We start from the raw sequence: 72,089 nt of genomic DNA on the forward strand, positions 1-72,089 counted from the left end.
CTCCAAATATAATCGATGGAATTTTTCCAATAGAGTTGATACTATGAACTTGAGGTTGTTTCCTCAGAAAGTGTACCGTGTGCTCATTACCATTAACATGAAAAGTGACATTGCCTTTAGTGCAATCAATAACAGCCCCTGCAGTATTCAAAAAGGGTCTTCCAGGAATAATAGACATACTATCGTCCTCGGGAATATCAAGAATAACAAAGTCCGTTAAAATAGTAACGTTTCCAACTACAACATGCACATCCTCACAAATACCGACAGGTATAGCAGTTAATTTATCAGCCATTTGCAAAGATATTTCAGTAGGTGTCAACTTATTCAAATCAAGTCCATGATATAAAGAGAGAGGCATAACACTAAAACCGGCTCCAAGATCACATAAAGTAGTTTTAACATAGTTTCTTTTAATGGAGCATGGTATAGTGGGTACTCCTGGATCTCCAAGTTTCTTTGGTATTCCACCTTTAAAAGTATAATTAGCAAGCATGGTGGAAATTTTAGCTTCTGGTATCTTTCTTTTATTTGTAATTATATCTTTCATGTACTTAGCATAAGGATTCGTTTTGAGCATATCAGTTAATCGCATACGCAAAAAGATAGGTCTAATCATTTCAGCAAAGCGCTCAAAATCCTCATCATCCTTTTTCTTGGATGGTTTGGGAGGAAAAGGCATAGGTTTCTGAACCCAAGGCTCTCTTTCCTTTCTGTGTTTCCTAGCAATAAAGTCGTTCTTATCATAACGTTGGTTCTTTGATTGTGGGTTATCAAGATCAACAACAGGTTCAATTTCTATATCATTATCATTACTAGGTTGAGCATCATCATGAACATTATCATTAACATTATCACTAGTTTCAGGTTCATTACCAGATTGAGTTTCAGCATCAGAAATAGAAATATCATTTGGATTCTCAGGTGTTTCAACAATAGGATCACTAGAAGCATCCAAAGTCCTATCATTTTTCTTTTCCTTCTTTTTAGAAGAACTAGGTACATCTATATTATTTCTTGAGAATCTTGCTCAATTCTATTAGGGTGGCCTTCAGGATACAAAGGTTCCTGAGTTATTCTACCAGTTCTAGTAGCCACTCTAACAGCATTATCATTATCTTTACTATTCAATTCATTTAGCAAATTATTTTGAGCTTTAAGTACTTGTTCTACTTGAGTGGTAACCATAGAAGCATGTTTACTAATAAGTTTAAGTTCACCTTTAACATTAGCCATATAATCACCCAAGTGTTCAAGCATATTTTAATTGTATTTCAATTGTCTACCAAAATAAGCATTAAAGTCTTCTTGCTTAGCCATGAATTTATCAAACTCATATAAGCATGGTCTAGCAAATTTAGTAAATGGGATTTCAGCTTTATCATATCTGTAGAGAGAATTTACCTTTACTACCTATGTCGGGTTATCAAGACCATGAGTTTCTTCAATAGGTAATGGATTAAGATTATATGTTTCTTCAACAAGCGGTAAATTAAGACCATGTATTTCTTCAATAGGAGGTAAATTCTTAACATCTTCAGCTTTAATACCCTTTTCTTTCATAGATTTCTTTGCCTCTTGCATATCTTCAGGACTGAGAAATAGAATACCCCTCTTCTTCGGAGTTGGTTTAGGAATAGGCTCAGGAATTGGCTCCGGAGGTGTCCAATTATTTTCATTTGTCAACATATTGTTCAATAGAATTTTAGCTTCATCCGGTGTTCTTTCCCTGAAAACAGAACCAGCACAACTATCCAGGTAATCTTTGGAGGCATCGGTTAGTCCATTATAGAAGATATCAAGTATTTCATTTTTCTTAAGAGGATGATCAGGCAAAGCATTAAGTAATTGGAGAAGCCTCCCCCAAGCTTGTGGGAGACTCTCTTCTTCAATTTGCACAAAATTATATATATCCCTTAAAGCAGCTTGTTTCTTATGAGCAGGGACATATTTAGCAGAGAAGTAATAAATCATATCCTGGGGACTACGCACACAACCAGGGTCAAGAGAATTAAACCATATCTTTGCACCACCCTTTAATGAGAATGGAAATATTTTAAGGATGTAAAAGTAACGAGTTCTCTCATCTTTAGTGAACAGGGTGGCTATATCATTCAACTTAGTAAGATGTGCCACAACAGTTTCAGATTCATAACCATGAAAAGGATCAGATTCAACCAAAGTAATTATATCAGGATCAACAGAGAATTCATAATCCTTATCAGTAACAAAGATAGGTGAAGTAGCAAAAGCAGGGTCAGGTTTCATTCTAGCATTTAGAGATTGCTTACTCCATTTAGATAATAACCTTTTGAGTTCATTTCTATTTTTGCAAGCTAAAATAGCTAAAGAAGCTTCTTGATCAAAAACATAACCCTTAGGAATAACAAGTGATTCTTCATCATCACTTTCATCAGTATCATCAGATTCAATATTTTCAATCTCTCTAGCCCTAGCAAGTTGTTCATCAAGAAAATCACTAAGTGGCACAGTAGTATCAGGCATAGAGGTAGTTTCATCATAAGTATCATGCATAGAAGAAGTGGCATCATCAATAACATGCGACATATCAGAACGAATAGCAGAAGCAGGTGTAGGTGTCGCAAGCTTACTCAAAACAGAAGGTGAATCAAGTGCAGAGCTAGATGACAGTTCCTTACCTCCCCTCGTAGTTGAGGGATAGATCTTGTTTTTTGGATCTCTCAAGTTCTTCATAATGATAAGCAGATATATATCCCAAGTGACTCAAAGAATAGAGCTATGCTCCCCGGCAACAGCGCAAGAAAATAGTCTTCATAACCCACAAGTATAGGGGATCGCAATAGTTTTCGAGGGTAGAGTATTCAACCCAAATTTATTGATTCGACACAAGGGGAGCCAAAGAATATTCTCAAGTATTAGCAGTTGAGTTGTCAATTCAACCACACCTGGAAACTTAGTATCGGCAGCAAAGTATTTAGTAGCAAAGTAATATGATAGTAGTGATAATGGTAGCAAAAGGTAACAGTAGTAAAAGTAGTGTTTTTGGTATTCTGTAGTGATGATAGAAATAGCAACGGAAAAGTAAATAAGTGGAGAACAATATATGGAAAGCTCGTAGGAAATGGATCGGTGATGGAGAATTATGCCGGATGCGGTTCATCATGTAACAGCCATAACCTAGGGTGACACAGAACTAGCTCCAGTTCATTGATATAATGTAGGCATGTATTCCGAACATAGTCATACGTGCTTATGGAAAAGAACTTGCATGACATCTTTTGTCCTACCCTCCCGTGGCAGCGGGGTCCTTACGAAAACTAAGGGATATTAAGGCCTCCTTTTAATAGAGAACCGGAACAAAGCATTAACACATAGTGAATACATGAACTCCTCAAACTACGGTCATCACCGGTAAGTATCCCGATTATTGTCACTTCGGGGTTAACGGGTCATAACACATAATAGGTGACTATAGACTTGCAAGATAGGATCAAGAACACTCATATATTGATGAAAACATAATAGGTTCAGATCTGAAATCATGGCACTCGGGCCCTAGTGACAAGCATTAAGCATAGCGAAGTCATAGCAACATCAATCTCAGAACATAGTGGATGCTAGGGATCAAACCCTAACAAAACTAACTCGATTACATGATAGATCCCATCCAACCCATCACCGTCGAGCAAGCCTACAATGGAATTACTCATGCACGGCGGTGAGCATCATGAAATTGGTGATGGAGGATGGTTGATGATGACGATGGTGATGGATCCCCCTCTCCGGAGCCCCGAACGGATTCCAGATCAGCCCTCCCGAGAGGTTTTAGGGCTTGGCGGCGGCTCCGTATCGTAAAACGCGATGATTTCTTCTCTCTGATTTTTTTCTCCCCGAAACACAATATATGGAGTTGGAGTTGGAGTCGGAGAGGCAACAGGGGGCCCACGAGGTAGGGGGGCGCGCCCCCCACCCTCGTGCAAAGGTGGCGGGGCCCCTGGCCTTCATCTTTTGCAGGTATTTTTCATATTTCCTGAAAAGTTGCTCTGTGAAGTTTGAGGTCATTCCGAGAATGTTTGTTTCTGCACATAAATAACACCATGGTAATTCTGCTGAAAACAGCATCAGTCCGGGTTAGTTTCATTCAAATCATGCAAGTTAGAGTCCAAAACAAGGGCAAAAGTGTTTGGAAAAGTAGATACGACGGAGACGTATCAACCAAATATATCATGCTCCATTAAAAGAAACTATGTTGAAACTGTTTTATGTGATCTTGGAGCCGGTGTTAGTGTTATGCCTCTCTGTTTATATCGTTGACTTGATTTGAATAAGTTGACACCTACTGAAATATCTTTGCAAATGGCTGATAAATCAACTGCTATACCTATCGGTATTTATGAGGATGTGCCTGTTGTGGTTGCAAATGTTACTATTTTAACGGACTTTGTTATTCTTGATATTTCCGAGGACAATAGTATGTCTATTATTCTTGGTAGACCCTTTCTGAATACTGCAGGGGCTGTTATTGATTGCAACAAAGCTAATGTCACTTTTCATGTTAATTGTAATGAGCATACGGTACACTTCCCGAGGAAACAACCTCAAGTCCACAGTATCAATTCCATTGGAAAATTTTCAATGATCACTATTGGAGGTTTTTAATTTCCTCTTCATATTGTTAAGAAGAAATATCATATTCTTATTGTTGGGGATGTGCATATCCCCGTTGAGGTAACCTAGTGTTATTCGAAATGTCTCCGGTTTCACGTTATTCGAAATGAGTTTGTTAACAAGACTTGATCAACCTTGTTAGTGGATTCCTTTTGATGAGCATAAGATGGATGAAGTTATAAAGCACAACTCTCTGTACCCTCTTTTTACTTTCTACTATTTAGTTTAAATAAAGCAAAGATAGCATTTTATGTCTATTTTCTGAATTATCCTTGCAATAAAAAAATACCCCAAAAATAGAAGTTCTCCAAATGTCTTGAAAAATTAATATGATTTTTTCTGAAATATTTAAGAATTATTGGCACTGAGAACACGCTAGGGGCCTCACCAGGTGCCCACGAGGCTGGAGGGCGCGCCCCTGCCTCGTGGACCCCACGTGGGCCCCCTCCACTTATTCTTGCACCCACACACTTCGTATTCCTCCAGAAAAAATCATTCACCAACTCAAACATGTCTCCTTGCTCAAAGCTCCATTCACAAAACTGCTTTGGGGGATTGTTCTTCGGTGTGTGACTCCTCCAATGGTCCAATTAGTTTTTGTTCTAGTGATTTATTTATTGCAAAATTTTGCTGCTTAGGTGACACTGTTCTTGAGCTTGCATGTCAAATTTATGTGGTCAAAAGTAGTTCTAGTGCATGATATAGCCTCTAGGCACTTGTAGGAGTAGTTGCTATCAATTTAGTTGAGGTTGGTTCACTTTTATTTTTGAGTCACTAAAATTTTAGAATTTTTTTTCAGAGGAAGAAATATGTTTAGGAAAATGTACCAAGGTGGTTCTTTAAAGAAGCAAGGACCCAGGCCCGCAATACGTGAGCCGGACTATGAACTACCAAGAGAAGCTCAAGTGCGGCCTTGTGAATGGCCGTCAGAATATTTCATGGTCCAAGCAGGAATTAAGGAGGAATTTGAAGCATATGTGTGTAACACTGAACTTGAGGGCTTCGTGTCAGATAAGTGCCCCCAGTACCACTACCTATCTGATTCCTTTGTGAGAAGGCTTAAATTTACATCATCACGCAATTCTCACACTGTCCTATTTGATCTTTATGACAAATCTTATACCATGGACTTAGAAGATTTTAATACTGCTTGTAAACTCCCGCAGTGGGGTAGTGTTAGTGAACCTCGCAAATCTGAATTTAAATAATTTCTTGCTAGTATCACTGTGGGGAAATCTAGAGAAATAACAGAAGCTACCATAGGGAGCATTCATTTTCCTGCCATACATTATTTTGCTCTCTTTATAGGTAGATGCATAAACGGTAAGGATGAGGCATGTCATATGTGTGTTCTGGATCTTAGTGTTCTCAAGAGTGTTGTATTAGGAGATAGACAATATAACTTGGGGGGCATTGTTGCACATTGGTTGCATAATAACATTATTAATGGAGATTTGTTCGGTGGAATTTACGCAACCCGTTTTGCTAATTTTCTTGAGGTACCCATACATGGATATGATATGGAGTTGCCCCTACTTATCTAGATTATAATGCTATGGTTCGTCATCAGTTTATTGAGAGGAACGAACAGTTCCTACCGACTAATCTTTGACAGGCGTCGCATTGTCCATGTTGCTCTCCCTGCTCCTGGCTTCTTTGACTTTCAGGCAAAAAGGAGATATATTATAACCAGGGAGGAGGCGAACGAGTATGAGAGGAGGACGGAGTCAGCTAGCCTCCAAGCTGCAGCTCATGAGGCAATTGCCGCTGCATCTCAGTACGACCCCAGCTACAACTTTGATCCATGGGCATAGACCAACTTAGGCCAAAAGCCTAAGCTTCGGGGGTATGTATTTCTCACAAGCATTACATTCTTGTTCACACACTCATTCTAGTTGTCGGTGCTCATACTTTTTAATTGTAATATCCATGCTAGTTTATTTTCTTTTTATGCTTTCTTCTTGTGTGTTTGAAAAACCTTAAGAAAAGCAAAAAAAATAGTTGTAGCTTTTAGCTAGTTTACTTTTCATGCATGTAGTAGTAGTAATTAAAAAGAAAACCCAAAAAGGTTTCTCGTTCTTCTTTTGCTTGTTGGGAGCTTTCCCGTGTAAATAGTTTTGTTTCTTTTCTTTTTCTTTAGGGGATCGAGAGGAGAAGACCATGATGAAAATGTTGAGTGGCTCTCATATGCATTATTGTTGATCTAACAGAGAGCCCATATTACCTTGTCTTCTCCCTTGTATTGAATGCTTGCAGATTCTAGCTTAGTCCAATGCACGTGCACTATTATTATTATCCACACCGTTCGGTCGTGCAAGTGAAAGGCAATAATGACGATATATGATGGGCTGATTGAGATGAGAGAAGCTGGTATGAACTCGACCTCTCTTGTTTTTGTAAATATGATTAGTTCATCATTCCTGATTCAGCCTATTATGAATGAAACATGTTTTCAATGACAATTAGAGATTATAGTTGCTCATGCCATGCTTAATTTGCTAGGAGTTTATAATGGTTTACCTTGCGTGCCAACATGCTATTAAAATGGTTGTGATGTGGTATGATAGGTGGTATCCTCCTTTGAACGATTCGAGTGGCTTGACTTGTACTCCAAGTCTCCTGGGTTGTGCGCCCCCTGCCTCGTGGAAGCTTCGCGGACTTCCAAACTTGTACTCCAATTCTCCTGGGTTGCGTTTGTTCCAAGAAAGATCCCCGTGAAGGTTTTGTTTCTTTTGGATTCCGTTTGATATCCCTTTTCTGTGAAACACTGAAATAGGCAAAAACAACAATTTACGATGGGCCTTCGTGTTAAGGCATAACTCTCTCGATGTAGTTTTGGTGATTGATGACAACATGTTTGCGGACTAACCGTGCGCTTTGAGCCTTTTAGAGATTCATCCTTTGGCACGAGATGATTTCTTTCCCCTCAGAGTGTTTTTCAAGACGGTGTAGCTCTTTCGTTTCTTGTTTGCTGGACTAGTTTCATAGGAGTCACCATTCTACCAAGAGGGGGTCCACTTTGGTAAGGCTTGGGTGGAATCAACACGTACACATCCTTCTCTCACCCTCTGAGCCTTTCCGCTTCAATGGAGAGCTCGTTCCCCTTGCTGTTGTGCTGTTTTGTGTCCGAGCGGTAGTACTGCGGTACCCGGTGGTAGTACCGCTTGTGGTTCTCAGCCGCAGTACCGCTGCGGTACCGGGATAGTACCGCGTCGACTCGAGGGGGGTCGCATCTCGTGTCGGGTTGAGCGGCACTTTGCAGCGGTAGTAGAAGCGGCAGTACAGCTCGAGGGCGGTAGTACCGCCCTACCACCACGGCAGTACCGCGCTGGGCATGATTCCTGCTCTCTCTTCAAGCCCTCCCAGGCTGGGCGGTAGTACCGCAAGGGGGAGCGGTAGTATCGCCCTCTGCGGGGTTGTTTTGGGAGTAACGGTTGGATGGGATCCCCTTCTATAAAAGGGGGTCCTCTTCTTCTTCGTTGACTTACCTCTTCCCTGATACGACTGTGTGTATCCTAACTATGGCGGTTGCTTCTGTTTCATCTATCGCAGATGATGTGTCAGTATATTCACCGTATTTTCCAAAGTACTTGCCGATCACTCCCAAATATGTAGCAGACGCGGATGGGATTGCTACAACCCATGCGGCTGCTTTGAAGTGTTTAGGCATCAGAGAAAATATGAAAAAGGAACTGAACATGCATGTGTTAGCTAGCTATACATACATACGTATTGAAGCTTGGTACAAGGATAAACTAGTAGTAGCTTCTTCACGAGCGGATCAGGAGGGAGGACAGCTGCAAGGAAATATGGTTAGAGATAGAAATTATTTGGAAGATTTGTCTGGTTATTATTTTGAGAAGGGACGTCCAGCAGAGGCATTGAAAAGAGAGACCATGTGGCATACGGGCAAGGCAGATTTTGTGCACGTAAAGGATTAATTCCTAATGCTACTGACCCATGGGTTCCACCGTGAAGACGTGCAGCAACAAACATGTTTTCCAGTCGGTTTAGATATGCTATTTTTAAGTCGGTTTTAGATACTTATTTTTTGTACGCATGAGTCGAAGATCTTTAGGATTTGGTGGATTTGGTGGTTGTAAGCCTATATATAAAGGCAACAATAGTCTTTGGAAGGTTTAGGTTATTTTGTTATGAATTAGACACCACGTGTCTTTCGGCCATCGGCCATTATCGAGTTTAGAGAATTCTTGTCAAAATCTCTACTGGCGTGTGAGTTCCTACGACGCGACGCATAGGGGATTACAAGCTGAGCCTATACGGTTTGTCCACGTTATTCCTTCGGATTGAGGGGTTGACGTGTTGTTTCCATGGGATTTGCGAGCATCTTCGTAAACCCGCGACTTGTTCTTGCTGCGATGGAGGTTTGTGCCGTGAAAGATCGGGCCAACAACGGATCGACCCTCGTCTCGAGGTTCGCTCCTCATCAAGTGGTATCAGAGACCGGCGTTTCTCACGGCACTTCGGAGGAGACGGCCGGCGCGCCGTCACCAAGGAGCTACTGGAGGCTCTCCGGCGATTTTTTGCTGGAGGAGAAAGGTTATGGTGCTGAACTTTTTCACAGCTACTGTAAAGTGGGAGAGAAAATTTGCGCCATGACGATTGACCATGATAGCTCGGTCAACGCGGCCGGCATCGACATGGTAGAGAAGTTGGAGCTATCAACGACACCACATCCACGACCATACATGCTGAAGTGGTGCAACGACAAGCTCTACATCACCCACCAGACTATGGTATTTTTTTCAATTGGCAGATTTTCTTGTGAGGTTTTGTGTGACGTAATTCCGGTACCAATGTTGTCGTGTCATATGTTGTTGGGAGAGCCCTGGTACAAGAAAAACAATGCTACACATGACTATCTTGCAAATACGTACACCGTCGAATGGGGTATAAAATATGTTCTCATGACCATGGAGAAGAAGAAGTTCAAGACTCAGAGGAGAGAACGGCTACAAAAGGAGCGGGAAAAAGCAAAGATGGAAGCCAAAGTTGTAGTTTTTTCGATGCATGTTCAATCTGCGGATGAAAATATTACTGAGGAGACCGACTTGAAACCGAGGACGGTTTCGATTCAAGGGGGAGAGGATGATACGACTGTGTGTATCCTAACTATGGTGGTTGCTTCTGTTTCATCTATCGCAGATGATGTGTCAGTATATTCACCGTATTTTCCGAAGTACTTGCCGATCACTCCCAAATATGTAGCAGACGCGGATGGGATTGCTACAACCCATGCGGCTTCTTTGAAGTGTTTAGGCGTCAGAGAAAATATGAAAAGGAACTGAACATGCATGTGTTAGCTAGCTATACATACATACGTATTGAAGCTTGGTACAAGGATAAACTAGTAGTAGCTTCTTCACGAGCGGATCAGGAGGGAGGACAGCTGCAAGGAAATATGGTTAGAGATAGAAAATATTTGGAAGATTTGTCTGGTTATTATTTTGAGAAGGGACGTCCACCATATGGCATTGAAAAGAGAGACCATGTGGCATACGGGCAAGGCAGATTTTGTGCACGTAAAGGATTAATTCCTAATGCTACTGACCCATGGGTTCCACCGTGAAGACGTGCAGCAACAAACATGTTTTCCAGTCGGTTTAGATATGCTATTTTTAAGTCGGTTTTAGATACTTATTTTTTGTACGCATGAGTCGAAGATCTTTAGGGTTTGGTGGATTTGGTGGTTGTAAGCCTATATATAAAGGCAACAATAGTCTTTGGAAGGTTTAGGTTATTTTGTTATGAATTAGACACCACGTGTCTTTCGGCCATCGGCCATTATCGAGTTTAGAGAATTCTTGTCAAAATCTCTACTGGCGTGTGAGTTCCTGCGACGCGACGCATAGGGGATTACAAGCTGAGCCTATACGGTTTGTCCACGTTATTCCTTCGGATTGAGGGGTTGACGTGTTGTTTCCATGGGATTTGCGAGCATCTTCGTAAACCCACGACTTGTTCTTGCTGCGATGGAGGTTTGTGCCGTGAAAGATCGGGCCAACAACGGATCGACCCTCGTCTCGAGGTTCGCTCCTCATCATTCCCCCAAAGCTCCATTAATGCTCCAAGCTCCATTTTCGCCCGATCTCTCTCCCTAGCCAATCAAACTTGTTGTTTTGCTCGGGATTGGTTGAGAAGGCCCCGATCTACACTTCCACCAAGATAAATTTGATTCCCCCACTAATCCCTAGCGGATCTTGTTACTCTTGGGTGTTTGAGCACCCTAGACAGTTGAGGTCACCACAGAGCCATAGTCCATTGTGGTGAAGCTTCGTGGTGTTGTTGGGAGCCTCCGATTAAGTTGTGGAGATTGCCCCAACCTTGTTTGTAAAGGTCCGGTCGTTGCCTCCAAGGGCACCAATAGTGGAATCACGGCATCTCGCATTGTGTGAGGGCGTGAGGAGAATATGGTGGCCCTAGTGGCTTCTTGGGGAGCATTATGCCTCCACACCGCTCCAACGGAGACGTACTTCCCCTCAAAAGGAAGGAACTTCGGTAACATATCCTCGTCTTCACCGTTCCACTCTTAGTTATCTCATACCTTTACTTGTGCAAGCTTATTAGTGTTACTTCTCTTGCTTGCTTGTGTGCTTGTTGTTGTTGCATCATATAGGTTGCTCACCTAGTTGCACATCTAGACAACCTACTTTGATGCAAAGTTTAATTTGGTAAAGAAAAGTTAAAAATTGTTAGTTGCCTATTCACCCCCACCCCCTCTAGTCAACCATATTGATCCTTTAAATTGGTGTCAGAGCCTCGTCTCTTTACTAAGGACTTTGCCGTCCGAAGAGTATGGTTGACACTGTAGACGGTGTGGAGGAGCACTCCGGTGTGAATCTGATCTCGTCTACGGGTGATGGGGGAACCTCGGTCTCTCGTGAGGAATTCAATGTAGCCTTGGAGACATTGAAAGCCTCAATGACGACCGAGGTTGAAAGCATGTTTACTAAATTCATTGAAGGGCTTAAACTATCCACCGCACCATTGAAAGTGGGTGATCCCACTGACAAGGTGACGGATGCTAACTCCGACAAGGGGGAAGCTAGTAGTGAAAAGGCTCCTTCTTCTAGTGGTAAAATGGCATCGGCATCTTTGCCCATGTGGAACCACCACTTGTTTATGGTGGACCGATTCCTTCCACTCATTTGAATCACGCCGGTCCCCCCCCCCCTAAGATTGTCAAAAATGAGGACGTTGATTCTTGGGTTTATCGCTTTAAGCACCATTTAAATCATGTGAATACTAATCTTTGGAGAATCACTGAAGAAGGTTTCTATCCGCATGACCCAAGCAACTTCACCCCTCGAGAAGCCGCGGATAATCAATTCAATGAGAATGCTCTCTTCATCATCCAAGATGCAATTCCACCCAAAGATCTACCTCATCTTCGACTCTTCGCCTTAGCCAAAGATGCATGGCTTTGTGTTTTCTCTCTCTACCGGGGAAGCGCAAGCATTCAACCCTCCAACTATGAAGTAGTGCAAGATGAAGTCGATGAGTTTGCAATGAAAGAAGATAAGTGTTGGATGAGTTTGTGGCTATGAGCATCTTGGACAAGACCGCCGACAATGTGGTGCTTCGCTCTCAAAGGGCAAAGAAGCCCAACCTTGCATTGAAGACCAAGATTTGTGTTGAAGAAGAAGAAGAGGAAGAAGAGGAAAGCAACCCCGAAGATACAAAGTATGCCTATCATGAACACATGGCACTTGCTTCAAGGCAATTTTGGAGCAAGAAAAACTCAAGGCCAAATTTCAGCAAGAACAACTCAAGTGGCACGAAGAGCAAGCAACGTGTGAGGACTTGCTACAATTGTTGCAATGTGAGCCATTTTTTTGCGGAGTGCTTGTATGAGAAGAGGGAAGATAATGGTGGCAAGCTCATCCGAAAGGACAAAGCCAAGTCTTTCCCCAACAAGAGCAACTTCACCAAGAAGACCCCTCACAAGGCATTGGTGGTTCAAGAAGAGTATCATGAGGATGATGATGATGATGATGATGATGATGAAGATGGTGAGTCGGTTGCCATTGCCTGCGTTGCCATTGCAAAAACTCCATGAGTGTCTCTCTTCGACTCACCCAATGAGAACATCACCGCCAGGTGCCTCATGGCTAAAGCCACCAACAAGGTAACCCCCAACATCAAAACTGCCATCATTAATAATCCTTCCTTGACGGATTGCATTGATGAATATGATGGATCTAATGTGGAGGAAAATGAGTTTGAGTCCTTCATGGGTAAACTCAAGGGTAAATCCAAGAAGCATTTTGTTGCTCTCTTGGAACAACTTGGTGAAGCCAATGACATGATCAAGGCTCACGACGATACTATCTCCAAGATGGAGGGGCATAGTCGTTGTTGGGGAACGTAGTAATTTCAAAAATTTCCTACGCACATGCAAGATCATGGTGATGCATAGCAACGAGAGGGGAGAGTGTTGTCCATGTACCCTCGTAGACCGAAAGCGGAAGCGTTAGCACAACGCGGTTGATGTAGTCATATATCTTCACGATCCGACCGATCCAAGTACCGAACGCACGACACCTCCGAGTTCAGCACACGTTCAGCTCGATGACGTCTCGCGAACTCCGATCCAGCAGAGCTTCACGGGAGAGTTCCGTCAGGACGACGGCGTGGTGACGGTGATGATGTTGCTACCGACGTAGGGCTTCGCCTAAGCACCACTACGATATGACCGAGGTGGAATATGGTGGAGGGGGGCACCGCACACGGCTGGGAGAGATCAACTGATCAACTTGTGTGTCTAGAGGTGCCCCCCTGCCCCTGTATATAAAGGAGCAAGGGGGGAGGCCAGCCGGCCCTCTATGGGCGCGCCAGGAGGAGGAGTCCTCCTCCTAGTAGGAGTAGGACTCCCCTTTCCTTACTCCTACTAGGAGGAGGAAAGGAAGGAGGAGAAGGAGAAGGAAGGAGAAGGAGGAAAAGGAGGAAAGGGGGGCCGGCCCCCTAGTCCAATTCGGTTTGGGCTAGGGGGGGCGCGCGCCCTGCCTCCTCTCTTCCACCACTTGGCCCATGAGGCCCATTACTTCTTCCTCGTATTCCCGTAACTCCCCGGTACCCCCGAAAATACCCGAATCACTCGAAACCTTTCCGATGTCCGAATATAGTCGTCCAATGTATCGATCTTTACGTCTCGACCATTTCGAGACTCCTCGTCATGTCCCCGATCTCATCTGGGACTCCGAACTACCTTCGGTACATCAAATCACATAAACTCATAATACAATCATCACCGAAACTTTAAGCGTGCGGACCCTACAGGTTCAAAAACTATGTAGACATGACCGATACATGTCTTCGGTCAATAACCAATAGCGGAACCTGGATGCTCATATTGGATCCCACATATTCTACGAAGATCTTTATCGGTCAGACCGCATAACAACATATGTTGTTCCCTTTGTCATCGGTATGTTACTTGCCCGAGATTCGATCGTCGGTATCTCAATACCTAGTTCAATCTCGTTACCGACAAGTCTCTTTACTCGTTCTGTAATACATCATCTCGCAACTAACTCATTAGTTGCAATGCTTGCAAGGATTAAGTGATGTGCATTACCGAGTGGGCCCAGAGATACCTCTCCGACAATCGGAGTGACAAATCCTAATCTCGAAATACGCCAACCCAACAAGTACCTACGGAGACACCTGTAGAGCACCTTTATAATCACCCAGTTACGTTGTGACGTTTGGTAGCACACAAAGTGTTCCTCCGGTAAACGGGAGTTGCATAATCTCATAGTCATAGGAACATGTATAAGTCGTGAAGAAAGCAATAGCAACAAAACTAAACGATCAAGTGCTATGCTAACGGAATGGGTCAAGTCAATCACATCATTCTCCTAATGATGTGATCCCGTTAATCAAATGACAACTCATGTCTATGGTTAGGAAACATAACCATCTTTGATCAACGAGCTAGTCAAGTAGAGGCATACTAGTGACACTCTATTTGTCTATGTATTCACACATGTATTATGTTTCCGGTTAATACAATTCTAGCATGAATAATAAACATTTATCATGATATAAGGAAATAAATAATAACTTTATTACTGCCTCTAGGGCATATTTCCTTCAGTCGTGACTATGCCGATGAGATCTCAGATCTTTCCAATGCTCTTGAGGAAGAGCGTGGTCTTCGTTTGGCTCTTGAGCAGTCACACAACGTTGATCATGCTAAGTTAAAGAAATATTCTGATCATGCTCTCGTTGTTTCTCGTGTGCTAAACTCCGATAAGGCCAAGCTTGGGGTTGATCTTGCTAGACTCAAAGAGGAGTTTGATCTACTTGACAAGGCTCACAAGGTCTTGAAGGGTGCTCATGCTAGCCTCAAAGAGTCTCATGATCAACTTCAAGTAAAGCTAACCAAGGAGAAAGCCACTTTTCCTCGTATGATCTTAATTGATAATGCAAATGCTACTAACCCATGTTGTGAGCATGTGCATCTTGTTGAGGAGAACGCTAAGCTAAAGGTGCAACTTGAGAAAGGTCTTGTGTCGTGCATACAAGGCGAGAAGAACCTCAATGACCTTTTGACCAATCAAAAGGGAGTTGTGGCCAAGGAAGGGATTGGGTGCGTGCCCAAGTCCAAAAACAAGAAGAAGAATGACAAGGCCAAACGACCTCCTCCTCTCAAGCAAACCTTTGTGAAGGAGGGAGAGGGTGCTACTAAGGAGAAGGAGAAGAACTCCGTGAGGGGTAGTGATGCCAAGAAGGGCAACGCTTCCCTTCCCAACAAAGCCGGTGACTTTAACCCTTCTTATGTGTTGTGTCGTGCTAGAGGTGGGCATGTTTATGCCAAATTTTTTGGTTCTCCTTATGAGTACATTGAATGGTCTATTTGGGTTCCTAAGACCCTTGTTACTAACATCAAAGGACCCATTACAAAATGGGTACCTAAAGCCAAGAATTGATCTCTTGTAGGTGTTTGGTTCCGGTGGGGGATCATGGTTGCTCGATAGTGGAGCTACTAATCATATGACCGGAAGCAAGGACTTGGTGGTGGACGTGCAAAAGATTCCATCCATGCCCACCAACATCGAGTGGGGTGACGCCTCGTCCTCTAAGGTACTGGGACTCGACAAAGTTGTCATTTCTCATGATCTTACGATCGAGAAGGTCATGCTTGTTGAGTCCCTTGCATACAATTTACTTTCCGTTCGTCAACTAGCACTCATGGGCTTTGCCACTTTCTTTGATATTGATATCGTGGCCCTCTTGTGGAGCAAGACTCTTAAAGTAGCCTTTGTTGGGCATGTCGAGAGCGGTCTCTATGTGATTAACTTTTTGGAGTGACCCACTAAGACCGCGACATGCCTAATGGCTAAAGTTGACGTGGGATGGCTTTGGCATCGCCGTTTAGCCCACGTCAATATGAGACTTTTGCAAAGTTTTCTCAAGGGGGACCATGTCCGTGGACTAACAAATGTTAGTTTTGCCAAAGATCGTGCTTGCAGTGCTTGCATCGAAGGAAAGCTACATGAGAAGGCTCACCCTCCCACGACTATCATCTACTCGAAGAGTCCTTTGGAGCTCCTTCATTTGGATCTCTTCGGGCCTCCATCCTTTGATAGTCTTGGTGGTAGAAAGTATTGCTTGGTGATTGTGGATGACTATTCAAGATACACTTGGGTATATTTCTTTAAGAGGAAGAGCGAGACCCAACAAACCGTCATCGACTTTGCAAATGAAGCGCAACGACAACACAATACAAAGATCTTGACTATAAGAAGTGACAACGGCTCCGAGTTAAAGAACTACACCTTGGATGAGTTTTTGAGTGATGAGGGAATCAAGCATCAATATTCCGCACCTTATACCCCTCAACAAAATGGTGTAGCGGAGAGGAAGAACCGGACGTTGATGGATGCGACAAGGACCATGATGGCGGAGTTCAAGTCTCCCTACAACTTTTGGGCCGAAGCCATCAACACCGCGTGTCATGCATCTAATCGGCTCTACCTCCGCAAAGGCTTGAACAAGACTCCATATGAGATACTCACCGGTAACAAGCCCAACCTCAAGTACTTCCGGGTGTTCGGGTGTAAGTGTTTCATTCTCAAGAAAGGTGTCCGTTTGTCTAAATTTGAGGCTAGAGCTTATGAGGCATATTTGTTGGTTATGCTACAAACTCTCATGCTTACTGTGTTCTCAATAAGTCCACGGGACTTATTGAGGAAACATGTAACGTGGAGTTGATGAGAATAACGGATCCCAAGTGGAGCAAAGTGGTACTTGTGATGTAGGTGATGAAATTCCTCCCCAAGCCATAAGAAGAATGGGTGTTGGTCATATCCTACCCATTGAGGAAACCCTTGTGTCCGAAGGAGAAGGACAATGTTCCACTCAAGTGGAACCTTCACCAACCCAAGACCCACATGCTTCCGAAGAACAAAGTGAAGGCCCTCAACCTCAAGAACAAGACCAAGGGCAAGGTCAATCTCAAGATGGTGTTGTAACATCAAGTGATGCCCAAGGTCAAGTTCTCTCCTCCGAGCAAGTTCAAGATCAAGAGCTTCCTCGAGATCAAGAACAAGCTCAAGACGACGCTCAAGATGATCAAGTGACCACTCCTCGTCTCATCCCCGAGGAGGAATTGGAGCGTCGTGCCACCAAGATTGCTTCCAAGCTCTCCACCAAGGATCATCTCATGACAAATGTGCTTGGAAGCTTAAGAAAGGGGGTAAGCACTCGTAGACAATTAGCAAACTATTGTGAACATCACACGTTTCTCTCGTGTGTTGAACCCCAAAACGTCTATGAGGCGCTCGAAGATCTGGATTGGCTCATTGCCATGCATGAATAACTCAACAACTTCGAGCGCAACAAAGTGTGGAGATTGGTGCCAAGGCCAACGGGGAACCACAATGTCATTGGAACCAAGTGGATATTCAAGAACAAGCAAGATGCTCATGGGATTGTCATTCGCAACAAGGCTCGTTTGGTAGCACAAGGCTACTCCCAAGTCAAGGGTATCGACTACGGTGAAACCTTTGCTCCCGTTGCTCGTCTTGAATCCATTCGCATGTTGATTGCATATGCTTCTCATCATAACTTTAAATTACAACAAATGGATGTGAAGAGTGCTTTTCTTAATGGTCCTATTAATGAATTGGTATATGTCAAGCAACCCCTCGGGTTCGAGGATCCCTACTTTCCCGATCATGTGTATTAACTCGATAAGGCACTCTATGGCCTCAAACAAGCCCCACGTGTGTGGTATGACCACCTTACCGAGTTGTTACAAGACCGTGGTTTTTAAGTTGGGCTAATCGACCCCACTCTTTTTACTAAGAAGGTCAAAGGGGATTTGTTTGTGTGCCAATTATATGTTGATGATATTATCTTTGGTTCCCCTAACAAAGCTTTCAATGAGGAATTTGCCGCTCTCATGACCTCAAAGTTCGAGATGTCTTCCATGGGAGAGTTGAAGTTCTTTCTCGGGTTTGAAGTGAAGCAAAGGAGAGAAGGAACCTTCATCAACCAAGCCAAATACACTCAACACATGCTCAAGAGATTCAAACTAAGTGATGTCAAGTCGGCTTCCACTCCCATGCCCACCAAGTGCCAACTTGACATTGATCCCAATGGTAAAGCGGTGGATCAAAAGGTATATCGCTCCATGATTGGCTCCTTGCTTTACCTTTGTGCATCTAGACCGAATATCATGTTGAGTGTGGGTATTTGTGCACGGTTTCAAGCCGCACCTAAGGAAAGTCACTTTGTGGCGGTCAAGTGAATCTTTCGATATTTGGCTCATACCCCAAACTTTGGCTTATGGTACCCAAGAGGAGCAAACTTCAAGCTTGTAGGTTATTCGGACTCGGATTGGGTAGGAGACAAAGTGGTTAGGAAGTCCACTTCCGGAGGGTGCCAATTTCTTGGTTGCTCTTTGGTGAGTTGGTCTTCCAAGAAGCAAAGTTGCGTGTCTCTCTCGTCCATGGAAGCGGAGTATGTGGCTGCCGGTAGTTGTTGTGCACAACTCTTATGGATGAGGCAAACTCTAAAGGATTACAATGTCACTTGTGACAAAGTGCCTCTTTGGTGTGACAATGAAAGTGCAATCAAGATTTCTCTCAACCCGGTGCAACACTTCAAGCGAAGCATATTGAGATCTGGTATCACTTCATCCGGTATCATATTAGGCGAGGGGAGATTGAGCTCAACTATGTCAACACTCATGACAACCTTGGAGATATTTTCACGAAGCCTTTGGATGAAGCAAGATTTCACGAGTTAAGGCATGAGCTAAATATCATTGATTCGAGCAATGTGACTTGAACCCTTGCACACCCCACCACACTCAACTTGTTGTCTAGTTTAGGTGTAGGCATGGACATAGCGGGAGTGTTGTTCTCTCAATGAACTCCCCCCCATAATGCATAAACTAATCAAACTCTTTCACATTAGCCATTTTTTATGGTACTTGTGCTTCAAAGATGAGTGTGGGTCATGGGCCCAAGGTTAAAATCTTCGCGACGCCATACCTCTGAACTCAAACATAGGTGGCCTTGGCCACCGCCCTCTCTTGGAGAGGTGTGTGTTTTTCGTTCTTTTTGTCGGTTTTGGGTGTGTGTTTGTTCTCGCCTTTGTCTCGGTTTCTTTCTCTTGAGCTAAGCCTTTTGGCCAGTCCTTTTTGCGGCAGAGCGGTACTACCGTGGCGTGCACGGTACTACCGCTGACAAGCGTCAAGAGGTACTACCGCTGCAGGGCGGGCAGTGGGGGTTATGTCGGGGCTGGGGGAGTTGTTTTCTCCCCCATACCCATTCGCCCCCACTCGCTCGTCTTCTTCGTCGGTCCAGCAATGCCTCGCCGTAGGAGGGCCTAGGCCGGCCGCCGTTTTCGTGCCGTCCCTCTCCATTTGCTCTGGTGGAGTCGATCCCCACCATGTCCTCTAGCCATGGATGTCGGTATTGCCCCCGATCCGTTCTCTCTTTGGCTAGATCTTGCATCTAGTGTTTAGGGGCAATAGGCATCGTTTTACTCGTCTTTTGGCTAAGTCGAGGCTTGAGTAGGATGGAGATGGCTTCTAGGCCCTTTGGATTGAAGTTTGGTGGGTTTTTTTTTTGAATTTGGCATCTCCGGTAGTGCCGGATCTATCCACGGCAGTAGGGAACCGCCGTTCCCCGTCTTGAGCGGTACTACCGCGCAAGCGGTACTGCCGCGGTTGGGTCGCGGTACTACCGCTGGATGCCCAGTTCCATTATTTCCTGCCACATTTTGATCCATGTTGCTTTTTTGGTGCTTTATGCTCTTTCTTTCGTGTTGTTTCTTCTGCTCGTGTGTTTGGTTCCAGGTGATGATCATCCTAAGCAGCAGATCCGCCGTGTCAACCCCGGTCGTGCAACGTTAAAGCGCTACCGCACATCTGAGTCAGCAGGTGGTTCCTCTAGTGCTCCACCACCGCCAGCGGGTGCTACCTCAAGTGCTCCACCGCCACCTCAGCTCACGAAGCGATTGGCAAGCAAGCCAAAGGGAAAGATTGTGTCTGAGATGACTGCCAAGGAATTTTGGGCAAAGCGTCGCCGCAACCCCTATGAGGAAGACCAAGATCCCACTTTGGTCAACCGCCCGTTCTGGAATCGCTTTTAGTTCGCCATCTTCTTCGATGTGATCAAGGATAAGAAGAATCACTATGTTGATGTTCGTTCCATCGACACCGATCCTATGAAAAAGGACCCTAAGTACTTTGGCGGAGCCCTTCAGATGTGCACTCAGTTGAACATTCTCAGAATCATGCAGTTCAACAAGGATTTTGATGCCGATTTGATATGTCAATTCTATGCCATTGTCCATCTTGGAACTGATGCAAAAAGGACTCTGACTTGGATGGCGAATGGCAAGTTGCTCACTATCAAGTGGAAGGCCTTCATGGAGTTACTTGGGATGGAAGATCACAGGCTTGAGAATCCAGTCGGCTTCCATCCTCACCGCAATGTCACCTCCACTCACAAGCAAGCCCTCTGGCCCTACTGTTCTAAGAAGGTTAACCCCAAGACAAAGAAGGTAACCTATGAGGTGTCTACCTATCTGGACATCCTTCACCGTGTCTTCCGAGAGACTCTTTTCCCTCGCATTGGGAATCTGGATATGGTCCACTCCTATCTCGTGGACATGCTTCTCTTCTGCCAGCATGAGAAGGAAGCAAACATTGGAGAGTCCCTGGACATTTCTCATGTTATGTGGTCTAAACTTTTTTCTGCCATTTCTAAGCGCAAGTGCCCGATCTATGGTCCTTTCATCATGCTGCTCATTGAGAAGGCCTGGGCACATCTCTATCCCAGGACTGCGCTGGAAACTGGAGAGTTGATTTCTCATGATATCAAGCGTCTGAGGAAGAAGGGCAACTGGGGCACCCAGGCCCCTCGATCTGGTGATCCACCTTCTGAGGCTGACATGGAGACCGAGGACGAGGCTGAGGCCGACAAGGATGAGGACTATGAGCCCTCCGGTGTGGAGCCCTCATGGGCTAAGAGGATTAAGCGCAAGATGAAGAAACTTTTCTGCATGGAGTCTCATGGCCAGTACATGTCTCATGTCTCTGAGAAGAAGGCCCGCAGATGTCACAAGGAGCTCATGCACCAGTTGGGTGCCACTGTTAACAACGGATCTGAGGAGAGGATCACTGATGAGGAGGAGTGGGTTCACCAGCATTGCCAGTGGACTGATTCAGACACAGAGTAGTTTCCGACCAATGACGGCGGTGCAGACGATCCCGCTGGGATGTGATGTTCGAGATCCTCAGCTTGCTATCACCTGGAGCCGTAGCAACGCTCTTTGCCCTTTTGGTGTCTCGATGCCAAAGGGGGGAGAGTTTAGGGATTTGTGTTGTTGTTGTTGCCGTGTTGCGAGTGTGTCTTTGTGGTTTGTGGTGTCGTTGTGTTTTCTCGTTGTTTGCTTTGTTTGGTTTTGTGCCAGTGAGACCTAAGTTCCAGACATATGGTGTGAGACATATGCTACCTTATCTTTATCTTCATTATCTATGTCTATCTAGTATTTTGGTATCTTATGAGTTGCATGCTTATCCTGTTATATACCCTGCTCTCATGTATCCTATGCTTAGATTGTTGGACTATAAAATATAGGGGGAGTGTTGATCCTAATGTGCGTGTCTTGCATTCCAAAGGCACTACTAACTAGGTACACACATTCAGGGGGAGCCCGTCTATATTTTTTAGTTCTCAGTATCTTTACTTTCATGCCTTATCCCTGTGCAAATCCCTGGTTGTCATCAATCCACCAAAAAGGGGGAGATTGTTAAGGCATAGCTCTCTCGATGTATTTGGTGATTGATGACAACATGTTTGCGGACTAACTGTGCGCTTTGAGCCTTTCAAAGATTCATCCTTTGGCACAAGACGATTTCTTTCCCCTCGAAGTGTTTTTCAAGACGGTGTAGCTCTTTCGTTTCTTGTTTGCTGGACTAGTTTCGTAGGAGTCACCATTCTATCAAGAGGGGGTCCGCTTTGGTAAGGCTTGGGTGGAATCAACACGTACACATCCTTCTCTCACCCTCCGAGCCTTTCCGCTTCACTGAAGAGCTCGTTCCCCTTGCTATTGTGATGTTTTGTGTCCAAGCGGTAGTACCACGGTACCCAGCGGTAGTACCGCTTGTGGTTCTCAGCCGCAGTGCCGCTGCGGTATCGGGCTACTACCGCGTCGACTCGAGGGGGTTGCATCTCGTGTCGGGTTGAGCGGCACTTTGCAGCGGTAGTAGAAGTGGCAGTACCGCTCGAGGGCGGTAGTACCGCCCTACCACCGCGGCAGTACCACGCTGGGCACGATTCCTGCTCTCTCTTCAAGCCCTCCCAGGCTGGGTGATAGTACCGCAAGGGGGAGCGGTAGTACCGCTGGGTCCAGTGGTAGTACCGCTGCCCCCTGCGGTAGTACCGCCCTCTGCGGGGCTGTCTTGGGGTAACGGTTGGATGGTATCCCATTCTATAAAAGGGGGTCCTCTTCTTCTTCGTTGACTTACCTCTTCCCCCAAAGCTCCATTAATGCTCCAAGCTCCATTTTCACCCGATCTCTCTCCCTAGCCAATCAAACTTGTTGCTTTGCTCGGGATTGGTTGAGAAGGCCCCGATCTACACTTCCACCAAGAGAAATTTGATTCCCCCACTAATCCCTAGCGGATCTAGTTACTCCTGGGTGTTTGAGCACCCTAGACGGTTGAGGTCACCATGGAGCCATAGTCCGTTGTGGTGAAGCTTCGTGGTGTTGTTGGGAGCCTCCGATTAAGTTGTGGAGATTGCTCGAACCTTGTTTGTAAAGGTCCGGTCGCCGCCTCCAAGGGCACCAATAGTGGAATCACGGCATCTCGCATTGTGTGAGGGCATGAGGAGAATACGGTGGCCTAGTGGCTTCTTGAGGAGCATTGTGCCTCCACACCGCTCCAACGGAGACGTACTTCCCCTCAAAAGGAAGGAACTTCAGTAACACATCCTCGTCTTCACCGGCTCCACTCTAGGTTATCTCGTACCTTTACTTGTGCAAGCTTATTAGTGTTACTTCTCTTGCTTGCTTGTGTGCTTGTTGTTGTTGCATCATATAGTTTGCTCACCTAGTTGCACATCTAGACAACCTACTTTGATGCAAAGTTTAATTTGGTAAAGAAAAGCTAAAAATTGTTAGTTGCCTATTCACCCCCTCTCTAGTCAACCATATCGATCCTTTCACTTTGGTTAATAGGTTAGTCCCAAAATAATATAAAATGCATATTAAAGCCCATTAAACATTCAAAATAGATAATATAATAGCATGGAACAATAAAAAATTATAGATACGTTGGAGACGTATCATCTATGGCTAGGAAACATAACCATCTTTGATAAACAAGCTAGTTAAGTAGAGGCATACTAGGGGCACTCTGTTTTGTCTATGTATTCACACATGTACCAAGTTTCCGATTAATAGAATTCTATCATGAATGATAAACATTTATCATGATATAAGTAAATATAAATAATAACTTTATTATTGCCTCTAGGGCATATTTCCTTCATGGTATGCATCTCATACTGATACCTAAGCATGTGAGCACGTATAGTACATAGAAACGAAACATCGATGAACAACACATATACGGCCAGCACATGGACGAGCAAATAGGGGTGAACGAGTCATACCCTCCGGTTGGCTAGGCCAACACGGCGGCGGTAGCGGCAGCCTCGGCACCGACCTTCTTCTTGGAGGCTTAGGTGGCGGCCATGGAGTCGATGTAGGGTAAGCAGTGGAAGCAGAGGCGAGGCAAGGACGGATCGGGAGAAGTCGCATCGAGACGTTCCACAAAAACCTTATTGCCGTTCTCCCGGGCAGGATCTCAAACGATAGGGTTCCGGAGGCACCTGCTCCCCGACCAACCGTGCACGCGGTCGTCGGGAAGGGATCGCCTGAAGGAGCACAGAGAGAGGAACAATAGATAACGGCTAGGGTTGTGCGAGAGGGAGGGAGTGAACTGATTAGAGTTCACTCCACTGATATAGGCAATCCAAGATTAATTAACCATTCCTGACCGGCAAAAATAAGATTCGGCTCAGCTCATTCCCGCAACCCATGGGGTGTGCACGTCGTGACGAGGCGTGGCATGGTGAGGCGGGCGGCGGAGGAGGAGCGCACGTGTACAACTCCTATTCCCAAGCTCCCAATAGCAAGTGGTAGAGCATCCCTTATAAATAGGTCTCACTCTTTCTTATTGTAGCGGTATGGTACTAAACTTTCCACCACTTGCCGTGCACATTCATGGGACTTAGAGATTAACTAGGGATTATTGTCTTATATGGGCCTAAGCCCATCCATAATCCATCACCGCCAATGTAGAGGATGCAGAAGAGTCGCTGATGGAGATGAGGAGTTGTTGATGTTGCTGATTCAGAGGATCTATTGCTGGAAGAGGAGAAGCAGAGAAAGGGAGGAGGTGTTGCTGCTTGCAGTGAGGTGCGCCAGCTGATCGGGCGAGTAGCGTTTGGTTCTCGGTGAAGTGCCTAGCGCGTGTTAAGGAGCGCCAGGTACTTGACTACGTGCTAGCCGATGAACACCTTGGAACGACGACGTGATGGGCGAGGAGTGTTGTCTCCTAGGCATTGTCTTCTTGGCGTGGCGACGTCCTGGAATCAAAGATGCTTGGTACGGCCACGCGGGCGTGCAGGGCGTGACAAGGAAGACGCTAGGCTGGGCGATTCAAAATTCAAAATTGAGGACATAAATGTGTCTTTACAATGATTTGGGCGCTTCTCGAATTCTCTAAAAACGTGTTACATTTGTGAACATAGGGATTACATGATAATACGATGTCATCATGCTATTATTTATACTCTTTTTTTTCATTTGTTGGGTTTTGCCTTTTGCAATTAGTATTTGAGGTTTTAGATATTTTTGTTGGAAAAAGTATATAACAGACTAAAATTGTCTCATAAAGTTTATACACAAAAGTTTAAGGAGAATCACAATAATAGAAAATGTAATAGTTGCCAAATGAACTAGCAACATGTCCGATACTGCGAATGCTTGCTTATATGGAAACACCAAGTCTAACTTGTAGACATGCACCACATAAATGTGCTTGCAGCGGACACATCATCGTGGAATTTAAAAGGCCGACAGGTCATTATATAGCTTTATCGTCGATAGACAGATGATTTACGATATAAAATAATATTCAAATCGGGGAAGACAAATGCATGGCTAAAATTGAACTTTGATCTCTATTTTTTCCGGGTAAACTTTAATCTCTATCGCAAAATGGTAGAAGCTATGCCACTCATCCAATAAACAACATAATTCTTGGTTGCCTTGACAGGTGGACACCGTATGTTACATAGACCTGAGAAAGAATGATTGGCCGGTCGAAAACCACGTGCAATATTTCAGATGCACATGGCATATATTTATCTTCATGAACATGCCATTTCTAATCCTTGAATCATACTATGATATTGTAACTTGAGTGAAAATTCATTTCAACAAGTTTTAAAAAAATGTGAATAGATAATGTATATATATGTGTACTAATGTAAGTGTTTAACTCATCAAGAAAAATGGTAATTGTCAAGTTGCGTATAAGTATAATAAGTTAAGACACCCTACTATACTACTCCCTCTGATTCGAATTAATTGATGGCAACATCTATACAATGCCTAGGATCAGAGGGAGTACTAGATTAAGATTACAACACGATAAACATCCCCACAGAAAAAACATGATATAAGCATACTTTTTTTGCAACTAATATAAACATACACATGTACCATAATTTTTGTCTGGAGATGTTTGCACCGTGAATTAATAAAAAAATCACCAAAATTTACATGTGGGCATTCCTTTTTATCTGCTATTTTGTTTCACAATTTTTTTCTGTAATCTTCAAAATATGTTTTTTCGAAGTTACAAAAGGAGTAGTATCTATCATCCAGGATCTGTTTGCTGTACTTCTATGCAGGGGAAAGGCCTCAGCAGACTGACAAAATTGCCGCTATATCTAGTGGTCAATCCCACGCCATTCTGGTGGCAGGCTCCCCGCCGTCGGATGGCCCGAACGGACGGCCGGCGGCCCGCCATGCGAGACCCGGGCCACAGCCCCCTCAGACGAGCGATACAAATCGCGACACGTGTACGGGGCCAGATTTCTTGGGTCAGTGCGCCCCATCTGGCTCTCGGGGCCCACGCGCCAGCGGGCGCGCGTGAGGGGACGGGGCGCTTTTAAATAGCATCCCCCACCGGTGGACTCGGAGGCGGCCTGCTCCTCCCCCCCGCACAAACCACTCGTTCGTCCCGTCAACAAGAGGAGCAGAGGCGCCGGAGAGGGAAGAGGGTGCGCGCGCTCGCGTGTGTGGTGTCCGCCGGCCCGATCTGCTCCGCTCCCGCCGCCTCGACCACCACCCCTATCAGGTATCGCCATTCGTCGCCCCCGCGAATCCGTCGCTCGTATGGTTAATTCCTAGATTCATTTTCTTCGGCGCGGATTCGCGCGGAATCTGCTCTGCTCCGGCCGTTTTGGCCGTGGGGAATGGCGAGTAGGCAGGGTGCCTTGCCGCGTCCATCCCGTTTCCCGGCCTATCCCTCGTGGAGCCACCGGCGGCGCCGCCACGAGAGGAGCTCGAGGGGCTGCTGTTTTTCTCCCCTCTTTGCTGCCGCTCCTGATTCCTGCCACCGGTCCGTCAATTCGCTGCCCCGCTGGCCCCTGCACCTACCTCCGACCGAATTCCCAGCGAAATGCGCGTGTCCCATGCACTGTTTCGCCCGAGGCAGCAACGGGCAGGATTAGAGCGAATCGCCCCTGATTAGCGCTGATGCGCGTATATAGACATTTAAACGCGGATTCTGCTGCATCTTGCTACCAGATCTGCAGAATATTGGTGCGGATGGCATCCAGATATTTCGGTATGCCTTTTGGGCCCTGATCTCTGCACCTCGGCCGTTACCACTCATTTTAGATTCGTAGAATCCGCCATCTTTTCTGGCGCAGCTGCCTTTGTCAGCTACCCGTTAGTACTAGTTTTGTTTGAAAAGCTGCACCAAAATTGTAGTCCCCGATTTTCATTGAGAAACACAAACAGAATTACTCCAGGTCGTGATTAGGCCTAGCAACACCAATTGCATATCTTTTTCCCGGGTAACACTAATTGGCCTTTGATGACAGGCAATCTTTCAGTTTAGAGGCAGGCCGATGCCGTGGCCGTTATGACTAGCACAGAAAATCTCTTTTTCCAACGAAGCACGGCAGGCGGAGCCATATGCTTCTCGTGCTCAAGTCGTTGGGATACTATCATATCATCATAAGAAAGAAAAAAAAGTTAGGCCGTTCCTTTCAGCACGTCGCGTCGCACGCGCTGGTCGGCGGCGGCGGCGGCTGGCGGGCTCGTGCGCGCTGCTCCTGACCTAGAAAAAGTCACCGTGATTCACGACCCCGTCAGATATCCTGTCGCCGGCGCCTGGACGGTGGCGATTGTCCCCTTCCGTTTCGTCACCCCACGACCGCGTGCCTGCGCTAAGGTACAGAAAAGCCTGCGTGGGCCAGAAAGAGCCTGCGCAATATTTGGCGGATCCAGGCCCACAGCCACAGGGCGGGCCTGCACCGCCTCTTTTTTTTCTCATTTCCGGCCGCAGACAGCTTAGCTGGACGCGCACAAGCGACCAAAGGCGCAGATCTGGGTGCCCATGGGCCCTCGTCCACCTTGGATGGCACCGCGCTCTGTACTTGCCCTGTAGGCAGCCGTGGTAGGTAGTAGCCCGTATGCGCGCCCTGTTGCCGCGCTATGGTCCTCCTAATCACGCGGAGCCAGCAGTCCTAATCGGTCGCCTACAGCCGTGTAATCCAGGGTTAATGCCTGCCGCGAATTAGCAGGCCAGTCCTAATCAATCGGCTAGCGGGGGTTTATTGCCATGAATCAGTAAAGTTGAACATCGCAATCCGGAGCTGCCTGTATTATGGTTTATGGTTTGGCCGTGGGACTTCTCTTTCTGTCTTGAAAGCTACTCCGTGTCAAGATGGCATCTGAATCGGAAGTCCACCTACCGTGTCAAGATGCGCGCTGTTCAACGTGATGATCACGTGGTGCCTCGTTTTACTGCTGTTCCTTGGTCTCGGTCGCCCACTGCTGCGCTGAGGTGAGCTGCGGTGGGGAGGTGTGCTCCAGACGAGGGGTGGTAGGTGGGTGACTCGGCTCTGACTGAATATGTCTTGGTCGTAGTACAGAGGCGGGAGAGAGAGACGTATTCGTCCATATTGGCGTTCTACTTGAAGAGACGGCCGATGGCTTATATTTGACCGTCCAAGGTGTGTCTGGTAGGATTTGATCACCTTATCTTACTAGATATGTACATGCGTGTGAGCCGGACTCTCGGTGCACTGCCTCATTTTGAACGAGTTTCTTGCGCATATCTTTGCTTTACTTGACCATTTGATCGGTCACCTTATCCCTGTGTTTTACTGAAGTACGGCAGCCGATTGTCTGTGATTGTTCAGAGGCATGGGCTGGGCGGATCTGAATTTCGCTTAGCAGCAGTGCATGTGAAGCAGCTACGGTGCACGAACCCGAAAGGGAATCTGAACATGCCATTGGGCTCGCACATGCCGCGATCCCCCCACTTGGCATGTCATCTAGGAATATTTTATCTCTTTTCTTCAGAGGGAAAGGGATATTTTTGAAGGGAGGAATATTTTATCTTGTTAGCATCGGGGCACGCCACCACCACCACTGGCGATGATATAACACCCCCTCGTGTTTTCCTTGCGTCGCTGCCCCTGTCGTGCGCCAGCAGAACTAGAGTAAAGTATAGCCCGCTTGCTAGATATTTTCGTTCATAGCAATTATGTAGAATCATGCTGCTAGAATATACTGTTCTGTTCTTAATCTCTTATGCTAGAGTACGATATAACTTCGTTCGTGCCATCTGACCACCTGTGCTCTTTTGTTGTCTGCAGCATCATGGGTGCTGGCGGCAGGATGACGGAGAAGGAGCGGGAGAAGCAGGAGCAGCTCGGCCGCGCCAACGGCGGCGCAGCCTACCAGCGCTCGCCGACGGACAAGCCGCCGTTCACGCTGGGTCAGATCAAGAAGGCAATCCCGCCTCACTGCTTCCAGCGCTCCATCATCAAGTCCTTCTCCTACGTGGTCCATGACCTGGTCATCGTCGCGGCCCTGCTGTACGCGGCGCTGGTCTGGATCCCCACCCTCCCGAGCGTGCTGCAGCTGGGCGCCTGGCCGCTCTACTGGGTCGTGCAGGGCTGCGTCATGACCGGCGTCTGGGTCATCGCGCACGAGTGCGGCCATCACGCCTTCTCCGACTACTCGCTGCTCGATGACACCGTCGGCCTGGTGCTCCACTCGTGGCTGCTCGTCCCCTACTTCTCGTGGAAGTACAGCCACCGTCGCCACCACTCCAACACCGGGTCGCTGGAGCGCGATGAGGTGTTCGTCCCCAAGCAGAAGGAGGCGCTGGCGTGGTACACCCCTTACATCTACAACAACCCCGTCGGCCGTCTGGTGCACATCGTCGTGCAGCTCACCCTCGGGTGGCCGCTGTACCTGGCGCTCAACGCCTCAGGCCGCCCGTACCCGCGGTTCGCCTGCCACTTCGACCCCTACGGCCCGATCTACAACGACCGGGAGCGAGCCCAGATTTTCATCTCAGACGTCGGAGTGCTGGCCGTGTCATTGGCTCTGCTGAAGCTCGTGTCGTCGTTCGGGTTCTGGTGGGTGGTGCGGGTCTACGGCGTGCCGCTGCTGATCGTGAACGCTTGGCTGGTCCTGATCACCTACCTGCAGCACACCCACCCGGCGCTGCCGCACTACGACTCGACGGAGTGGGACTGGCTGCGGGGGGCGCTGGCCACCATGGACCGCGACTACGGCATCCTCAACCGCGTGTTCCACAACATCACGGACACGCACGTGGCGCACCACCTCTTCTCCACCATGCCGCACTACCACGCCATGGAGGCCACCAAGGCGATCAAGCCCATCCTCGGCGAGTACTACCAGTTCGACCCCACCCCCGTCGCCAAGGCCACATGGCGCGAGGCCAAGGAGTGCATCTACGTCGAGCCCGAGGACCGCAAGGGGGTCTTCTGGTACAGCAACAAGTTCTAGCCGTCAAGATCCATCAACGGTGCTCGAGAAAGAACTCAGAGAAGAGATCCTACCAAGTAATTCCATCCATCTACCTACAGTCATATGGTTAGTCTTTAGATAGCAGAGGGCATTTGGGCACAAAAGAAGACTACTATTACCGTGCCAGTGCTAGAAGAGCTGAGTGGTGCAAGGAAGAGTAGCGTGTCCGTGACTTTGGTCAGTTCCGTCTTTACTTTTTCTCTGTGTTCCAGTCGTCGGCTTAGGTTTGGCCGGCTGTCGTCGTCGGTGTCCGTGACCGTGGACATGGCCGCGTGTGTTGTGTGTGCGTCTGTCATTGCATTGGCGTCATCTCCCCCCGTCCGTGTCATGTTGTTGTAGACCATTTCGTGTTTATGGCGGAATAACTGATCGTCGAAGGAAGGGCAACTTTTTTGAGTACTCCAGTTTAGATGATGTTCTTTCTCGTGATTTTTATCTCGTCTCTGGAAATGGATGGTTGCTCGCTTGCTCTGTCAAGCAAGGTTGTCTACTCCGTCCCGCGGGCCGCGGCGGAACGAGATCCTCTGACGTACAACAAACTACTGCAGAGGGACGTCCAACACGGATCACCGTTCGTGCAGCATCCAATGGCAACGGCTAAACACTGGCAGAACATAACGAAGCCATCGGCCCATGAGCGTGATGCGGCCCAGTCCAATGAGATGTTGCTAGGACGAAAAAACGCACGAGGTCGACGGAACACGATAGCTTAAGTGAACACGGTGCCCTGCTCATCGATTTGTACGTAAATTGCAAATCTCTGCCTTTCTTTTGCCATCTTGAAATTTGCTTCAATAATAAGAGTGGAATTAGTCTAACTATTGTCATCAGATTTGTTTTGAATTTGATAAATTTTTGTGCAACTCTAGGTCGATCTTGTAATTAGAGTAACTCCAACGCGCTAACGCAAATGATCCGTGTGTATCCGTTTGCATCGAAACAAACGAAAACACCGGTCTTCGTCTGGACACATTTCCCGCCCAATCTGGCCACTTCTCCGTCGCTGTCCAATCTGGCCACCCTCGCGCGCTCCCTCACCGGCGACAACAAACCCTATCTATCCCGCGTGTTTGCTATGGGTTCCTTCAACAACAAAGGCAAGGGCAAGGGCAAGTTTGACGTTTGCGCCAGCTCGTTCCGTGGGCCGCCCCAACCGCCTCCGGACGCCTTCGCGCTAGTGCTGTGTGTAGGGAGGGGTTGCTGGCCACGGGACAGGCTCCACTTCCCGGTGCACCGCTCGCTGCACCACTCGTATTGTTGCGCGTCACTGTCGTGGCCTGATGTCAATCTCTCCCACGGCCTGTAGGTTGACCCCCACTCGTACTATCGCGTCGTCATGCAGCAGAGTCGCTGGCGCCCCAGACGGCGGAGGAGGCAGCGCGGGCGATGCGGCAGCAGGCCTTCCCGGAGGGGGGAGGGGGGGCGCCGCACTTTGTCATCCTCGTCGACGCGGATGACGACGCATAGGGTAGTGTGCTGGACAGCCGCTAGGTGGCATCAATCTTATTTTTTACAGTTTTTAATTTATGTTTAATTAAATTTAAGTGAACTTTGGGTGGCACATACGCGTTCGATCGGCCGACCAAATGGAAAAAGCGGGAAAAATCCACACCCATGTGCGTCGGCGCATTGGAGTTGCATCTTTGCGCGGCGAGTGAATGGCGACGATGAGTCTGGCCAAGCGCTCCTTCGGCGAGCGAACGACGGCGATGAGTGAACTGGACGGCGACGGAGAAGTGGCCAGATTGGGCGAGAAATGCGTCTAGATGAACAGCACGTGGACTGATTTTAGGCTTGGGTTGGCATGTTGGACCGGTGTTTTCATCCGTTTTGATGCAAACGGACATGCACGGCTCATTTGTGTCGGCGCGTTGAAGTTGCCCTAATTACAAGATCGATGCAGAGTGGCGCAAAGCTTTATCGAATTCAAAATAAATCTGACGACGACAGCTCGACTAATTCCACTCTTATTATTAAAGCAAATCTCAAGATGGCAAAAGAAAGGCAGAGATTTACAATTTACTTACAAATCGACGAGCAGGGCACCGTGTTCTCTTAAGCTATCACGTTTTTGTCATCCTCGCACCATCTCATTGGACTGGGCCGCATCGTGCTCATGGGCCGATGGCATAGCTATGTTTTGCCGGTATTTAGCCATTGCCATTGGATGCTGCACGGACGGTGATCTGTGTTGAACGTCCCTCTGCAGTAGTTTTGTTCTACGTTAGAGGATCTCGTTCCGCCGCGGCAGCCTATGTCTTTAATCTCTTTGCTGCACACAAGATTGCTTTTGGTCGACATTTATGCGATATTTCGTTGTGCTTGGTACGTCCAAGTCCTGTCTCACTGTCACGTTGTGGTCCAATCTGGAAGCTGTGGTCAGCGTTGTTAGCGGTCCAAATCCAGCAATCTTGCACAGTGTAATGCTGAAAGCTGCGTCTGAGCATCGCAAGCAGCCCAGTGTGCGCCAATAATCCTGGAAACTGTGCTTGTGAATGTGAGGCCAGATTTTGGAGCCTCGACTTGTCTCTCTTGCAAACGGGAGCTACTACCGCCAATTTATTTCTCGCCTATGCCTGTAGTACTACGCAAAATTGATGTGCTTGGCCGGGGGGCGGGGCAATATTCCCGGTCCCTCCCATCCCATGTGCCATGAGTTCAATTCAATGCACGCACTACGGATTTCCAGCCGAGATTTGGCCGAAACGTAGGGTCAACCGGGCAAGTGCAATGCCATCGTGGTGCTACCGTACGCATTTAGATGCGTGCCGTGCCAGGGAGCAGGAGGTTTACTCCGCCTCGATCTTAACGGAGCGCCTCAATGGATGGGGGAGCAACTCAATAACTCATGCTGATGGCACACGGGAGGGAAGACAGACGCCCATCCGTGTCCGTCCTGCCGACCCGAGAGCGCACGCAACAATAGCTTACACAGTACATCACATAAATCCCGAGTGTTTAACCAAAAACCATCACAATTGACGAAAACGTGACGAAAAACTACCACTCTATGATTTTGTGCGAAACTATCGAATTTGTCCTAAACCGTGACAAAAAACTACCAAGTCGCGAAATCGTTTGCTTCATTCATGCTAACCCCGAATCTGACCGGTTGGGCCCGCGAATCAGTTGCCACGCTGGCCAACGGACGGCCGCCGCGCGTTGATGGTCGTTAACGGCCCGTCCGCTGTCGGAACGGCGGCTGTCGGTAGGCCAATAAGTTAGAGCGAGCTCAGCCACTCGCTCATTCTCTTCCTCCTCGCTCGCTCTCACTCGTCCTCATCCTCTCCCTCTCCCTGGTGCTCTGAGCTAGGTCAGCCTATCGCCGTCGCCGCCGCGGCCATTGCTGCCGGTAGAAGTTGAGGATGCCATCCTGAAATGACGAGGAGAGCTCGGACGAGGACATCAACATGGTTTCAATGGATCCTCAGCTCTTTGTAAGTGCATAGTGATGGAACAGAGTTAGGGTTAGGGTTAGTTCATCAAAATAGGAGATTCCAAGTTGCTTTTGGTTTGATTCGAAGTTTCTTTTGCAGGAAACCCCTGACAGAGTGGTGGAACCATCTTTCTGTGGTTCATACACTCAATCTGAGCCGACGTGCATGATGCATCATCAGAGGCCGAAGAAGATGGTGGCTTTTGAAGGTGATTTGACTGGGAGACGATTCCTGGGTTGTCCTGTGCAGCAAGTATTAAATCTTGCACGCTAACTTGTTTTGCTGGTGGAGATGTGTGATGTGTTTTGCTGCTGGAGATGTGTGGTGCAGCATGTGGTGCAGAGATGTGTGGTGTGCAGAGATGTGTGCTGTAGTTTAGAACTGAAACTTGAAAGTGCCATACATATGAAAGCTATATGTGCAAGTAGATCTTTAGTTAACTGAATTCAATACATGACTGAACCTGAGAACACCTACATGCAGAGATCTTTAGTGTACTGTGAACTGAATGTATTTGTTAGGTGTTAACTGAATATAGCTGTTAACTGAAAAAGAACAGAGTTAAATGAATTTATATCTATTGCTAAATATAGTTGTTAACTGAATTTATCTCTGATGCTAAGTCAGGTGTTGTGTGCTTACTATGAAAGAATTATGTTTGCATAATTCAGAGAGCATATTGATTTAAACAAAGGGTTTCAGTTAAATGAAATGACTTTATGACTTTAGTTATCTGTACTAAGTTTGTTACTAAGTGCTTTGTGCTTAATTATAAATAATTGCTTCTGTAGGATGTAGGTGTGAACTGTGGGGTTGTGGAGTGGGTGGATGGTCATTGGCTAGAGATTCTACAAAGGTGCCTAACAAGGATTTGGGACATGTACCATGAGCAGAACTTGGGGAGGGTGAAGGACAAACAAGCCCATGAGAAAGAGGTGGCCAAGCTAAAGAAGGAAATTGATTTCCTATCAAACAACTACAGCTAGTTGGTGGAAGATGTATCCAAGCATTTTGACTATCAAGATGGCAAGATGTCTCATGACATGGACTATAACAGACAGGCAATCAATGATCTAAATGCAAAGAAGAAACAACTTGAGGATCAAGCAAAGATTGAGATAAGTATGGAAAAGATGAAGCTTGCCAAGGAGCAAAGGTGCATTCTTCAAAGCCAAGCAGATATCATTCAGAACATGAGGAAGACCATGAAGAAAGTGGAGGGGGACAGGGACCTACTTAAGCAAGAGAAGAAGAAGCTGGAGTATCTGATTGCTGATCTGCTCAATGCTGGGCATGCCATCAAAGATAAGCTGGAGAGGATCAATGCAATTATGAATGAGTGAAGTGCTTGTTGTGTGGGTTAAGTAATCAGTACGCCTATATATATATCTGGCCTTGGAATGTCATGCATGTTAGGTGTATATTTTGGGAAAGTTTCATGTGCTTTCAGAATGGTATGAGGGAGGGAGGTACTCTTATGGTTTAAGAACTAGTTGGTTTTATCTAAGATGTAATGACTTTTATGTTAAGACCTACTATGCTAAGTGAGTACTCATGCTAAGTTAATTAAGTAAGAATGTTTTATCTATGATGAGGCTATTTTACTCTGCATATATCATGTGTGGATAACTGATAGTAGTGACATAGTTGGAAGTAGCAAGTAGCAAGTAACATATATAGCAAGTAGCTTAGATAGTCTGACAAATAACTTAACATATGTAGCAAGTAGCAAGTAACATATATAGATAGTCTGACATAGATAGATAGTATTGCCATTCATAGTCTGACATATATAGCATCTAGTAGTAGATAGTGCCTGACATAGATAGCAACTAATAGTAGATAGTGTCTGACGAAACTGAACCTAGGAACTTACTGAACTTACGAAAGTTCAGGACTGACGAAACTGAATATTTTTGCGCTAAAGTAACTGAAGTCAGCACTTCACTCCTCCTTGTTCAGCATCTTCAGGCACTGGGAGCGGCGCACCGCAGTCACGGCCGCCCTCTTCTTCTTGCCCGGCGTCGGCTCCACCACATCTTCCTCGCCGCCATCTTGTTCTTGCTTCATGACGATGCCGTCTGGGAGATCGGCGACCTCCGGCAGTGCATCCACGTGGATTGGGAGGTTCCTGTCCCCCTCCACGGCGTCGAGGACGGGAGCCAGCAGCTGCACTTCAGGCTCGTCGTCGGAGAGGACGACGACCTCATCCACCTCGTCGTCAGAGGACTCGTCCTCATCATCGTCACTGGACTCGTCGTTAGAAGACTCGCCGTCAGAGTCGTCATAGGGCCCAAGGACCCATGGATTGCGCCTCTCCCAGTAGGCGTTGTTGATTGGGGCTGGGAGAGCGAGGACGGCGTCGGTGACGTGGTCCGTGGCGGCCGGCGGCGTGGTGGATGAGCGGTGATAACCCACAAGTATAGGGGATCGCAACAGTTTTTGAGGGTAAAGTATTCAACCCAAATTTATTGATTCGACACAAGGGGAGCCAAAGAATACTCTCAAGTATTAGCAGCTGAGTTGTCAATTCAACCACACCTGGAAACTTAATATCTGCAACAAAGTATTTAGTAGCAAAGTAATATGATAGTAGTGGTAACGGTAGCAAAAGGTAACAGTAGTAAAAGCAATGTTTTTGGTATTTTGTAGTGATGATAGCAATAGCAACGGAAAAGTAAATAAGCGAAGAACAATATATGCAAAGCTCGTAGGCAATGGATGAGTGATGGAGAATTATGCCGGATGCGGTTCATCATGTAACAGTCATAACCTAGGGTGACACAGAACTAGCTCCAGTTAATCAATGTAATGTAGGCATGTATTCCGAATATAGTCATATGTGCTTATGGAAAAGAACTTGCATGCCATCTTTTGTCCTACCCTCCCGTGGCAGCGGGGTCCTTACGGAAACTAAGGGATATTAAGGCCTCCTTTTAATAGAGTACCGGAACAAAGCATTAACACATAGTGAATACATGAACTCCTCAAACTACGGTCATCACCGGTAAGTATCCCGATTATTGTCACTTCGGGGTTAACGGATCATAACACATAATAGGTGACTATAGACTTGCAAGATAGGATCAAGAACTCTCATATATTGATGAAAACATAATAAGTTCAGATCTGAAATCATGGCACTCGGGCCCTAGTGACAAGCATTAAGCATAGCAAAGTCATAGCAACATCAATCTCAGAACATAGTGGATACTAGGGATCAAACCCTAACAAAACTAACTCGATTACATGATAGATCCCATCCAACCCATCACCATCCAGCAAGCTTACGGTGGAATTACTCACGCACGGCGGTGAGCATCATGAAATTGGTGATGAAGGATGGTTGATGATGACGATGGCGACGGATTCCCCTCTCCAGAGCCCCGAACGGAATCCAGATCAGCCCTCCCGAGAGGTTTTAGGGCTTGGCGGCGGCTCCGTATCGTAAAACGCGATGAATCCTTCTCCCTGATTTTTTTCTCCCCGAAACACAATATATAGAGTTGGAGTTGGAGTCGGAGGAGTTCCAGGGGGCCCACGAGGTAGGGGGGCGTGCCCGCACCCTCGTGGACAGGTGGTGGGCCCCCTGGCCTTCATCTTTTGTAGGTATTTTTTATATTTTCCAAAAAGTTGCTCCGTGAAGTTTTAGGTCATTCCGAAAACGTTTGTTTCTGCACATAAATAACACCATGGTAATTCTGCTGAAAAGATCGTCAGTCCGGGTTAGTTCCATTCAAATCATGCAAGTTAGAGTCCAAAATAAGGGCAAAAGTGTTTGGAAAAGTAGATACGACGGAGACGTATCAACTTCCCCAAGTTTAAACCATTACTTGTCCTCAAGCAATTCAGTTGATAAACTGAAAGTGATAAAGAAAAACTTTTACAAACTCTGTTTGCTCTTGTTGTTGTAAATATGTAAAGCTAGAATTCAAGTTTTCAACAAAGATTATAACTAACCACATTCGCAATAACGCTTAGGTCTCAAGTTACTCATATCAATAGCATAATCAACTAGCGAGCAATAACAATAAATCTCGGATGACAACACTTTCTCAAAACAATCATAATATGATATAGCAAGATGGTATCTCGCTAGCCCTTTCCGAGACCACAAAACATAAATGTAGAGCACCTTTAAAGACCAAGGACTGACTAGACATTGTAATTCATGGTAAAAGAGATCCAGTCAAGTCATACTCAATGTAAACTAACAATAATGAATGCAAATGACAACGGTGCGCTCCAAGAGGATGATGACTCAGCATAAAAGTAAATAGACAGGCCCTTCACAGAGGGAAGCAGGGATTTATAGAGGTGCCAGAGCTCGGTTTTGAAATAGACATGAATAATATTTTGAGCGGTATACTTTCATTGTCAACATAACAAGCAAGAGATGGCAATATCTTCCATGCTACACACATTATAGGCGGTTCCCAAACAGAATGGTAAAGTTTATACTCCCCCTTCCACCAACAAGCATCAATCCATGGCTTGCTCGAAACAACGAGTGCCTCCAACTAACAAGAGTCCCAAGAGGAGTTTTGTTTGCAATTATTTTGATTTAGTTTGCATAAAGCATGGGACTAGGCATCCCGGTGACCAGCCATTTATCTCGTGAGTGAGGAGTGGAGTCCACTCCTCTTGAGAATAACCCGCCTAACATGGAAGATACAGACATCCCTAGTTGATACATGAGCTATTCGAGCATACAAAACATGATATTTATTTGAAGGTTTAGAGTTTGTCACATACAAATTTACTTGGAACGACATGTAGATACCGTATATAGGTAGGTATAGTGGACTCATGTGGAATAACTTTGGGGTTTAAGGGATTGGATGCACAAGCAGTATTCCTGCTTAGTACAGGTGAAGGCTAGCAAAAGACTGGGAAGCGACCAGCTAGAGAGCGACAACAGTCATGAACATGCATTAAAATTAATCAACACTGAATGCAAGCATGAGTAGGATATAATCCACCATGAACATAAATATCATGAAGGCTATGTTGATTTTTTTTCAACTACATGCGTGAAAATGTGCCAAGTCAAGTCACTTAAATCATTCAGAGGAGGAGACCACCCTATCATACCACATCATAACCATTTTAATAGCATGTTGGCACGCAAGGTAAACCATTATAAGCTCCTAGCTAATCAAGCATGGCACAAGAAATTATGATCTCTACTTATCATTGCAAACATGTTTATTCATAATAGGCTGAATCAGGAACGATGAAATAATCATATTTACAAAAACAAAAGAGGTCGAGTTCATACCAGCTTTTCTCATCTCAATCAGTCCATCATATATCGTCATAATTGCCTTTCACTTGCACGACCGAACGATGTGAATAATAATAATAGTGCACGTGCATTGGACTAAGCTGGAATCTGCAAGCATTCAATAAACAGGAGAAGACAAGGCAATATGGGCTCTTTTGTCAGATCAACAATAATGCATATAAGAGCCACTTCAACAATTTAATTATGGTATTCTCCTATCGACCCCCAAAGGAAAGAAAACAAATAAAAGTATTTACACTGGAGAGCTCCCAACAAGTAAAAGAAGAACAGGAAATCTTTTGGGGTTTTCTTTTTAATTACTACTACAAGCATTGGAAAGTAAACTAATTGAAAGCTACCACTAACTTTTTTGGTTTTTCTTAATGTTATCGAACACACAAGAAGAAAGCATAAAAAGGAAATTAACTAGCATGGATGATGCAAATGAAAAAGTATGAGCACCGACATCTAGCAATGAGTATGTGAACATAAATCTAATGTCGGTGAGAAATACGTACTCCCCAAGCTTAGGCTTTTGGCCTAAGTTGGTCTATGGCCACGGTTGGCCTGGCGGATATCCATAATAATAGTTAGGGTCGTGCTGTGATGAAGAAGAAGACTCCTATTGCCACTGGCTGGCAATCATCTTCGGATCCCACTGGTAATTAGACTGTTGTGAAGGATCAACTGGTGGTTCCGTCTCTGGCTCCATAGCTGGTGTAGGGTTCCAGTAGGCATGAATAGCCTTTAACGGAACAAGGTACTGGCCTGCAGATAAATCAAACAAAGAAGGAGCAGGCAGGGTAATAGTCTCAGAATGATGTTTATCAAAGAACAATTTGTATTTAAGCTCTCCTTCCCTATTCTTAACAATAAAATCATGTGCCACCATACTTTTATAATCTAAATAAACATGAGGCAACACTTTTTCTTCCTTCTCATAATGCCTAATAGGTATGTTAAAATGTGCAGCTAGGCGTGAAGCATAGATGCCTCCAAAGATGGGGCCCTTGGTACGGTTCAGACTTAACCGTTTAGCAATAATGTCGCCCATACTAACAGAGTTATCACCATATAAACCGTGGAGCAAAATAATAATATCAGGGACACTAAGGTTTCCACAGTTTTCGCGACCAATTAAACAACGACTAGCAAATAATGAAAAATGGCGTAAAACAGGAAAATGTATGCTAGTGATCCGTGCATCGGAAACATTCCTTGTTTCCCCTACAATGATAGTATCAATAAACTCATCCACATCCTCGCGATGTGGTTCCTCTGTCTTGCCCTCGAAAGGGACTAAACTAACCTGGCAAAAATCATAAAGTGACATCTCCTTATGCTCATCATATAAATGAAACTCCACCATAGGTGGTGAGCTCCTAGAATGGAAATGAAAGTTTTGCACAAAGATATTTATGAGTAAGAGATACTGATTGCGTTGGTCGCGGAGGAAAGCGGTGAGGCCTGCATTCTTAGCCAATTCATAAAAATCTTCATAAATCTCGGCTGCTCTCAAGAAATCATCGGAAGGCCATTCACACACCCGAACCTCCGCGGTGCGAGGCAGATTATACTTAGGCTTCGGTGCCTTTTCCTTCGAGCTTCGACTCGATGAGCCCCTCAAAAATTTCTTCATCATTTTCTGAAAAATTCTGAATTTTTTAGTAACTTCAAAATAAAAGTAAACCAAACTCAATAATATCGATAGCAATTACTCCTACAAGTGCCTAGGGGCTATAATATGCATCAAAACTACTTTTGACCATATAAATTTGACATGCAAGCTTAAGAACAGGGTCACCTAAGCAGCAAAAATTGCAATGAATAAAGCACTAGAACAAAAAAATAATTGGACCAATGGAGGAGTCACATACCAAGGAGCAATCTCCCCAAGCAGTTTTGTGAGAGGTGTTTTGAGCAAGGAGATCGAAAATGGCAGCAAAACGAGCTTGGACTCGGGTTTGAGCTGGTTATTCGTGTTTGGGGGAGGAAGAAGGAGTGTGTGGGTGAAAGGATAAGTGGAGGAGGGCCACCGTGGGCCCACGAGGCAGGGGGCGCGCCCAGGGGGGTAGGGCGCGCCCTCCACCCTCGTGGGCAGGTGGTTGACCCCCCCTACGGTGTTCTCAGTGCCAAATATTCTCAAATATTCCAGAAAAAAATCATATTTAAATTTCAGAGCATTTGGAGAAATTTTATTTTTGGGGTATTTTTATATTGCACGGATAATCAGATAACAGACAGAAAAAGACTATTTTTATTTTATTTAATATAAATAACAGAAAGTAAAAGGAGGGTACAGCAGGTTGTGCCTTCCAGTTTCATCCATCTCATGATCATCAAAATGAATCCACTAACAAGGTTGATCAAGTCTTATTAATGAACTCATTCCGAATAACATGGAACCGATGAAATTTCGAATAACACTATGTTACCTCAACGGGGACATGGACATCCCCAATAATAAGAATATCATATTTCTTCTTGACAGTAGGAAGAGGAAATTCAAAATCTCCAAATATAATCGATGGGACTTTCCCAATAGAGTTGATACTATGAACTTGAGGTTGTTTCCTCGGAAAGTGTACCGTATGCTCATTACCATTAACATGAAAAGTGACATTGCCTTTAGTGCAATCAATAACAGCCCCTGCATTATTCAAAAAGGGTCTTCCAAGAATAATAGACATACTATCGTCCTCGGGAATATCAAGAATAACAAAGTCCGTTAAAATAGTAACGTTTGCAACTACAATAGGCACATCCTCACAAATACCGACAGGTATAGCAGTTGATTTATCAGCCATTTGCAAAGATATTTCAGTAGGTGTCAACTTATTCAAATCAAGTCTACGATATAAAGAGAGAGGCATAACACTAACACCGGCTCCAAGATCACATAAAGCAGTTTTAACATAGTTTCTTTTAATGGAGCATGGTATAGTGGGTACTCCTGGATCTCCGAGTTTCTTTGGTATTCCACCCTTAAAAGTATAATTAGCAAGCATGGTGGAAATTTCAGCTTCTGGTATGTTTCTCTTATTTGTAACAATATCTTTCATATACTTAGCATAAGGATTCATTTTGAGCATATTAGTTAATCGCATACACAAAAAGATAGGTCCAATCATTTCAGCAAAGCGCTCAAAATCCTCATCATCCTTTTTCTTGGATGGTTTGGGAGGAAAAGGCATGGGTTTCTAAACCCATGCTTCTCTTTCTTTACCATCTTCCTAGCAACAAAATCTTTCTTATCATAATGTTGATTCTTTGATTGTGGGTTATCAAGATCAACAGCAGGTTTGAAAGTGCAACTATCCCTAGGTGGTTTTGGTAATTCATAACAACATATAGCTCATTGAGCTAATGCTATTCCAAGATGATTATTTCAGGAAAGCTCAATGATTGGCATGGCATGGATGTGAAAGTGGAACCCTCAAAATGCTAAGGACAATGGATTGGCTCAAGCTCAAAAGCTCAAGACTCTTCATTTCATATTTTAGTGATCCAAGATCACATTGAGTCCATAGGAAAAGCCAATACTATTAAGGAGGGATGAGGTGTTGCTTAATGAGCCTCTTGCTTCATGTGCTTAGTGATATGCTCCAAAACCCTCAACTACTTTCCCATATCCACAGATGACCAAAACTCTAAGCCAAACTCGGTCCTACCGATTTTTCCTATCCGGCGCCACCGAGTTTCACTTGTCATTAGCCACTGCCAAAACCCTAGCAATTCGGTTCTACCGATAAGGTTCTCGGTCCCACTGAGATGGGGTTGCAATCTCTCTGTTTCCCTTTCGTAACTTTTCGGTCCCACCGAAAGAGCGAATCGGTCCCACCGAGATTGCAATGTAAACTCAGTGTTTCCCCTTTGTAACTTTTCGGTCTCACCGAGTTTCACTCGGTCCCACCGAAAGAGCAAATCGGTCCCACCGAGTTTGCCTGACCAACTCTCTGGTTAGCTAATTACCAAACTCGGTCTCACCGAGTTTGTGTGATCGGTCTCACCGAGATTACGTTATGCCCAAACCCTAACCGAATCGGTCCTACCGAGTTGCATGTCAGTCCCACCGAAATTCCTAACGGTCACTAGGTTTACTATTTTGGTCAGACCGAGTTTTATGATTCGGTCCCACCGAGATTGGAAAACTGTGTAACGGTTGGATTTTGTGTGGAGGCTATATATACCCCTCCACCTCTTTCTCATTCCAAGAGAGAGCCAACAGAACACACACATCATTCCAACTCATTTGTTCTGAGAGAGAACCACCTACTCATGTGTTGAGATCAAGACATTCCATTCCTACCATATGAATCTTGATCTCTAGCCTTCCCAAGTTGCTTTCCACTCAAATCTTCTTTCCACCAAATCCAAATCCTATGAGAGAGAGTTGAGTGTTGGGGAGACTATCATTTGAAGCAGAAGAGCAAGGAGTTCATTACCTACACACCATTTGTTACTTCTTGGAGAGTGGTGTCTCCTAGATTGGCTAGGTGTCACTTGGGAGCCTCCGACGAGATTGTGGAGTGAACCAAGGAGTTTGTAAGGGCAAGGAGATCGCCTACTTCGTGAAGATCTACCGCTAGTGAGGCAAGTCCTTCGTGGGCGATGGCCATGGTGGGATAGACAAGGTTGCTTCTTCGTGGACCCTTTGTGGGTGGTTGCTTCTTCGTGGACCCTTCATGGGTGGAGCCCTCCGTGGACTCGCGCAACCGTTGCCCTTGGGTGGAGCCCTGTGTGGACTCGCGCAACCGTTACCCTTCGTGGGTTGAAGTCTCCATCAACGTGGATGTAGGATAGCACCACCTATCCGAACCACGGGAAAAACATCCGTGTCTCCAATAGCGTTTGAAATCTCCAAACTCTTCCCTTTATATTCTTGCAAGTTGCATGCTTTACTTTCCGCTGCCAATATACTCTTTGCATGCTTGCTTGAATTGTGTGATGATTGCTTGACTCTTCCTAAAATAGCTAAAATCTGCCAAGAACTAAAATTGGGAAAAGGTTAAGTTTTTATTTGGTCAAGTAGTCTAATCACCCCCCCTCTAGACATACTTTCGATCCTACAAGGTTCAATTTCTATATCATTATCATTACTAGGCTGAGCATCATCATGAACATTATTACTACTTTCAGGTTCATTACCAGATTGAGTTTCAGCATCAGAAATAGAAATATCATTTGGATTCTCAGGTGATTCAATAACAGGTTCACTAGAAGCATGCAAAGTCCTATCATTTTTCTTTTTCTTCTTTTTAGAAGGACTAGGTGCATCTATATTATTTCTCTGAGAATCTTGCTCATTTCTCTTAGGATGGCCTTCAGGATACAAAGGTTCCTGAGTCATTCTACCACCTCTAGTCATAACTCTAACAACATTATCATTATCTTTACTATTCAATTCATTGAGAAAATCATTTTGAGCTTTAAGTACTTGTTCTACTTGAGTGGTAACCATAGAAGCATGTTTACTAATAAGTTTAAGTTCACCTTTGACATTAGACATATAATCACCCAAGTGTTCAAGCATATTTGAATTGTATTTCAATTGTCTACCAAAATAAGCATTAAAATCTTCTTGCTTAACCATAAATTTATCAAACTCATCTAAACATGGGCTAGCAAACTTAGTAAATGGGATTTCAGCTTTATCATATTTATAGAGAGAATTTACCTTTACTACCTGTGTCGGGTTATCAAGACCATGAGTTTCTTCAATAGGTAAGGGATTAAGATCATATGTTTCTTCAACAGGCGGTAAATTAAGACCATGTATTTCTTCAATAAGAGGTAAATTCTGAACATCTTCAGCTTTAATACCTTTTTATTTCATAGATTTCTTTGCCTCTTGCATATCTTCAGGACTGATAAATAGAATACCCCTCTTCTTCGGAGTTGGTTTAGGAATAGGCTCAGGAATTGGCTCCAGAGGTGTCCAATTATTTTCATTTGTCAACATATTATTCAATAGAATTTCAGCTTCATCCGGTGTTCTTTCCCTGAAAACAGAACCAGCACAACTATCCAGGTAATCTCTGGAGGCATCGGTTAGTACATTATAAAAGATATCAAGTATTTCATTTTTCTTAAGAGGATGATCAGGCAAAGCATTAAGTAATTGGAGAAGCCTCCCCCAAGCTTGTGGGAGACTCTCTTCTTCAATTTGCACAAAATTATATATATCCCTTAAAGCAGCTTGTTTCTTATGAGCAGGGAAATATTTAGCAGAGAAGTAATAAATCATATCCTCGGGACTACGCACACAACCAGGATCAAGAGAATTAAACCATATCTTAGCATCACCCTTTAATGAGAACAGAAATATTTTAAGGATATAAAAGTAGCGAGTTCTCTCATCAGTAGTGAACAGGGTGGCTATATCATTCAATTTAGTAAGATGTGCCACAACAGTTTCAGATTCATAGCCATGAAAAGGATCAGATTCAACCAAAGTAATTATATCAGGATCAACAGAGAATTCATATTCCTTATCGGTAATACAGATAGGTGAAGTAGCAAAAGAAGGGTCGGGTTTCATTCTAGCATTTAGAGATTGCTTATTCCATTTAGCTAATAACCTCTTGAGTTCGTATCTATCTTTGCAAGCTAAAATAGCTAAAGAAGCTTCTTTATCAAAAACATAACCCTCAGGAATAACAGGCAAGTCTTCATCATCAATTTCATCAGTTTTATCAGATTCAATATTTTCAATCTCTCTAGCCCTAACAAGTTGTTCATCAAGAAATTCACCAAGTCGCACAGTAGTATCAAGCATAGAAGTAGTTTCATCATAACTATCATGTATAGCAGAAGTGGCATCATCAATAACATGCGACATATCAGAACGAATAGCAGAAGCGGGTTTAGGTGTCGCAAGCTTACTCAAAACAGAAGGTGAATCAAGTGCAGAGCTAGATGGCAGTTTCTTACCTCCCATCGTAGTTGAGGGATAAATCTTGGTTCTTGGATGTTTCAAGTTCTTCATAATGATAAGCAGATATAAATCCCAAGTGACTCAAAGAATAGAGCTATGCTCCCCGGCAACGGCGCCAGAAAATAGTCTTGATAACCCACAAGTATAGGGGATCGCAACAGTTTTCGAGGGTAAAGTATTCAACCCAAATTTATTGATTCGACACAAGGGGAGCCAAAGAATACTCTCAAGTATTAGCAGCCGAGTTGTCAATTCAACCACACCTGGAAACTTAATATCTGCAGCAAAGTATTTAGTAGCAAAGTAATATGATAGTAGTGGTAACGGTAGCAAAAGGTAACAGTAGTAAAAGTAATGTTTTTGGTATTTTGTAGTGATGATAGCAATAGCAATGGAAAAGTAAATAAGCGAAGAACAATATATGGAAAGCTCGTAGGCAATGGATCAGTGATGGAGAATTATGCCGGATGCGGTTCATCATGTAACAGTCATAACCTAGCGTGACACAGAACTAGCTCCAGTTCATCAATGTAATGTAGGCATGTATTCCGAATATAGTCATACGTGCTTATGGAAAAGAACTTGCATGACATCTTTTGGCCTACCCTCCCGTAGCAGCGGGGTCCTTACGGAAACTAAGGGATATTAAGGCCTCCTTTTAATAGAGTACCGGAACAAAGCATTAACACATAGTGAATACATGAACTCCTCAAACTACGGTCATCACCGGTAAGTATCCCGATTATTGTCACTTCGGGGTTAACGGATCATAACACATAATAGGTGACTATAGACTTGCAAGATAGGATCAAGAACTCTCATATATTGATGAAAACATAATAAGTTCAGATCTGAAATCATGGCACTCGGGCCCTAGTGACAAGCATTAAGCATAGCAAAGTCATAGCAACATCAATATCAGAACATAGTGGATACTAGGGATCAAACCCTAACAAAACTAACTCGATTACATGATAGATCCCATCCAACCCATCACCGTCCAGCAAGCCTACGATGGAATTACTCACGCACGGCAGTGAGCATCATGAAATTGGTGATGGAGGATGGGTTGATGATGACGATGGCGACGGATTCCCTCTCCGGAGCCCCGAACGGACTCCAGATCAGCCCTCCTGAGAGGTTTTAGGGCTTGGCAGCGGCTCCGTATCGTAAAACGTGATGAATCCTTCTCCCTGATTTTTTTCTCCCCGAAACACAATATATAGAGTTGAAGTTGGACTCGAAGGAGTTCCAAGGGGCCCACGAGGTAGGGGGCATGCCCTAGGGGGCAGGCGCACCCCCCACCCTCGTGGACAGGTGGTGGGCCCCCTGGCCTTCATCTTTTGCAGGTATTTTTTTATATTTTCCAAAAAGTTGCTCCGTGAAGTTTCAGGTCATTCCGAGAATGTTTGTTTCTGATAACACCATGGTAATTCTGCTGAAAACAGCGTCAGTCCGGGTTAGTTCCATTCAAATCATGCAAGTTAGACTCCAAAACAAGGGCAAAAGTGTTTGAAAAAGTAGATACGACGGAGACGTATCAAGCGGTACATCCACCATCGGGCGCGCTGCCTGGGGTCGGGGGAGCGCTGCACCTCGCGCTTCGCCCATAGCAGAAGGGACGGTGGCGGGATGGTGCGGTCGGCAGGGAAGGCGCGCTGATTTTCAGCAGCTGTCATCACCTTCACAAGGCCGCGGGCGTGGTTCCTCATCATCGCCATACTTGGGAACCAGCGCGCGATCTCCCTGTACTGCGCGCACATCTCCTGGTTGTTGCCGACAAGAGATTCGATGGCCAGCTGCCAGTCCATCGCGGTGGCGGTGGCGGTGGTTGTCGGCGGCGATTTCAACAGGAGAGAGGGGAAGTGGAGTGAGCGGTGCGAGCGGCGAGTGGGCGAGTGAGCAGAGAGCGTGGTGGGTGGACACGTATTAAAGGCGTAGAATCCGAAACGGCTGGTTTTACTCAACGCACGCTCACCACGCAGCCGGCCGCAACGCACGCTGAACAGACGACGTGGCTAACAACATATAATAAGTTCGGTCGATGCTAGTCAAACAAATCACCAGCACTAGCCCATTGGTATTGAACGCATGGTTACAACCAACTGGTCTTGGGTTCAAGCCCCAGGCTAGACTTTTTTTGTGCAGATTTCTTTTTCTAAAATGAATTTGGCAGTAACTTCTGAACTGTAGAAATGGCATTGTACAACAAATCAAACAAATTAACATGTCCACAACACACATTCTGAATTTAAGCAGGCTAGTAGCACAACACACATTTAGTAGCAGAACACAAACTTAGTACCATACACTCAAACTAAGTAGCAGGACACAAACTTAGATACAGAGTTTCAATAGTTTCCACTAGCATTGAAATAGGATGCAAACTTGCTAGGAGGTTTCCTATTCCTCTTGCCTGCCAATATCCCTGGTTCTCTAGTGGATGTTCTTGGTGCATTGAATGTTCTTGTTGATGCTGATCCTCTTGGAGCTCTTCTTGATACTGATCCTGTTGCAGGTGCTGGTGAAGACCTGGCTGCTCCTGCTGAAACTGTTGATGTTGAACCTCTCTTACTTGCTGCTGTTTTTCTGTTCCTCATTGCTTTAGGAGGTGGAGCAGATGATGCTGGCATCTGTGAAGTTTGGTGTTGAGGTGGTGGTTGTGGAGGTGGATGTGTAGCACTAGAGGAACCCCTAAAAATTTCTCTATTCTCATGCATGACAAAATTAACTCGGTTAGTAAATAGACCAGACCTAAAATAATTAAACAAATAATGCAACATTTTTGAATGACCTGGTGTAAGTTCTTTCTCATCTTAAGACTAGGTTTTAGAGCTTTCCCATAGTTTGTATATCTGTGGCCTTGTAGACCACAATTGCTGCATGTAATTGTTCCCATCGTGCTTGTGTCCTTTGGTGCAGGCACCTCAAACTGGCCCTTTCTCCTAGCTGTCTGTTTCTTGCCTGCTTTTTCTTTGAACACTGGGGGCTCAATATCCTGAGTATGGGTGTCAGGCCAGAATTCAGGACCAGGGACATGGTACACTATGTCTTTGTATGCTTCAATATATAGTGCTTTTTTGAAAAATTCATGCACATAGTCCTCTGGGTGCATGTGAATCTTGCTCATTACTGCTATTGCATGACTGCATGTCACACCTGTAATGTCCCGCCTCCTGCAGTCACATGATTTACTAGCTAGGTTCACACAGTACTGATTTTCCTTACTAGACACTTGCCAAATGTCAGGACCTGCCTTATATGCATCACAAAATTTGGCATACTTATTATTCTCCTCTAGTTTCTCTTAATAGTTGGGTGTGATCATCCACCTGTTGTTCTCTGTTTTTCCCTAGTCTTCTGCCTTTTGATTATATGCTTAGTCCTAATTCCTTCAAACATAGTCCTAATTGGTTTGGCCCTAACATCAAGGATCATTTTGTTGAAAACCTCACTAAGGTTGTTCACAACAAGATCAGTTTTGCAATTGTAATCCATTGCAGACCTACACCAAGTCTCCTTTGGAATTTTTTAAGCCACTTCCAGGCATCCTCACGCTCTACTTTAAGTTCTGCCATTGCTAATTCATGGCCATGTTTGGTGAATGAGTAGCTAGCCTGATCTACTAGCTTCTTTAGTTCTGCTCCTCTGAAACCAGCTGACTGAAAATTTGCATATATGTGCCTGAGGCAGTATCTCTGAGGGGAATCAGGGAACACCTCATTTATAGCCTTAAGAAGACCCTGATTGTAAATTAATAACCATGGTCATGAACAAAAATAAATAAAGCTACTAATAACAATATATATCTGAACTACTGGCTAAGATAGGGTGCATACCTTTTGCCTGTCAGAAATAATGGTGTAGGTTCCAAATTTGCTACCACTTCCAATGCAACATCTTAGCTGGGTTAGGAACCATGTCCAACTCTCTGAATCTTCCTTATCAACCACACCAAAGGCTATGGGGTAGATGTTGTTGTTGCCATCTCTTCCTGTGGCTGCAAGAATTTGCTGTCCAGTGGTTAGCTTGATGAAGCAACCATCAAGCCCTGCATCCATACCCAAATTAGCTACCATAAATTTACAACAAGATATTTCTAACAAAATGCAGTTATAGATTTACCTATAAAGGGCCTGCAACCATTAAGAAATCCTTGCTTTGATGAATGCAAGCAGTAGAACATGTACTTAAATCTAGGAGTTGGGGCAGGGTTTTCTGGGTCCTCAAATGTTGTGACTACACACCTGCTACCAGGATTTGTGTCAAGAACTACTTGTAGGTAGTCCCTCAGTCTATAGTACTGCTCCTTCTGGTCACCTTGTGCAACCTTAATAGCCTTCCTCCTTGCCCTATAGGCCACACTCTTTGATACATCAACTGAAAACTTGACTTTGCTGTTTTTAATAAGTGAATCCACATGTGCTCTAGGATCTGCTCTAAGAGAAGGCTCAACTGCTTTGGAAAGCCACTTAGTAGTAACCTTTGTGTTCTCTGCTGATGCTGGACAAGTGTGCTCCATGTTACACTTCTTAATGCAAAATGTTCTTTCATGAGCAATCCTGGAGGCACACATGTAAAATTTACATCCATGCTCTCTCTGTGAACACGAAACAATAATTCTTGTTGGAGTGTTCCTGTGGTAGTGAAAAGACCTCAAAGTCGTTATATGAAATTCTCTTAATGCTTCTCTGAACTGGTAAACAATATCAAAACACAAGCTCTTACACAAGAATAAATGTGAATTGGGAATTGAGGGGTCAAAATATAGCCTTTCCTTCATCTTTTTCTTACTACTCTTTGTCTTTGGCTTCTTCATGAGGTATGGTAGTTCACCTTCATCTTCTTCTTCCTCATCACTTATGCCTGCATCACCAGCAAAACAAAACTCATCTGCTTCAGGAAACCAATCTTCAAAACGTTTTTTCTCCATCTCATTGTGACATCTGCTAGTTGGACCAGGATTCTTCACATGTTTCACAATAGCAGTAGTTTGCAATGTTGTATCCTCTTCAGAGGCACACTCTATTTCCATTTGTTGAACAGCTTCAGCACTCCCATCTGAATGAATTGAATCCTCAGAACAAAATTCAGACACTTCAGTGTCTCCTTCAAAGTGGTTCAAATCTGCCTCTTTTTGAATCCTGCTCCTCTCAAGCTGAGCCTTTCTATCATCTATCTAATTCTGAAGCTCAGATTGCTCCACAACATTTTTCACACAGCAGCTCTCTTGAGTGTTCATGTAATTCTCATTAGCCTGTGTACTAATTCCAGGTTCAACATTTCTCACAACCTTTATGTTCACTAGCTTGACATGATGAAAAAACTCCAACATTTCATGAACACTAGCTTCATTACCTAAATACTTTACTCTTTGAGATCCAATTTCCTCCTCCTTCACATAGTACATGTAATCACTGTCCCCATACCCTTCACTAGCAATGAGTGATTGTAGAGTAAGCAAAGACATATCTGACTCAAATATACCTCTTTTCACAGGGTTTCTTCCTTCTAAATGAAACCATATCTCCCACTTCTGGTCAGCAAAACTGCACAAATAAGTGCTCATGAATTGAATTGAAATTAACTGAGCTACAAGTGCAATACAGTTTACTGACTCCGGTTTACTAAACATGCCCAACTAACAGAAACAAACATCTTACTAATTTGCCAGATTGAAGCAGCTAACCAAAGGCCCAACAGATGATACTTGCATACCTGCAACCCATTGGCGATGACTGGGAGAGTGGTGTCTCCTGCTGCGAGCTGGCCTGCGTCGAGAAACTGGTGCTCCCCAACCAATTATCGACTGAGCCGCTGGCCAGTGGTGGAGGCGCGGGCGAGGCAACAGCGTCCAAACTTGTGTCACCGCCGCCAGCGTCGCCACGGCCAACATCGCCGTCGCCAGCGCCGCCACCCTCTGGAATCAACGAGGACATGGCGGCCGCCACCTAGTCCAGAGAGAGGGAGAGGAGGGAGAGAGTGAAGCGAGAGGGGAACGGATCAGATCTTGACCCGCACCCGACCGACAGCCGTCGTTCCGACAGCGGACGGGCCGTTAACGGCCGTCAACGCGCGGCGGCCATCCGTTGGCCAGCGTGGCAACTGATTCGCGGGCCCAACCGGTCAGATTCGGGGTTAGCGCGGGCGAAGCGAGTGCTTTCGCGACTTGGTAGTTTTTTTGCCACGGTTTAGGACAAATTTGGTAGTTTTTCGCACAAAATTGTAGAGTGGTAGTTTTTCGTCACGTTTCTGTCAATTGTGATAGTTTTTGGTTAAACACTCCATAAATCTCACACGTGCTAGTGCTATCATGCTATGAGATACTCTTCGACCTGTGATTGATTGCCTCCCTGTTTCGCCCCGTTTCAGTTCTGATTCTGAAGACCAGTCCTGCCACGCGACACAACAATGATACTCGTGGAGTCGTGGTTCCGAAGAGTCCTGCATTTGTATAGATCAAGCCTTGTGATTGCTAACCACGCGTTCTGCGCGGTTGTTTGTTATTTTCCCTTTTTGTCCAAAGAATTGCGTGGTTACTCCGTGTATCGATCGGCCATACTGTGGCAGATACGCCCGGTCCCATATACTCCTCATACCTGTCCTATACGCTTGAGCTGACCGGCACCTCTCATATCTAACCTAAATCTGGACCGGATATGGAAAGGCCTGGACACGCCTGACGCGTCGGACCAGACATGCCAAACCCATTGTAAACGGCACCAAAATGACAAGTCCACCGTTATCCTCACACTTCCTTCCAGTATTTCCAGCGTTCGGAGAGACAGTTTTACTTCGTTCTCTTTTCTTCATGAGCGTAGAAACCACAATTTCGAGGCTCATATTCTCATCAAGTTTGCTTGTAATTTAGGAATAGGTCATCATATTTGGTTGGGCATCCCACATAACCAACGTCTTGTACCTATGAACATTGTTTAATTAATAAAGTGGCAAGATTCCTCAAAAAAAAACTTCCTTCCAGTATTTCCAGCGTCCGAGCCATCGCCATCGTCCACCCCCCCCCCCACCCCCCCCCCCCCCCCGCCCGGTACCCGCGCCCACCACCGCCACGGATGTTGCCTTGGCGTCGTCTGTGGAACCGAGCTGCAAGCCGGAGAACTTTGCCCAGAGGGACCGTTGAAGGAGGCAGCGCGAGAGGGAAGCTGCATCATAGGGATTTCCACCCAAGTATGTTGTGCGTGGACCTCGAGGAAGATGTGTCCCCTCGGCCCCCAACCCCGTCCATCCTGCCACCAACAAGGAAGGTGGCGTCGCTCGCCCCATCCGTGACCAACGACAATCCAACGGCTGGATGTGCCATTTCAGACTGTTTTCCACCAACGCAAGCGGCGGGGGATAACATGTGTGACTCGTCATAGCTACAACGGGAGCAGACAAACACGGGCAGCGACGGCGCCAGGTCTGACCATGTCCTATTTGATTGAATGACGCAGCAGGAAACGGTACATATTTTGCTCCTTTCCTACCAATACCTTGCATATGCCATTGAATCAATTACAATTAGTTGCATGTACCGTTAGTTTATTTGCAGTCATCATAATTTTAGGACAATCTCCCAAATGAACTATTACTTCGGGGATTTAAATTGTCCTACGTTTGAAGTTGGCGAAACATCAAACTCCAAAAGGAAAAGAAAGGCAAAGACACCCAATGTAAGAGGTCTGACATTCACAATATTTGAGGGTATCTTCTTGGTAAAAGCTTGGTTGGTCACAAGCATGGATCCTATATGTGGCACGGAGCAAAAAGGAAAGCAAGTATTGAGAAAAGATTTGGAAGCTTTATCATGAACACAAGGATATATGCGCAGCCACATCCTATCATTAACACCAGCAATATGCCCTCTCTCTAACATTGACGGTCCATCTTTAAGAGGAAGTGAACGAGTATGTCGGCTATTATGCACAAGTGTTTGGCCGCCCTCACAGGGAGATAGGAGTGTCAACCACAATAAGTTGAATTGTTCCATTTTGTCACTGAGAGAGGGTGAACACCAAGTTGTAAGTTAAGTGAAGCAAGTTAGCAAATTGTGAGGGAAAATATAGAGTTGGAGAAGAAAAATATGTGTCTTAAATAGGAGCTCGAGAAGGCCTCCAAGAGGCATGGTTACATGAATTTAGCCTAGCAGTACATGTGAAGCCGCTGGTACACGCATCCGAAAAAGAATCTGAGCATGTCGCGGATGCTCGCACATGCCGCGATCTCCAAACTTGCCATGCCGAGCGCGTGCGTATGGAAACGGAACCGATCGCGGCGGAGGGCTGCTGGGCTGGCTACCGTGGGATGATGATGTTTGACAGGTGGCGGCAGATGCGATGCGGTATGCACGGTTCCACATTTGGAGACGGGATCCAAAAAATCTTTTCCTCCACCACCACCGTGTGTGCTCGTGCCGGGCTTGCCTCGATGCCCTCTCGTGCGCTCGCAGAGCAGAAGTACATTGGTAAAGTATAACCAACTTGCTAGATATCGTTGTTCATGGCGATCTGCTTGCAGAATTATGCCGTTAGAATATACAGTATCTTCGTTCTTGAATGATACATAACTTCATACTACGTACTGTCTGACCACCGGTGTTTTTCTTCGTTGTCAGCAGCATCATGGGTGCCGGCGGCAGGATGACAGAGAAGGAGCGGGAGCTGCTCGGCCGCGGCGGCGCCAGCACGACCTTCCAGCGCTCGCCGACGGACAAGCCGCCGTTCACGCTGGCCCAGATCAAGAAGGCAATCCCGCCACACTGCTTCGAGCGCTCGGTGATCAAGTCCTTCTCCTACCTGGGCCATGACCTCGTCATCGTCGCGGCCCTACTGTACGTGGCGCTGGTCTGGATCCCCACCCTCCCGAGCGTGCTGCAGCTGGGCGCCTGGCCGCTCTACTGGGTCGTGCAGGGCTGCGTCATGACCGGCGTCTGGGTCATCGCGCACGAGTGCGGCCACCACGCTTTCTCCGACTCCTCGCTGCTCGACGACATCGTCGGCCTGGTGCTCCACTCGTGGCTGCTCGTCCCCTACTTCTCGTGGAAGTACAGCCACCGCCGCCACCATTCCAACACGGGCTCGCTGGAGCGCGACGAGGTGTTCGTCCCCTACATCTACAGCAACCCCGTCGGACGTCTGGGGCTCCTCGTCGTGCAGCTGACCATCGGGTGGCCGATGTACCTGTCGCTCAACACCTGCGGCCGCCCGTACCCGCGCTTCGCCTGCCACTTCGACCCCTACAGCCCGATCTACAACGACCGGGAGCGCGCCCAGGTTTCCATCTCGGACGTCGGCGTGCTGGCCGTGTCCCTCGCCTTGTCCAAGCTCGCGTCGGCCTTGGGGTTCTGGTGGGTGGTGCGGGTCTACGGCGTGCCGCTGCTGATCGTGAACGCGTGGCTGGTCCTGGTCACCTACCTGCAGCACACCCACCCGGCGCTGCCGCACTACGACTCGACGGAGTGGGACTGGCTGCGCGGGGCGCTCGCCACCATGGACCGCGACTACGGCATCCTCAACCGCGTGTTCCACAACATCACGGACACGCACGTGGCGCACCACCTCTTCTCCACCATGCCGCACTACCACGCCATGGAGGCCACCAAGGCGATCAAGCCCATCCTCGGCGAGTACTACCAGTTCGACCCCACCCCCGTCGCCAAGGCCACATGGCGCGAGGCCAAGGAGTGCATCTACGTCCGGCCCGAAGACCGCAAGGGAGTCTTCTGGTACAGCAACAAGTTCTCTGCGCCTTAGTCGCCGGCTTAGGTTTGGCCGGCGGTCATCGTTGGTGTCCGGTCATTGACATGGCCGTGTGTGCTGTGTGCGCGTCTGTCATTGCATTGGCGTCATCTACCCCGTTCATGTCGTGTTGTTGTAGACCATTTCGTGTTTATGGCGGAATAACTGAAACACAATAAAAATTACAGTAAATCGAGATTCATAAGACCACCGGACGACCACTACTGCCGTCAAAACGAGTCGCTGATGTGTCGCTGTCATCGCTCCCCTACCAAAGCCAATTTGACCTTGACGACGTCGACGACAACCAAGAAGTCTTCGTGCACGTGACCCTAATTAAGAACCAGCGCGCTGAAGCCGCACTCGTCGCCGTTGAACCTTGCATAGATCTGAAGCACGTGACATCAAATTTTGCTACGTGACGAGAAACTCTAACATCACCGCTCCAAAGGCACGGCAGGAATCTACGCCGGAGCTCCGTCGATTACGTCCAGACGATCAAACTTAAGGAGGACCAGAGTTTGGAAGACAAACTCAAAGAAGAATGCGTTGATTGATATTTATGCCCTGTTTCAGCTCTGGTTGGTACTTCCAAGTCCAATCTCACTGTCACGTTGTGGTCCAAAAATATGGAAGCTGTGGTCAGCGTTGTTAGCTGTCCAAATCCAGCATATTTGCACCGTCTAGTGCTGAAAGCTGTGTTTGAGCGTTGCAAGCAGTCCAAATCCTACAGTTTCGCGTCTGTCTGTCTGGCTACAGTGGAACTACCATGTGCGCCAATAATCCTGGAAACTCCGATTATGAATGTGAGGACCAGCGTTTGGAGCCTCAACTGCCTGTCTTGCAAACGGAAGCTACTACTGCCGAATTATCTCTCGCCCATGCCTGTACTATGCCTAAAGTTGATGTGGGTGGCCGGGGGCCGGGGCACTCCCTTCCCATGTGCCATGGGTCATGGGTAAAGGCCATAAGGGCAACTCCAACGCCGGAAATAGGGCGGACCGGACGCCAAACGAATATAAAATGCGGATGCGGCCGCGTGTTGGACCGATCCATTCGTCCGTTTTGATCCAAACGAACAAACGCGGACAAGATGGGGTCGTGCGTTGGAGTTGCCCTAAGCAAACATAGGGTACCCTGTTGAGTGCCCCCACCCCCTACCATGACGTGCCCATCGCGGGCGTCTTGAGGGCCTTAGATCCGCCGGTAGCGTCCGTGCCCCCTTCGCCCTCTCCCCCCCTCGTCGTCGTTGGTGGGTGTTATTCGCCCGTGCTGAAGGAAATATGCCCTAGAGGCAATAATAAAGTTGTTATTTCATATTTCTTTATATCATAATGAATGTTTATTATTTATGCTAGAATCGTATTAACTGAAAACTTAGTACATGTGTGAATACATAGACAAAATGAATGTCACTAGTATGCCTCTACTTGAGTAGCTCGTTAATCAAAGATGGTTAAGTTTCCTAGCCATGGACATGAGTTGTCATTTAATTAACAGGATCACATCATTAGAGAATGATGTGATTGACTTGACCCATCCGTTAGCTTAGCATATTGATTGTTCAGTTTTATTGCTATTGCTTTCTTTATGTCAAAAACATATTTCTTCGACTATGAGATTATGCAGCTCCCGGATACCCAGAGAAATATCTTGTGTGCTATCAAACGTCACAACGTACCTGGGTGATTATAAAGATGCTCTACAGGTATCTCCGAAGGTGTTTGTTGGGTTGGCATAGATCGAGATTAGGATTTGTCACTCCGAGTATCGGAGAGGTATCTCTGGGCCCTCTTGGTAATGCACATCATAAGAAGCCTTGCAAGAAAAGTGACTAATGAGTTAGTTACAGGGTGATGTATTACGGAATGAGTAAAGAGACTTGCTGGTAACGAGATTGAACTAGGTATGAAAATCCCGACGATCGAATCTCGGGCAAGTAACATACCGGTGACAAAGGGAATAACGTATGTTGTCATAACGGTTCGACCGATAAAGATCTTCGTAGAATATGTAGGAACCAATATGAGCATCTAGGTTCCGCTATTGGTTATTGACCGGAGAGGTGTCTCGATCGTGTCGACATAGTTCTCGAACCCGTAGGGTCCGCACGCTTAACATTCGATGACGGTTTTGTATTATATGAGTTATGTGATTTGGTGACCGAATGTTGTTCAGAGTCCCGGATGACATCAGGGACATGACGAGGAGTCTCAAAATGGTCGAGAGGTAAATATTGATATATAGGACGATAGTATTCGGACACCGGAAGTGTTACGGGGTACCGGGTACATATTGGGTCACCAGAAGGGGTTCCGGACACCCCTCGGCAAAGATATGGGCCTAATGGGCCAAGAGGGGAAACGCAACAGCCAGCAGGGGCTGCTGCGCCCCCCATATGGGCCGCACCAGAGGAGAAAGGAAAGGGGGAGAGAAGGAAGGGGAGGGATTCAACCTCCCCCTTCCTTCCCTCGTCCCTCCTCTTTCCTTTCCTCTTTGGTGAAAAAGGAAAGGGGGGGCGAATTGGGAGGAACCCCAAGTAGGATTCGACCTACTTGGGGCGCCCACTTGGCTGCTTCCTCTCCCTCCCACCTATATATATGAGGAGGGGGGCACCTAGAACACACAACAACATCTGTTAGCCATGTGCAGCGCCTCCCTCCACAGATTACATCCTCGGCCATATTCTCGTAGTGCTTAGGCGAAGCCCTGCGCAGATAACTTCACCATCACCGTCACCACACCGTCGTGCTGAGGGAACTCATCTACTTCATTGACACTTTGCTAGATAAAGAGTGTGAGGTACGTCATCGAGCTGAACGTGTGCAGAACTCGAAGGTGCCGTACATTCGGTGCTTGATCGGTCGGAACGATAATAAGTTCGACTACATCAACCGTATTGTCAAACGCTTCCGCTTTCGGTCTACGAGGGTACGTGGACACACTCTCCTCCTCTCGTTGCTATGCATCTCCTAGATAGATCTTACGTGAGCGTAGGAATTTTTTTGAAATTGCATGCTACGTTTCCCAACAGTGGCATCTGAGCCAGGTCTATGTGTAGATGATATGCATGAGTGGAACACAAAGAGTTGTGTGCGGTGATCGTCATACTGCTTACCACCAATGTCTTATTTTGATTCGGCAGTATTGTAGGATGAAGCGGGCGGGACCAACTTTACATGACCATGTTCATGACACTGGTTCCACGGATAGACATGTAACTAGTTTTGCATAAAGGTGGCTGGCGGGTGTCTGTTTCTCCCTTTAGTTGAATCAAATTTGAGTCCGGCCGGTCCTTGTTGAAGGTTAAAACAACAAACTTGATAAATCACCATTGTGGTTTTGATGCGTAGGTAAGAATGATTCTTACTAGAAGCCCGTAGCAGCCACGTAAAACTTGCAACAACAAAGTAGAGGACGTCTAACTTATTTTTGCAAGGCATGTTGTGATGTGATATGGTCAAGACATGATGTGATATACGTTATTGTATGAGATGATCATGTTTTGTAAAAGTTACTGGCAACCGGCAGGAGCCTCATGGTTGTCTCTTTATTGTATGACATGCAAACGCCATGCAATTACTTTACTTTATCACTACTAGTAAGCATGCACATGCAACACATGTTTAACCATGCAAAAAAAATTTCTTAATAAGATATGTAAGTGTTGGGTTCATAGTTCAACCATTAGCAAGGGTTATGTGGGTGTCCGGTTTGGCAAAGTAGTGTTTTAAAAACAAGGTTTGGCAAAGTAGGAAAATGATATTTCTGTGTCTGGTATAACCATCGTGAAAAACAAGAAACCAATGAAAAAAAGACTTAATAGGTATTTCATTACTCAGAATCCTCATAACATAGACACATCAAAATCTATAGATTACATCAACCATAGAGTTATGAATTCACATTTCCTATGGTACATTTTCATAGAATTTACATATATACATGAATCAAAGGTCAATAAAACAGAGGTGCGGCATCTAAAAACACAAATGCTTAACTGTTGGATGCAAGTTATCTCAAAGATAAGTTCAGAAAAGGCAATTAGAATATGTTTTTCTTTTTAATCAGGAAAGAAAAGGCCAGGATCACAAATTGGTAAATGGAAGAACCTCCATTGGACACTCTACAAATCATTGTCAGACCTGTGGCTCTTCTTTATGAGGACCTTTTTTGCATAGTTATAAAAACATATGAAAATATTAGTAACTTGAACAGGAGCTCTAGACTTTATAGGGAGAAAAAATAGAAAAGAAAGAATGAGACGGGAATGCTATTACGAACACAAGCTATATATGTGAAAATTAATAAGCTCTATTTTAGAAACACCACTCCTGACTGGAGCTTAAAACATGACAGTAGAAGCAGGAGCCTCCAGTGCTTCTGAATTTTCTTTTAAACTCTACGTCTAAGCTTTCTAGTTTACTGTGATTGTCAATTTGCTACATATACACATACTGACTTGTCAAATAATAGAACAGTATATCCAACATCACCATGACAATTAATGGGCGGCTCCACATTTTTTGTTGACAGAAATAGAGAAGGAATGAAACTTAAAAGGTAGCATGGCCACAATCAAGCATACCGGCACACTTCCGACTACACCGGACACAACCAGCCGCGCCGATCTCCATCTAGCCTAGAGCTAGACTAATAAACACTAAACACACATGACCACACAATGGCATGGCCAACTAAAAGAGAAATATGGGGAACCATATGACGAACTCCACCGATGTGACACAAAGTCATTGATGATAGTAAAGCAAAAGACCAAATCTAACACAGCCGCACACCTAAACATAAATTGACACCTCAAACCGCCTGGTGAAGCTAAAACTACCATGCTTTATTCAGTCATAAAAAATGCTTTTGTACTAAGCTGTGAAATTTTTCTATTTCCAGAACTAATGGGTTCGGAGCATATTGCCCAGATGAGGAAATTGCAAGAACAAAAATATGGAAATAACACATGAAAGGTTGACAAATGAAAAATATGGATCCTTGCCTTAATGCATCACAAGTTCAAATCCTTGGCACTCAACTCGGCAAGTAAATTCAGAATCCCTACATCGAGCCATTGGACCTGCATTTACAATTTCTTCTTCAGAATATAGTAAACTCTGATGTGTTCTTTCATAGCTGAAATAGAACACCAAATGCTAGTTCTTCTAGCAAGGGAGATATTAGATAAATTATAACATACTATCATGAAGCCTACATGCAAAATACAAGGTAAATAATGTTCAGTTTCAGAGTTAAAATGTGATCAGCCGAAAGAATATCCTAATTTCACATGTGATAATTAACCAGTTAAATTTGTACATCAAATAATATCATGGCTGGGAGTGTGGGAACAATGATAACCTGAATAGCACCCCGACTGCCATGACCCAGCTGGCAACAATTCATCCAGACATGACTAAAATATAGAAAGGGACGATCACAAATTAGCAAACACATCAAGCAAACCTACATTGAGAATTAAATAACAGTACATCCTATAAGAAAGACCTACGAAAAGGACGAACACCACAATGATCCACACCAAATCCATCCAATCAACAAGAAAAGTACCTAATCTAAACCCCAATGGTCCGCATCAACGGCAACACGTGAATATACATATTGAAGCATCCACCACTACGGCCTCTACCCTTTAATCCCCACATCCTACTGACCGGCTCAATCGAGCAAACTGTCAGCATCACCGGCGACACCTGAAGATACACATAGAAGCATGCACCACTACGACCCCTACTTTAATCCCCACATCCAACCGACAGGCACAATCTAGCAAATAACACCAAAACACAAAGAAAGGAAGAATGAAGGCCGGAGAAAAACTAACGCACCAATGCGTCGGGAGACAGCCACATCAGCCGAAACAAAACTGAAGTGCATCGCGAACGGGCCGAACAGCGAGTCAGCGATGGCGCCGGCGCCGGCGCCATCCACCTCACCAGAGTAGCCGTCCACCCCAGCGAGTCAGCGATGCAGTTACGGATCAACAATTCACAAAAAGTACGAACTTTCAGGGAAATTTGCAAATACAAACGCGGTGCTAAGATGCTTTATAATTTACATTCATCGTCGTCCTAGATGAATCTCGCCCTATCATGTTATCAGTTTGTGAGAACAATGAGACCCAAAAGAGAAAAGACTATCATCTCCATTGTATTCCTTAACTTATTGCAGAAATTAACTTTCCATGACGTTGCCACATGTAAAATTGAATCAATTCATATATTTGTTTATTTGTAATGAATAGGTAGAGATAGATGCAAAGCTAGCACCTGACGAGCTGCCCATCGGCCGGTTCCAGTTACCCTGATTGCGTAAGCAATCTTGGCCGCCTGCTGTTGTGCCTTGCTGCGGCAGTACAACCAGTTGTTGTCCTTCCGCTGTTGCCCTCCGCGGCGCGCCCTGCCTAGCCCTACTGTTGCCGCGAGTCCACGACCGGTTCGCTTCTAATGCACCAATGCGATCAGCAACTGGGAGAAACCTGTGTACGTAAAATACAAGCGATAGGAATTACTCCAATTAACCGAATCCATGAGGAGACAGCATTACTAATAAAAAGATTGGGGCCAGCACGGTGCAAACAGATTGTTCTTCAATCCCATCTCCCACATTAAGTAGTTGATGCCTTGCTATCTCTGAATTTAAGTAGGCTTAATTCTCCCTTTATCTGAAAATGGCTGCATTTATCACATTGTAATATGAAATAGAATGAGATCAGCTGATATATTGTTCTTCAGTTCCATCTCTCACACATTACAATATGTATAATGGATCCTTCTAAAAAATCGCTGAACTAAATTTTTTTGATTGAAGATTACCGTCGGGTTCGTGATGAACACACTGTTGTTCCTGTCCTTAAGCCGGCCGCTTCTGGACTTCATCCTCATCTTGGTCTAGTGCAAGCGCCGGGCGTGGGAGATTTCGTATGGGTGACGCGGGTGGAGGGTCGACTTCATGCGAGAGGCTCCTACGGGCGCGGTGGGTCATGCAGGCGGTCCAGGCGAGCTGCAAGAAAGTGGGGCGGTAGGGCCAAAAGCGAGGGGCGGTGAGGAGGTTAGTCGCGAGTTTGCGGGCAGGCCGGTCAGGGCCAGCAACGAGGGGCGGTGTGCGGGGCGAACGGGCATGCGAGGGGTAGCGATGTGGGCACCAGAGAAGGCGGCGATGAGGAGAAGAGGCAGTGGAACACCGAGGATGCAGGGCCGAGGAGGTGAGGTTCTGAGCAGGGAGAGGAGAGGAGGGAGGTTGGGGATTGAGCGCCCACATCCCCTGTTCGTGCGAGACGTGCGTGAGATCAGGCTCTCAGTTTTTCTCAGAAAGAGGCAGAGGTGCTTAGGAGTGGCATGGTGGGTAATTAAAGTGTAAAACGTGTTTGATATGTTGGAGTAATTTAGACCATCAGATTATAGGATTCAATGGATGAGATGATTTGGTTCTCCGCCCTCTCGTGCTTTTATAGGGGTAGTAGATGTGTTAGCGATAGTTGTAGAAGCAATAGTTGGCGAGACGACCGCAACGCTACGATGGAGATCAATGTGTCAAGCCAGTGACGATGGAGATCAAAAGCACAAAATGATGATGGCCATATCATGTCACATATTTTGATTGCATGTGATGTTTATCTTTTACGCATCTTATTTTGCTTAGTATGGCGGTAGCATTATAAGATGATCCCTTAAGTAAAATTTCAAGGTATAAGTGTTCTCCCTGAGTATGCAGCATTGCGACAGTTCGTGATGCTGAGACACCACGTGATGATCGGGTGTGATAGGCTCTACGTTCACATACAACGGGTGCAAGACAATTTTGCACATGCAGAGTACTCAGGTTAAACTTGACGAGCCTGGCATGTATAGACATGACCTCGGAACACTAGAGACCGAAAGGTCGAACATGAATCATATAATAGATATGATCAACATAGAGATGTCCACCATTGATGACTACTCCATCTCAAGTGATGATCGGACATGGTTTAGTTGATTTGGATCACGTATCATTTAGATGACTTGAGGGATATCTATCTAAGTGGGAGTTCTAAAGTAATATGATTAATTAAACTTAATTTATCATGAACTTAGTCCTGATAGTTTTGCATATCTATGTTGTAGATCAATAGCTCGCGATATAGCTCCTATATATTTTTGATATGTTCCTAGAGAAAACTAAGTTGAAAGATGATAGTAGCAATGATGCGGACTGGGTCCGTGATATGAGGATTATCCTCATTGATGTACAGAAGAATTATGTCCTTGATGCTCCGCTACGTGACAAACCCGTTGCAGGAGCAGATGCAGATGTTATGAATGTTTTGCAAGCTCGATATGATGTTTTGAACGCCACTAAGTATATGAGATGTTTCAAGAGCTGAAAATGAGTATTTCAGATTCATGCCCGTGTCAAGAGGTATGAGACCTCTAACAAGTACTTAGCCTACAAGATGGAGGAGAATAGCTCAGCTAGTGAGCATGTGCTCAGAATGTCTGGTACTACAATTGCTTGAATCAAGTGGTAGTTAATCTTCCAGATAAGATAGTGATTGACAGAGTTCTCTAGTCACTATCACCAAGTTATTAGAACTTTGTGATGAACTATAATATGCAAGGGATGACGAAAACAATTCCCAAGCTCTTCATGATGCTGAAATTGACGAAGGTAGAAATTAAGAAAAAGCATCAAGTGTTGATGATTAACAAAATCACTAGTTTCAAGAAAAAAGCAAGGTAAATAAAGGGAACTTCAAAAAGAATGGCAAGCAAGTTGCCACTCCTGTGAAGAAGCCCAAAACTAGACATAATCCTGAAACTGAGTGCTTTTACTGTAAAGGGAATGGTCACTGGAAGCGGAACTACCCCAAATACTTGGCGGATAAGTAGGATGGCAAAGTGAACAAAGATATATTTGATATACATTTTATTGATATGTACTTTAATAGTGTTCATAGTAACCCTAGGGTATTTGATACCGGTTCAGTTGCTAAGATTAGTAACTCCAAACAGGAGTTGCAAAATGAACAGATACTAGTTAAGGGCGAGGTGACGATGTGTGTTGAAAGTGATTCCAAGGTAGATAAGATCACCATCACACAGTCCCTTTACCTTCGGGATTAGTGTTGAACCTAAAATAATGTTATTTGGTGTTTGCGTTGAGCATGAATATGATTGGATCATGTTTATTGCAATACGGTTATTCAATTAAGTCAAAGAATAATTGTTGTTCTGTTTACATGAATAAAACCTTCTATGGTCATACACTCAGTATAAATGATTTACTGAATCTCAATTGTAGTGATACCCATATTCATAATATTGATGCCAAAAGACGCAAAGTTGATAATGATAGTGTAACATACTTGTGGCACTGCCATTTAGGTCATATTGGTGTAAAGCGCATGAAGAAACTCCATGTAAATGGGCTTTTGGAATCACTTGATTATGAATCATTTGATACTTGTGAAACCATGCTTCATGGGTAAGATGACTAATACTCCATTCTCCGAAACAATGGAGCGAGCTAATGACTTATTGGAAATAATACATACCGATGTATGCGGTCCGATGAGTGTTGAAGCTCGCGGCGGGTATCGTTATTTTCTGACCTTCATGGATGATTTCAGAAGATATGGGTATATCTACTTGATAAAACACAAGTATGAAACATTTGAAAGTTTAAAGACTTTTAGAGTGAAGTGGAGAATCATCGTAACAAGAAAATAAAGTTTCTACAATCTGATCGCGGAGGCGAATATTTGAGTTACGAGTTTGGCCTTCATTTAAAACAATGTGGAATAGTTTCACAACTCACGCCACCTGGAATACCACAGCGTAATGGTCTGTCCAAACGTCGTAACCATACTTTATTAGATATGGTGCGATCTATGATGTCTGTTACCGATTTACCACTATCGTTTTGGGGTTATGTATTAGAGACAGCTGCATTCACGTTAAATAGGGCACCGTCTAAATCCGTTGATATGACACCGTATGAACTATGGTTTGGAAAGAAACCTAAGCTGTCGTTTCTTAAAGTTTGGGGTTGCGACACTTATGTCAAAAGGCTTCAGCCTGATAAGCTCGAACCCAAATCGGAGAAGTGTGTATTCATAGGATACCCAAAAGAAACAATTGGGTACACCTTCTACCACAAATCTGAAGGCAAGATATTTGTTGCCAAGAATGGAAACTTTCTAGAGAAGGAGTTTCTCTCGAAAGAAGTGAGTGGGAGGAAAGTAGAACTTGATGAGGTAATTGTACCTTCTCTCGAATTGGAAAGTAGCACACCAGAGAAATCCATTTCTCGTGATGCCTACACCAACTAGAGAGGAAACTAATGATGATGATCATGAAACTTCAAGATCAAGTTACTACTGAAACTCGTAGGTCAACCAGAGCACGATCCGCACCAGAGTGATACAGTAATCCTGTCCTGGAAGTCATGTTACTAGACCAAGGCGAACCTACGAACTATGAAGAAGCAATGATGAGCCCAGATTCTGACAGATGGCTTGAGGTCATGAAATCTGAGATAGTATCCATGTATGAGAACAAAGTGTGGACTTTGGTGGAATTGCCCGATGATCGGAAAACCATTGAGAATAAATGGATCTTCAAGAAGAAGACTGACGCTAATAGTAATGTCACTATCTACAAAGCTTGACTTGTCGCAAAAGGTTTTTGCCAAAGTTCAAGGAGTTGACTACGATGAGACTTTCTCACCCGTAGCGATGCTTAAGTCTGTCCGAATCATGTTAGCAATTTTCACATTTTATGATTATGAAATTTGGCGAATGGATGTCAAAAATTGCATTCCTTAATGGATCTTAAAGAAGAGTTGTATATGATGCAACTAAAAGGTTTTGTCAATCCCAAAGGTGCTAACAAAGTGTACAAACTCCAGCGATCCATCTATGGACAGGTGCAAGTATCTTGAAGTTGGAATATACGCTTTGATAAGGTGGTCAAAGCATATGGTTTTATACAGACTTACGGTGAAGTCTGTATTTACAAGAAAGTGAGTGGGAGCTCTGTAGCATTTTTTATATTATATGTGGATGACATATTGCTGATTGGAAATGATATAAATTTTTTGGATAGCATAAAAGGATACTTAAATAAGAACTTTTCAATGAAACACCTCGATGAAGCTGCTTATAAATTAGGCATCAAGATCTATAAAGATAGATCAAGACGCTTGATAAGATTTTTCAATGAGTACATACCTTGACAAGATTTTGAAGTTCAAAATGGATCAGTCAAAGAAAGAGTTCTTGTCTGTATTGTAAGGTGTGAAGTTGAGTAAGACTCGAAGCCCGACCACGGCATAAGATAGAGAGAGAATGAAAGTCATTCCCTACCCCTCAGCCATAGGTTCTATAAAGCATGCCATGATGTGTACCAGACCTATTGTGTACCTTGCCATGAGTTTGGCAAGGGGATACAATAGTGATCCATGAGTAGATCACTAGACATCGGTCAAAATTATCCTTTAGAGGACTAAGGAAATATTTCTCGGTTATGGAATGATAAAGATTTCGTCGTAAAGAGTTACGTCGATGCAAGCTTTGACACCGATCTGGATGACTCTGAATCTCGATCTGGATACATATTGAAAGTGGGAGCAATTAGCTAGAGTAGCTCCACTCAGAGCATTGTAGACATAGAAATTTGCAAAATACATAAGGATCTGAATGTGACAGACCCGTTGACTAAACTTCTCTCACTGGCAAAACATGATCACACCGTAGTATTTTTGGGTGTTAATCATATGGTGATGTGAACTAGATTATTGACTCTAGTAAACCCTTTGGGTGTTGGTCACATGGTGATGTGAACTACGGGTATTAATCACATAACAATGTGAACTATTGGTGTTAAATCACATGGCGATGTGAACTAGAATATTGACTCTTGTGCAAGTGGGAGACTGGAGGAAATATGCCCTAGAGGCAATAATAAAGTTGTTGTTTTATATTTCCTTATATCATGATAAATGTTTATTATTCATGCTAGAATTGTATTAATCGAAAACTTGATACATGTGTGGATACATAGACAAAACAACGTGTCCCTAGTAAGCCTCTACTAGACTAGCTCATTGATCAAAGATGGTTAAGTTTCCTAACCATAGAAATGTGTTGTCATTTGATGAATGGGATCCCATCATTAGGAGAATGATGTGATGGACAAGACCCATCCGTTAGCTTAGCATATTGATTGTTCAGTTTTATTGCTATTGCTTTCTTCGTGTCAAATACATAATCCTTCGACTATGAGATTATGCAACTCCCGGATACCGGAGGAATACCTTGTGTGCCATAAAACATCACAACGTAACTGGGTGATTATAAAGATGCTCTACAGGTATCTCCGAAGGTGTTTGTTGGGTTGGCATAGATCGAGCTTAGCATTTGTCACTCCGAGTATCAGAGAGGTATCTTTGGGCCCTCTCGGTAATGCACATCATAAGAAGCCTTGCAAGCAAAGTGACTAATGAGTTAGTTAATGGATGATGTATTACAGAACGAGCAAATAGACTTGCCGATAAAAAGACTGAACTAGGTATGAAGATACCGACGATCGAACCTCGGGCAAGTAATATAGCGATGACAAAGGGAATAACGTATGTTGGCATAATGGTTCGACCGATAAAGATCTTCATAGAATATGTAGGAACCAATATGAGCATCCAGGTTCCGCTATTGGTTATTGACCGGAGAGCTGTCTCGGTCATGTCTACAGAGTTCTCGAACCCGTAGGGTCCGCACGCTTAACGTTCGATGACGATTTTGTATTATATGAGTTATGTGATTTGGTGATCGAATATTGTTCCGAGTCCCGGATGAGATCACAAACATGATGAGGAGCATCGAAATGGTCGAGAGGTAAAGATTGATATATAGGACAATAGTATTCGGACACCGGAAGTGTTCCAGTGTACCAGGTACATATCGGGTCACCAGAAGGGGTTACGGGCACCCTGATACGTCTCCAACGTATCTATAATTTTTGATTGTTCTATGCTATTATATTATCTGTTTTGGATGTTTAATGGGATTTATTATACACTTTTATATTATTTTTGGGACTAACCTGCTAAACCAAGGCCTAGTGCAAATTGTTTTTTTTGCCTATTTCAGTGTTTCATAGAAAAGGAATATCAAACGGAATCCATACGGAATAAAACCTTCGGGAGAGTTATTTTTGGAACAAACGTGATCCAGGGGACTTGGAGTACTCGTCAAGAAAGGAGCAAGGAGGCCACGAGGCAGGGAGGCGCGCCTGCCCCCCTAGGCGCGCCCCCACCCTCGTGGGCCCCTCGCAGCTCCACCGACCTACTTCTTCCTCCTATATATATCCACATACCCCCAAAACATTCAGGAGCACCAAGAAACCCTATTTCCACCGCCGCAACCTTTTGTACCCAAGAGATCCCATCTTGGGGCCTTTTCTGGAGCTCCGCCGGAGGGGGAATCAATCACGGAGCGCTTCTACATCAACACCATAGACTCTCCGATGATGTGTGAGTAGTTTACTACAGATCATCGGGTCCATAGTTATTAGCTAGATGGATTCTTCTCTCTCTTTGGATCTCAATACAAAGTTCTCCTTGATTCTCTTGAAGATCTATTCGATGTAACTCTTTTTGCGGTGTGTTTGTCGAGATCCGATGAATTGTGGGTTTATGATCAAGTTTATCTATGAACAATATTTGATTCTTCTCTGAAATATTTTATGTATAATTGGTTATCTTTGCAAGTCTCTTCGGATTATCAGTTTGGTTTGGACTACTAGATTGATCTTTCTTGCAATGGGAGAAGTGCTTAGCTTTTGGTTCAATCTTGCGGTGTCCTTTCCCAGTGATAGCAGGGGCAGCAAGGCACGTATTGTATTGTTGCCATCAAGGACAAAAAGATGGGTTTATTTCATATTGCTTGAGTTTATCCCTCTACATCATGTCATCTTGCCTAACGCGTTACTCTGTTCTTATGAACTTAATACTCTAGATGCATGCTGGATAGCGGTTGATGTGTGGAGTAATAGTAGTAGATGCAGAATCGTTTCGGTCTACTTGTCGCGGATGTGATGCCTATATACATGATCATGCCTAGATATTCTCATAATTATGCATTTTTCTATCAATTGCTCGACAGTAATTTGTTCACCCACTGTAATACTTATGCTATCTTGAGAGAAGCCACTAGTGAAACCTATGGCCCCCGGGTCTATATTTTATCATATAAGTTTCCAATCTATTTTACTTTGCAATCTTTACTTTCAATCTATATCATAAAAATATCAAAAATATTTTTCTTATTATCTCTATCAGATCTCACTCTCGTAAGTGACCGTGAAGGGATTGACAACCCCTTTCTCGCGTTGGTTGCGAGGTTCTTATTTGTTTGTGCAGGTACGAGGGACTTGCGTGTAGTCTCCTACTGGATTGATACATTGGTTCTCAAAAACTGAGGGAAATACTTACGCTACTTTGCTGCATCACCCTTTCTTCTTTAAGGGAAAACAAACGCAGTGCTCAAGAGGTAGCAAGAAGGATTTCTGGCGTCGTTGCTGGGGAGATCTACGCACAAGTCAAGACATACCATGTACCCATCACAAACTCTTATCCCTCGCATTACATTATTTGTCATTTGCCTCTCGTTTTCCTCTCCCCCACTTCACCCTTGCCATTTTATTCGCCCTCCTTTTCCATTGCCTCTTTTTCGCTCACTTCTTGTGTGCTTGTGCGTTGGATTGTTTGTCACGATGGCTCAAGATAATACTAAATTGTGTGATTTTTCCAATAACAACAATAATGATTTTATTAGCACTCCGATTGCTCCTCTTACCGATGCTGAATCTTGTGAAATTAATACTGCTTTGCTGAATCTTGTCATGAAAGATCCGTTTTTTGGCCTTCCTAGTGAAGATGCCGCTACCCATCTAAACAACTTTGTTGATTTGTGTGACTAGTAAGCATGCACGTGCAATGCACATCTCGTGAAGAAGACATGGTTTGTTCTATCATAACCTCTCCCTCTAAGGGGATAAGGACAGCTATAGTTTGTCCCCTCCCTTTATCGTCAAGATAGTCCCACCAACACTACTAGGGAAAAGCCTAGCAGCAGCGAGGGTTTTGGGCCTCTCAGTAGCGCGGGTGCCGGCGCTACTAATAAGGCGCTACAACTAACGTATAGCAGTAGCGCCTGTTGTCCCACGCTACTGCTATACATGAATAGCTGTAGCGCTCTTTGGGAAAGGGCGCTACTGATATTATCTGCAGCGCTGTTTGCTGGGACGCGCTACTGGTAAGGAGGCGCTACTGCTAAATTTCCTCCCTCGCTACTACTAGTTTATTTATTAGTTTTTTTCCTGCATATTTGTTTTGTATTTGTTTTGTATTTGAATAGGCTTTATACAATAATCTTTAGCATATCATACACATACAAATGTAATCATAGCATATACATACAATTAGTCTCATCAAATCATGTCATCATCATAATCATCATCCAACACAAAGTGGTCTCTCGTCATCATCTCGAAAATAGCGATACAAGTCTCGATTACTTGCAAATACATCGTCATCCATCTAAACAATGATATACACGAGAAGAGCTATCACTTTGAGAACATGAGTTCGTATCCCTCTCTCGCATTAGCGTGAACCTAAACTAACTACTGCCTGTCGCTCGGAAACCGGAAACCGGTACACCTGGGCAGCCTGACACTCCGGCCACTTGTCGTATATATACTCCTGGGGTAGCACTTCTTCGCCATCTATGATCTATGCACCTGCATCATCACATGAGTCGATGATATGCAACATATATAGTTGAGCCCGGTAAGGCTAAAAAATTCGTCTGCCGCCCGGTAGGCGTCGTCGCAATCACCAGAACCCTTTCCTTCATCGTTGCTAGCCATGTTTCCTATGATTAAATCTAGTCAATTAATTCTAGACCTAATAAAATGAATAATGACATAAAAAGGCCTATTGTTTTGCAGGAATGTTGACTCCTTCCTGGTGCGGCAAATCACGGGCACTCGATATGTCCTAGTTTGTAGCACAAGTCATGCCGAAATTCATGGAAAATTTTGGCATGACCTTTGCTAAAAAGTGGACAAATCGAGAATCCAAAATTTGCCGGAAAAGAAATGAATCAACATTCCGGCAAAACATAGGCCACTAAGCATCATTCCCTGGAAACAGTGTCCAAATATACACGAGCAACCACATGTCCAAATTTCGCAAGCTAATTCAAAAACAAAGTGTAGAAGAAAATTCATTTAACTACTAATAGAACAAAATTCAGTTAAGTTTAGTGCTCTATAATGATGAAAGGAAAAAATTCAGTTAACTACTAATTTCATTCA

The 72,089-nt window shown here is 44.9% G+C and overlaps 2 protein-coding genes across 3 annotated transcripts; both read left to right on the plus strand.

The window, feature by feature from the left end:
• The first annotated feature begins 26,419 nt into the window (after window positions 1–26,419).
• Window positions 26,420–30,699, plus strand: LOC125514359 (fatty acid desaturase DES2-like). 2 transcript variants are annotated; one of them, XM_048679666.1, is made up of 2 exons: window positions 26,420–26,575; window positions 29,112–30,699. In XM_048679666.1, exon 2 carries the CDS (start codon window positions 29,116–29,118, stop codon window positions 30,277–30,279), a length of 1,164 nt encoding a protein of 387 aa, XP_048535623.1. In that variant the 5' UTR covers window positions 26,420–26,575; window positions 29,112–29,115; the 3' UTR covers window positions 30,280–30,699. The 2 variants fall into 2 exon arrangements, with proteins under 2 accessions (XP_048535623.1, XP_048535624.1); XM_048679667.1 differs by lacking the exon at window positions 26,420–26,575 and adding an exon at window positions 26,613–28,960.
• On the plus strand, window positions 26,448–55,903 carry LOC125514360 (fatty acid desaturase DES2-like). The gene is made up of 2 exons (XM_048679668.1): window positions 26,448–26,575; window positions 54,579–55,903. Exon 2 carries the CDS (start codon window positions 54,583–54,585, stop codon window positions 55,711–55,713), a length of 1,131 nt encoding a protein of 376 aa, XP_048535625.1. The 5' UTR covers window positions 26,448–26,575; window positions 54,579–54,582; the 3' UTR covers window positions 55,714–55,903.
• The last annotated feature ends 16,186 nt before the right edge of the window (window positions 55,904–72,089 follow it).

Source organism: Triticum urartu, chromosome 6 (assembly GCF_003073215.2).
Source record: "Triticum urartu cultivar G1812 chromosome 6, Tu2.1, whole genome shotgun sequence".
NCBI classification, from domain to species: Eukaryota; Viridiplantae; Streptophyta; class Magnoliopsida; order Poales; family Poaceae; genus Triticum; species Triticum urartu.

Excerpts from the sequence above, each read along its gene's own strand:
- LOC125514360 (XM_048679668.1), top strand. The coding sequence starts at position 54,583 with ATGGGTGCCGGCGGCAGGATGACAGAGAAGGAGCGGGAGCTGCTCGGC.
- LOC125514359 (XM_048679666.1), top strand. The coding sequence starts at position 29,116 with ATGGGTGCTGGCGGCAGGATGACGGAGAAGGAGCGGGAGAAGCAGGAG.